Source organism: Humulus lupulus, chromosome 6 (genome assembly GCF_963169125.1).
Source record: "Humulus lupulus chromosome 6, drHumLupu1.1, whole genome shotgun sequence".
Classification (NCBI taxonomy): domain Eukaryota; kingdom Viridiplantae; phylum Streptophyta; class Magnoliopsida; order Rosales; family Cannabaceae; genus Humulus; species Humulus lupulus.
In genome coordinates, this window is record NC_084798.1 from 16619839 (window position 1) to 16691927 (window position 72089).

The 72089-nt window shown below is 36.8% G+C and overlaps 3 protein-coding genes and 1 long non-coding RNA gene across 4 annotated transcripts; 3 read left to right on the top strand and 1 right to left on the bottom strand.

Moving 5' to 3' along the window:
* The first annotated feature begins 10237 nt into the window (after window positions 1-10237).
* On the top strand, window positions 10238-11021 carry LOC133783848 (uncharacterized). The gene is made up of 2 exons (XR_009870982.1): window positions 10238-10660; window positions 10807-11021. It is a non-coding gene; the product is annotated as an uncharacterized LOC133783848 (long non-coding RNA).
* Window positions 11022-14814: 3793 nt separating this feature from the next.
* On the top strand, window positions 14815-16543 carry LOC133781744 (S-adenosyl-L-methionine:benzoic acid/salicylic acid carboxyl methyltransferase 3-like). Its single transcript, XM_062220809.1, has 4 exons — window positions 14815-14985; window positions 15099-15515; window positions 15607-15870; window positions 15992-16543. The coding sequence occupies exons 1-4, from the start codon at window positions 14911-14913 to the stop codon at window positions 16358-16360; spliced, it is 1125 nt and encodes a 374-aa protein (XP_062076793.1). The 5' UTR covers window positions 14815-14910; the 3' UTR covers window positions 16361-16543.
* Window positions 16544-27239: 10696 nt separating this feature from the next.
* LOC133784760 (protein TOPLESS-RELATED PROTEIN 2-like) lies at window positions 27240-29104 on the bottom strand (the record flags this gene model as incomplete). Its single annotated transcript, XM_062224036.1, has 6 exons — window positions 28984-29104; window positions 28518-28627; window positions 27931-28066; window positions 27748-27857; window positions 27459-27528; window positions 27240-27361 (listed from the first exon to the last, which is right to left on the bottom strand). Coding segments are annotated over exons 1-6 (627 nt in total), but the record flags the coding sequence as incomplete, so codon positions are not given.
* A 6062-nt stretch (window positions 29105-35166) lies between these two features.
* LOC133784761 (WAT1-related protein At5g64700-like) lies at window positions 35167-37697 on the top strand. The gene is made up of 9 exons (XM_062224037.1): window positions 35167-35339; window positions 35447-35509; window positions 35622-35738; window positions 36266-36384; window positions 36726-36859; window positions 37006-37059; window positions 37283-37374; window positions 37502-37520; window positions 37665-37697. Exons 1-9 carry the CDS (start codon window positions 35167-35169, stop codon window positions 37695-37697), a joined length of 804 nt encoding a protein of 267 aa, XP_062080021.1.
* The last annotated feature ends 34392 nt before the right edge of the window (window positions 37698-72089 follow it).

Sequence of the window (72089 nt, forward strand, 5' to 3'; positions counted from 1 at the left end):
CGAGTCGCAAGACTACGAGGGGGGGACAGAGTACGAAGTAGAAAATGAAGAAGATTACTACGAGGAAGAAAACGAGGGGGAGTATCACGATGAAGCCGCGGATCCCGAGATCCCCTGCGACAATCAGCAGGACTCGGAGGTGATTAGACTAAGGCAGCAAATCCTGGATCAGGAAGCCAGGATGGCTGAGCAGGCGGAGGCGCACCGCCGGGTGCAAGAGTCTCTACGAGCCCTACAGGCGCTAATGGCCGCGCAGGGGCCAGCAACCGACCCCACATCATGGCCCCCGTCGTAGCCCAGCAATCGCAGACGGGAGTAACTGAGGCAAGCGTGAATCCCTCCAGGGGAAGCGATCGGGCAAAGGCCAGAACCGGCCTGAGCTGGCCAAAAAGGGGAAGAGGGGCTACGAGCCCCAATATTCGGAATACACCAACTTGGTGGACACCCGGGAAAATATCTATCTGGCGACAGAGAGAGCAGTCCACTACCGGAAGCCTAGCCCCATGTTTAAGGGGGGAAGGAATCCGAGAGACACCAGCAAAAGGTGTGCTTATCACAAAGACGTGGGCCACACCACCGACGAGTGTCGGCAGCTCAAAGATGAGATTGAAAACCTCATCAAGCTGGGGTACCTCCACCAGTGGATAAGAATGCCCGTGGGTGTCCCAGGCATGTCAGCAAGCCCCGAGCAATCCACGGCGCCGGTGATGACTCGTGCATACCCACCCCAGGGAGGGTATGCATAGGGACCTCCAGCACAGGTCCCTCAGGGGACCATCGCAGCGCAGCCCCCCGGCCCCGGAATGCCTTATTCTTCTGGGGCAGCACCCCCTCGAGTGGACGGACATGTGGCGACCATCTCGGGAGGACCTCACCTAGGAGGACCTTCGAGGAATGACCAAAAGTGCTACCTGAGCGAGCTGGACCACGACTAGGAAGTTTGCGCCCTTGTCCAGGCCCTGGCACAGCGCCCTAAACTAATGAACCTCCCCATCACCTTCACGGAGGAAGATGCCCGCAACGTCCATTTTCCGCACCATGATCCGCTGGTCATAGATGCCCAAATCGCCAACAAATTGGTGTCCCGCGTGTTAGTGGATGACGGGAGCTTTGTCAACTTGTTGTTCAAACCCGCCTTCTCCGCCATTGGCCTGACGGAAGCAGATCTGACGTCTTGCCCGACCCAAATTTATGGCTTTAACGGAGATGTGCTTCTCCCCATGGGAAAGATCCAGCTGCCGGTGACGCTGGGGGGTGAATTGCAGCACTCCTTCAAGTTCTGCACCTTTGTTGTGGTGGATTGCCCCATCGCTTAAAACGTTATCTTTGGCCGGCCCGCACTGGTCGAATTCGGGGCCATCACCTCCATCCACCATCTTTGCATGAAGTTCCCATGCGACAGCGGAGGGGTAGGGACTGTCCGGGGAGACCAAAAGAGCGCCCGAAAGTGTTACCACGCCTCTGCCCGTCCCATATACATGGTCCGGGAGGAGCCCATCGAGCCGTCTCTCCTTCCTGCCGAGCAAGTAGTCCCGGAAGAGGATGATCTGGACCCGCGAATAGGAGATGATCACGTCCTGGAGCCAATGGACGAAATAGAAGAAGTGTGCATCAACGAAACTGACCCGACCAGGATCATCCAAGTAGGAAAGAGCCTGCCGGCAGACGTTCGGGCCGCCATTCTCGCTCAAGTACAGGAAAACCAGGACCTCCTGGCCTGGTCCCACTCCGACATGACCGGGATCGACCGCAATATCATCTGCCACGCCTTAAGTATCGACCCGAACGTGACTCCGGTCCGCCAGAAGCACAGGCCTTTGGGGACGGAGAGGGCCGAGGCCCTCAGGCTTGTAACGACCCACTTCTCTAGACTAATTGGACCATTAACGAAACTATACATAAAATCCTTAAAAGAGCTTACATTTGCGAAAATACCATAATTTTATTAAGTAACTTATAAAAATAAGAGTTACTTTACAAAGTAAATACCAAAACGGATATGGGATCCCATTGTCTTTAAAACAAAAACATAATTTCAAAATAATAAGACATTACATAATTAGTGCGGAAAATACATGTAAAAGGACATAAAACCGAAACTACATCCTCGAATCGAATAACGCTCGGCCCCTTGACTCCATTCACCATCGATACACATCCTCCAAGCGTCACGAATCTTACCGCCTCTAAAGCTTATTTTCCTGCACATAAACAGAAAGGAGTGAGCCTAATGCCCAGCAAGGAAAATCTAACACATAGTCATATACATAATTTCATAAGAAAACATAAAGACTTAACATAATACATATAACATACACTTATTATAATGACCATTATTCTTGGGGTCCCATAGACTAAACAAGCATATGCCCATGGAGTTAGTGGGGTCCTACTAGCTAAGTAGGTCATATGCCCATAACCCATTTGGGGTCTTGTTAGCCATATGGGTCATATGCCCAAGCCTACTAACATACATACATATCATAACACATTTAATAACATAAAACATATAGATAACATAAGCACATAACATATTGATTCTAGCCTATATTCCTTACCAAAGTTACCGGGATATAATGGACTGAGTTGGGACTTTTGGAAAACTCCTGAAAGAAGAAGAAGAAATGAAAAGGATGGAAAGACTAAACCATAAAAAAACATACTTACCGACTTATATGCTTAAGAACTTGGATTCCCTAACCAAAAAAAGAATGAGGTTAGGGGACTGAGTAGAAGGTTTTGAGAAAGGAAATAACATGAAATGAATGAAGTAGAGTTTCGGGTTTACCTCAAATATTTGCAAGATCAATCTAACCTCCACCGAAATACTATAGAACTCACTTCCCAAAGTGTTTGATAAGCTTATGATGTTTAAGCTTATAATTTTTCCCCAAACCAAGTGTTTACACTCTCACACTCACTTAACACTAGCAGCTTCTGAACTTAGAGCAAATGGTGAATAATGGTTGGGTACTAGGTCCTATTTATAGAGTTTGGAGATGAAAGGATCTTGATTTTACTTGAATAAAAATAATGGCTTTTTAGGTGAAAATCATTTGAATAATCGTTCAGCAGAGGCTGAAGACTCGTTCAAAAGATGCTGCATTGTTGAAGAAGTTTGAATGGCTGAGAGGAAATGAATTCAAAAACATTTGAAAACGTACTGGAGGAGGCGATATATCGCCCCCTGTAGGCGATATATCGCCTGGGCCAGTATGCCCGAGGCGACCGTGCATCGTCTCGTGTTTTCCGTATCTACGTGCTGCGATATATCGGCACACGCTGAATATTTAAACACGAAATTACACATTTTTAGCTAAGTTTGAATGAATTAAACAGCCTTGACTAAGCCTTTAACGTATTCAAAGCTGTTGACTGACCATATATCATTCAAACTTTACCCTTATTTAATTTAATCCTCCAAAATACTTAATCCTTAATTACCATTCATAACATGTGCTTAAAATCCTATTGGTTGATGTCTAAACCTTATAATATAATAAATATAATCCTTAATATCAGTTACATTAATCAAACCTTAGGTTATACTTAATATTCTTAAACTATAGGTTAAACTTAGAAAATCTGTAAGTACTACTATGAGTGTCCAAATAATTCCCGGTCTGAACCAAAAATCCATAGTAACAAAGATAACACTAATCATACTATAATACTACTAAACAATTAGCTAAGTAAAGTTCTTGGACTCTACAAGGCTGGAGGTGGAGAAGTTGTCTTCCGTCAACTTCATACGCGAAGCTGTATATCCCGTGTGGCTGGCCAATCTGGTCTTGGTGCCGAAACCTAACGGGACCTGGAGGACTTGCATTGACTTCACGGACCTCAATAAAGCGTGTCCGAAGGACTTGCATTGTATCTATACATGGCCGTTACCGAGAACGCGATTAGCGCCGCGCTGGTGCGAGAAGAAGAAAAGACGCAACTCCCGGTATACTATGTGAGCAAGCGGCTACTAGACGCTGAGTCTCGTTACCCATTGATCGAAAAGCTGACTTTCTGCCTGTTGATTGCGTCCCGGAAGCTTCGACCTTACTTCAAGGCTCACGCTATAAAGGTCTTCACCAACCATCCCCTGTGGCAGGTGTTGCAGAAACCCGAATCGTCGGGAAGACTCTTGAAGTGGGCAATGGAGCTGAGCCAGTTCGATATATCTTACGTGCCCCGAGTGTCCATCAAGGGACAGGCCCTGGCCAACTTCATCGTCGAATGTTCCGGGATTTCCCCGGAAGAACATGTCCCCGAGAATCCCGCGACGCCTGTATGGAAAGTCTTCGTGGACGGAGCCTCGAACAAGAATGAGGCTGGGGCCGGGATCATCCTGGTGTCACCACAGGGGCACCAGCTGCAAAATGCCCTCCGTTTCTGGTTCAAAGCGTCGAACAACGAGGCGGAGCACGAGGCTGTCCTCGCCGGGTTACGCCTGTGTAGAGTCCAAGAACTTTACTTAGCTAAATGTTTAGTAGTATTATAGTATGTTTAGTGTTATCTTTGTTACCATGGATTTTTGGTTCAGACCGGGAATTATTTGGACACTCGTAGTAGTACTTATAGATTTTCTAAGTTTAACCTATAGTTTAAGAATATTAAGTATAACCTAAGGTTTGATTAATGTGACTGATATTAAGGATTATATTTATTATATTATAAGGTTTAGACATCAACCAATAGGATTTTAAGCACATGTTATGAATGGTAATTAAGGATTAAGTATTTTGGAGGATTAAATTAAATAAGGGTAAAGTTTGAATGATATAGGGTCAGTCAGCAGCTTTGAATACGTTGAAGGCTTAGTCAAGGCTGTTTACTCCATTCAAACTTAGCTAAAAATGTGTAATTTCGTGTTTAAATATTCAGCGTGTGCCGATATATCGCAGCTATAGGGGGCGATATATCGCAGCACGTAGATACGGAAAACACGAGACGATGCACGGTCGCCTCGGGCATACTGGCCCAGGCGATATATCGCCTACAGGGGGCGATATATTGCCTCCTTCAGCATGAATTCAAACTCTTTTGAATTCATTTCCTTTAAGCCATTCAAACTCCTTCAACAGTCCAGCATCTTTTGAACGAGTCTTCAGCCTCTGCTGAACGATTATTCAAATGATTTTCACCTAAAAAGCCATTATTTTTATTCAAGTAAAATCAAGATATTTTCATTCCCAAACTCTATAAATAGGACCTAGTACCCAGCCATTATTCACCATTTGCTCTAAGTCTAGAAGCAGCTAGTGTTAAGTGAGTGTGAGAGTATAAACACCTGGTTTGGGAAAAACTATAAGCTTAAACATCATAAGCTTATCAAACACTTTGGGAAGTGAGATTCGTTAGTATTTCGGTTGTGGTTAGATTGGTCTTGCAAGTCTTTGAGGTAAACCCGAAACTCTAGTTCAGTTGATTTATGTTATGTTTCCTTTCTCTTAGTCTTCTACTCAATTTCCTAACCTCATTCTTATTTTGGTTAGGGAATCCAAGTTCTTAAGCACTTATGTTGTGGTAAGCATATTTTCTTTTAAATGGTTTAGTCTTCCTATTCATTTTCATTTCTTCTTCTTCTTAAGACTCACTCTTTCTCATATGGTTTTAGGAGTGTTCCAAAAGTCCTAACTCAGTCCATTATATCCCAGTAACTTTGGTAAGGAAAATAGGCTAGAATCAATATGTTATGTGCTTATGTTATCTATATGTTTTATGTTATTAAATGTGTTATGATATGTATGTATGTTTGTAGGCTTGGGCATATGACCCATATGGCTAACAAGACCCCAAATGGGTTATGGGCATATGACCTACTTAGCTAGTAGGACCCCACTAATTCCATGGGCATATGCTTGTTTAGTCTATGGGACCCCAAGTAATAATGGCCATTATAATAAGTGTATGTTATATGTATTATGTTAAGTCTTTATGTTTCTTATGAAATTATGTTTATGACTATGTGTTAGATTTTCCTTGCTGGGCATTAGGCTCATTCCTTTCTGTTTTATGTGCAGGAATATAAGCTTTAGAGGCGGTAAGATTCGTGACGCTTAGAGGATGTGTATCAATGGTGAATGGAGTCAAGGGGCCGAGCGTTATTCGATTCGAGGATGTAGTCTCATTTTATGTTTTTTATGATTTTATGTGTATTTTCCGCACCAATTATGTAATGTCTTTTATTTTAAATCATCTTTTGTTTTAAAAACAATGGGATCCCATAATCCTTCTTAGTATTCTGTTTATTTGTAAATAACTCTTATTTTGCAAGTTACTCAATAAATTATGGTATTTTCGTAAAAATGTAAGTTTTATGTATAGTTTCGTTAATGGTCCAAATAGTCTAGAGTAGCGGATTCCCCCTCCTCGAGAAGAGTTGGGCAGAGGGGAAGGACGGGCGGAGCAGGGATTTCCTTCGCGGTTAGCCGAATCTCCCCGTGCGACTCCTCAGTTGAGCCCACCCGCGTCGTCCGGGGCCTCTTCCGGAGGTTGCCTTCCCCGGCGTCGACTTCCGAGCCCCTCTTCCCTGAGCTCCGGCTGACGGCTTCGCCCGCCTCCAAATCAATCACGGGGGGCTGGTCGAAAGCGACGTCTGCAGCAGGCTCCACGGCCTGGAAGGTAACCACGGCCAGAGCTTCGCCTGGACAGGGCGCTATCCCGGGTGCTTCACTGGTGGGGAGGGACTTCGTGCCCGTTACATCATTTGCTCTTCTGGCCGCCTTCTTGGCTGCCCATTCCTTGATGAGTCTCCTCATCTCGCTGGCCGGGTTAGACATGTCGGAATCCTCTGCAAAAGTATAGAAAAAAGGAGTTAGGACGGTAAGCCAAACAGAGGGAAATACACAGCAGTAAAAAACGACCCGGGACGAACCCTCATCTAAGCCCCGGGTGAGACTCAATTCCCTCAAAGCAAATGAATGGATCCGATCTCCTACGTCGTCCGGGGTCAGAATCCCCCCGTACTGGAGGAACCCGGATAGGAACATTAGGACCTCTGATCCTACAGGGACGGGAGATGAAGGCCTCATCTCCCCATCTGCCCCAAACGCGGGGCCCGGCGGTTCTAGCCTATCCCTAGCTAAGTCCCGACCTGGGGAGCATAAGTTAAGATTAAAGGGGAGTTACCTCGCCCCGATACACTAGCCCCGGGAGTCCCAGCGTTTGGTAGGGCGTCTTCGAAAAGCTCCTCCAGCTCTTCCGAGGTGGCCGCTTCCGCCGTAAGCGGGTTCTTCTTACGCTGGGCTGCGTCGGCCCGCGCCGCTCTTACCACCTCGGCGATGTGGTCAAGGGCCAACTGTTCCCGGATGTCAGCGTCCTTCTCGCAAGGGATGCCCCGAAGGTTCGGGATAACAATGGTCTAGGTGGCCACGAGTAACCTAACTAGCCGGAGGTTGTCATCCCTGACGTAGCCCCCAATGTCCAGCTCCTCCGCGGTCAACTTAGCATAGAACCTCCTCCTTTCCAGGAGGAACTCGGTAAGGGGGGTTTGAAGGAAGGGCCCTGCGACCCGGAAGACACAATAAGAGACGAGAGAAAAAGATGAATAAAAGATAGGGGTCCGAAGGAATACTTACCCACTCCCTGGAAGTCCAGCAACAGTGTGGGGTTCTTGTTAATAAGGAACCCGGATGTCATGAACCAGTAATGCTTGACATCCGGGGGGTGCCTCCAGGTGCTGGTAGGAGCAGGATAGCCGCTCCGCGGCTGCAGCCTGTAAAAGCCGCCCAGGCTCTTGTTTTTCACGATGACCTGCGGCACCAACTTGTAGAAGTACAAGACTTCCACAGGGGTAGGCTCCGCGATCTCATTCGCAACATAGAGCACCTTCCACCGAGCGAGCAGGCGGTACGCTTGCGGCAACAGTTGGAACGGTGCGATCCCCACGTACGTCAGGAACCGCACGAAATAGTCATGAAGTGGGAGCGTAGATCCCGCGCTGATGCGACCGGTGCTCCAGGCTCCAAATCCGTCCACGGATGTACGCGCCCGTTCCTCGAGCCTGGCCAGGCGGTTATGAAAGAGGCCCGGAGTTGACTCGATGCCTAGTCGCTGCTCCAGGAGCAGCATCATCCGGTAGTTCCGGAACGAGTTGGTCGTTACGTCCATTTCCCACCTATTGTTCTTGGGCGTCTGGGATCCGGGAACGACGACAGGGGCCCTATTGACCTCTTCTTCGGAGTGGAGTGTAACGCCCGTTGCCATAACTAACGATCTGGGAACACAGAAAGAAAGACCAAGCAGTCAGTACCTAAACCAAAGAAAGTCGGTCAAGGTACGGGAAGTCTCCTAAGGACTGCTTGGAGTCCCGTCGGATCAGGTCCGGGACTCCGGGGAGTCCCGAGGCCCTGATTGGGAGAGGAGACTACTAAGGCCAGCCCCTCTTCTGGGAGGCATCTGGATACGAAGCAACCCGAACCAGGCAGCCTTCCTAACGATTTCTAAAGCATAGCCTAAACGCACGCATCAACAGAACACAAGTTCACAAAGGTGGCAAAAGAGTTAAAAAAGACTTACTGTATGGTGTCGACCGTTGAAGGTGATGGCTGTTCGACTGTAAGGATGGCAGAACCTCGTTCTTGAAGTGGCGCAGCCGGTGCAGTAGTTCGTCGACGGGATGAACCCGAGAAACGTCGTCAGGTAGAAGAACGGAAGCGGGGTTTCTGGGGAACAGGTGGCGGCGCAGAACTAGTAGGTGGTGGTATATGTCGTCGGCGATGTCGGACATATAAAACTCGAAGAGTGTTTGCGTTTTCTTGAGCTGGTTAGAGGAGGCAAAAGTGCCAAACGTGTTTTTCTTGGGGTATTTATACTGGCCCCCAAATTCTGGCCCCCGATCCAACGGACAGGTGTCTCTTCATCAAACGGTCAGAAGTCGTGCAGGGGCATTTGTGAGTCCTTTTAGATTGGATCCTCGCCATCTCGGATTCGACGGCCCAGGAGTGGCGGAGGCCAAAGGGCGCCCCATCCTACGGTCCACCTTGTTCCAGGGAATTTAATAATGGCCCCCCCGTGCGGATGGGACGCCTCGAGACATGCACTGACACCCTAGTCTAGACCTAGCGACCCTTGGGAGGTCTAGGCGACCCTTCAAGGCCCGTGCAACAATCACCTGGCGACACGTGTATCGTTTCCATGAAGCGGGCCGAAGGTAAACGGTTCAGGCTAAGCATCCAACCAATGCCACGGCCTTTTGACCCTACCCCCGAGCTCAAGCAAGCACTGGGGAGGCAACCTGGCGAGCGCCGCGGGGATGATGTAACCCTCCTCCCGGCGAGTCCGGGCGAAGGCTTGGGGGGTAAATGTTATCCCCATTTCCTGCATGGGCTCTGGGCCTTCGTTTTCGGCCCGCTGCCAGAGGGAAAGCTCGGCACGTGGGCCCGGCCCAAGGTCTCTTGGTATGGAGAGTGCCCAAGGGGACAGGTATGGACCGGGGACTCGGGACTCGGCCCATTGGAGGGTCCGGGATGCCCCTCCGGGTTCGTCCCCGACGAGGATGATCCGGGCGATGCCCAGAGCGCTCGAACCATCGCGGCCTATGCGTCCTGGTCCCGGACCCTGATATGGTCCAGGCTCATGGTAAATGGAGCGGGCCCACAGTAAACGGACCTGGATCACCTAATCCCCCGCTGAAGGGGCCAAGCGTCCAGGACCCTGAAGCAGCCTCATTTCGCGTGGGCATTGTCCCCACTTTTCGCCTGCAGAAAGGGTCACCTCGGGATTGCACACTGATGTGTCAGGACTGCGCAGCCAAGTACTCTGACTGGTCTTGTCTCCTGAATCAGCCTCGTGACTCAGAGTGGTCAGAGCCAAAGCGCCGTTTTTTCGGGCGAGGCATAGTTCTAAGATCAACCTATTGAGCCTTAGCTGGTCGGAATTTCGAATATTGTATATCTTTTTGTTTTGGGCCTCCATGACAGAGGTCGCTTGTATCCGTCTCCCCGATGGGTCTGGGTTTGGCCCGGCCCAGATCCGATGTTCCCACTGGCTTATAAATATAAGCTGCTGAGCACTGTAAAGGCTCTTGGAAGAAAAAAAGAAGGAAGACAGAAACTCTGTTCAGATATTGATAGAAAACTCCATTGTAAAAGCTTCTTCTAGCTCTAATATATTGACTCGTGGACTAAGGCTAGTTAATGTCCCAACCACGTAAAAACCCCGTGTCGATCTCCTACTTTCATTATTATTACCAGTAAATATTTTTAATTAATAGAGTTGCCGAAAATCTCGGTTAACAATGTTTATTCAGATTTAGAGTATATATGTGTACTATTGTAATTAAGTTCTTTTTTGTGATTCATTTTTTTACATTCATTGATTTTGGTATATATATAAATATATATATAAATATGTTTTTGTGTGAAATTTCTTTCAGGTATTATTATGGTAAATTATATTTATGGTATTCATTTTTTTTTGCCAATGATGTTAAAATAATGAGGATGCTTATTATGTTGGTGATTATAGGACTTATTGTGTTTTATATTTTTTAAAGGCATACAAAGTGTCATAAATGCCCATAATAAGTCATTCTTTTTTCTTTCTGAAATCCTTATGATGATTAAATTGGGGGTATTCTATTATTAAATTGGGAATTTTGTTATACTGTAATTCACAACATCATTAGTCTCCCAACCGTCTCAAATCTTGTCGGCATTCTTACAAGGTCAGTTTTTGTTTAATAATCTCTAAGAGAGATTAATAAACTAATTTTACATATTTATATTGTTGGTTCTCTCATTCATTCGTTAATATATTATAGTAAAATATACTATTTAATTATAATTTGAAGTCTTTAATTCATTGGTGCAGGGAATATCATAGGACTGACTTTTAAGGTGGATGCCTAGATTTATTAGGAAGAATATTGAGAAAATAAACATGATTGAGTGTGCAGTGATTTGGAGAAAGAATTATGTTGTCTTGTTGAGATTTATTGTATTATATATTTTTAAGTTTATGGATTTATAATATTATAATGAATTTTTATTGATAATTATTTAATCTCATGGGGATTTTATGTATTATTTACATTTCAATTGTATGAATAAATATTGTATGTATATGAATTTTTATTCTGATAAATATTTTTTTTTTACAAGTTATGTTAATAATTATTAATTATGTGAGTAATTTTTTTATTTAAATTTATATCAAACTTCAATTGTTAAAAATATAATTAAAAGTTTTAAAAAATATATATCAAAAAATTATTATTTATATATATAAATTTAATGTTACGGTGACACTTATTAACTGTCGGCGTTGCCAGCAACGTCGACACGTATTAATTGTCGGCGTAGCTACCCTACGACGACACTTATTAACTGTCGGCGTAGCTACCCTACGACGACACTTATTAACTGTCGGCGTAGCTACCCTACGCCGGTATAGGCAAATACGACAGTTAGTCGACTGTCGTCATTGCTCAATAGCGACAATTAAAAACTGTCGGGAAATCCCAATTTTGTAGTAGTGAGTGTTCAAGTAAAATTTGCGACAACTTATAAGTGTCACCATAAAGCGATAGAGACAGTTGCTAACTATTATCACAAACAGCGACAGTCAATGACTGACAGTTAAAAACTATCGTTGTTGTCATTTACGATGACAGTTAGTAACTGTCATTAAAAGAAAGAACAACAATTTTTAACTATTGCCGAAGAGGTAATCAACATCAATTTTTAACTGTCAATATTTTCTTTTGATGACAATTAATAACTATCGCTAAAACTCAAACTTGAGCCTACACCGCTTTTGGTGGCAATTTTGTAAATGTTGCTAAAAGTCAGCAAGAGAATTTAAAAACTATTGTGAAAATGGATTTTTGGCATAGTGGCAATAATGATGAGATTAGGTCTTCGACAAATCAGACCTTTATTTTACAAGTGTATATATGATGAGATTAGTTCTCTTAAGAGAGAATGATGGATGGAAAGGGGCGAACATCAAGATAAATATAGAATTACTTTTTTGGCAAGAAAGAAAAGGAAGGGAGATAAAAGATAGAGGTATAATTTCTCCCTCCAAACCTATAAAGACAACCTCTCAAATTTTAATAGGATGTGTAATAAAAAAGAAAAAAATATATATAAGTTAATAAAATGAGTAATATGATAGTTTTAGCAATTAATTATTTTCTCTTCATATATACTTTTAACTTCGCCTCTAAAATCAACATAGAAAAGAGTTAGGATCATCTCTATATCCTTATTCCTAGGCTCTTCATCACCCTAAACATATAGCTTATGCATTGGACATTAATTCATTCCATAGTTTTAACAATTTCTCTTCAATATATATACCCTAATCATATATATATAACCTACTAGATATAAACAACGTGCAATATCCATATTTGCTTAATTTTATTTATAGAATTAATAATTATTTTTATTAAATTTATATTAATGTCATATAAATTTTAAATAAATATCAAATTTTAATTAAATAATTTATTTATTTTTGTTTAAGTTTATATTTGTTAAAGTTTTTGAATTTAGAGTGACAACAAGAAATTATATATTATATGTTTAATGTAATATTAAATATTATACGTGAATTTTAAATTTAAGTTTCTTGCTAGTTTTTTTTTAAAAATGATTTGTTGCTAATTGATAGTAGATTATATTATTTGTTTAATATGAAATTATTTTAATAAGTGAGTTTAAGTTTAATTAAATTTTATTTAAGATAAAATATATAATTTTATTATTTTTAAATAATTATCATAGTAAAATATCTTATTTCCACAATTAATTTTCTCTTAAGTGAACATACCCTAAACATATAACATGTATATGCTTTATTGAATATTCATTTCCCACTAAATATTATTTTCATAAAAAACAATTATTAATCGATAGGATCATACTGTACATGGAAAAGACAATTGTCACTGTTTAGCAATAAAAAGAAAAAACATGCATGCATGCATATATATGTAGAAAAAAAAACATGCTGCTAAATAAAATTTGTCTGTATATAAAAAAAGATTTTGTGGTCTAAATTAAATTAAGTATGCCTTTCTATCTATCTATTAAATTAAGATTTTGTGGTCTAGATGGAGAACTTGCTCGGGCAACTTGATTTTTGTGAGATATTGACGTGAATCACGCGATCAATTTTGACTCAAAATAACTAAAATTTATAATAATATGTTAACAAGTTTTTTTCTTATGCTAATTATCAATTGGAGAAAGCACCCATTTAATAATATATTTATATGAGATATTTCCCAAACTCTATGGAAAATGCTATTTTATTTATTTATTATTATTATTAATTTTTTGTAGAAAGGTGAATGATATTATTTTGCAAGACTAACATATATACAAGGGAAATCCCAGTCGATTTTATTATTATTATTATTATTATTACTAAAAAATTGGTTGTTTTGTTTGTTAATATTGTTAATATATCTTTAAATAAAACTACACTACTTAGGGTCTAACCAAAAGGGAAATCCCTTTGTTGGATACACTAAACTTCAAAATATTTTCATTTTTAACTACAATTTTAAGAAGATATGGTTTGTGGTAAAATTGTCTAGAATATTTGCTTTTTGGTGGAACTAAATTGAGCTTAAGCAATTGGTATTCCAGTCCATTTTTTTTCTTTAATTCATAGTGGTTTAGTGACCTTTCAAGTAGACGTAAATACTATTATGGAATTTTATCAGTCTTTCAAGTTGAAGTTTTTTTGTTTTGATATTTAAGTTTTATTGTCTAATGTTCTGATTACATTTCTCTCTCTTGCTAGTTGCAATTTTATATTGTGGTCGAAAGACTATGGCATGCTCTTTGGTTAAACCATGAGCTTTGTTGGATAAAAAGATTCTCACCTCCAATATATATTTGTTTTTCATTAATAAGGTATATTCCCACAAAATAAATAATAATAATTCACACTCTTTATACTAAACTAGCCTCTTAATGCAAAACAATTAAAAATATTATTGGCCTCCCTCTCCCAACCTTCAAATTCACCATTATAAATCTTTAACTGACACCAAGTCTAAATTAATTAAAGGGTCAATACTATTTCACGTCCTTAAGTTTTTGCTTAATTCCCCAATGTCCCCTATTTAAAAAAAATACATTTTTAGGCTATGTATATGGTAATGGACCCTAGCTAAATGTGAATTCAATCAAAATATTTTTATCCTCAAACTTTATTTACGAGGCATCAACATGGAAAACGTGTGAATCTAGTAACAAAAGCATCAATCTTTATAAGGTTATATTTGAGAACATTTCAACTAATTTTGATTGAGATTATCATTTGTAAGTATTATACAAAACACAAGATCCAAATATATTTTAAAATAGATGATATACATCATGGAATTAACATAAACCACTTTAAAGTTTTCTTTAGTGTCTTTCTTCATTTTTTTTAATTTATTCATCCGTACAAAACTTATTTGGTGGAAAAATATTTTTCATACATAATTTCATACTACAAAAAATCTTAGTTTTAGTCACAATAAATTTTGTGACTACAAGTAAAAAATTTGTGACTAAAATCACACAAAATATATATCGTGACAAAAAAATTGTTACTAATGGCTACATTTATTTGTAATGATATATTATTATTATTATTATCATATGAATCACGTTAGAATCAAGAAGATTGTCCACATTCATGTATTTAAACAATGGAAGTAGGTACAAGTACATTACTATTGGCTCTTCAAACTTATCTGTACTAGTATACGTTTCCTAATATAGCTAGGTAGGGCCAATGCACCAACAGATCAAAACTACTATTTATATAAGCCACATTTACCAAGTGCACTAGTACTATAAATAGAAGCTCTCCAACACTGCTATCGGTATAATTATAAGCCAATTAAATTCATCAGTATTGATCTTCTCAGTTTCAGAAAAATACAGGCAAAACAAATATATAATGGAAGTAGAGCAAGTCCTCCACATGAATGGTGGTGTCGGCCAAACTAGCTATGCCAACAACTCCTCTCTTCAAGTATGTGCATTTTATTATGCATAATCTCTCTGTTCTCTCCCTGATGTTTATACATTTATGTGTTTAATGTTGTTGTGTAACAAAAAAACATTTGGTTTCATGTATGACAATAGAAAGTGGTGATATCAACTGCGAGACGAACACTGGAAGAGAGCATTACAGATCAAGTTTATTGTAATAAAGTAGTCTTCCCAGAGTGTCTCAAAATAGCAGACTTGGGCTGCTCTTCAGGCCCCAACACACTGACTGCGGTGTCTTATATTTTGGACATTATTGAAGCCACTTGCCAATCCTTGAACATGAACAAGTCACCAGCTTTTCAAGTTTTCCTCAACGATCTTCCTGGGAACGATTTCAACGCCATCTTCCGATCCTTTTCGAGCTTCTATGAGCGGCTTAAGAAAGAAAAGGGTGACAAGTTTGGACCCTGCTTCATCACAGCCATGCCAGGGAGTTTCTATGGGAGGCTTTTTCCTGACAATTCTATGCATATTGTTCACTCTTCTTACAGTTTGCATTGGTTGTCGCAGGTTAGTTTATTAAGATTGAAAAACTATATATTTTTTTCTATCTATATATATATAGTAATACTAATTATTAATTATATTTCAAATAATTAAGGTTCCAAAGGAGTTGGTGAATAACATAACCGGAGAAGCACATAACAAAGGAAATATATACATTTCGGAGACAAGCCCTCCTGTGGTGTTCAAAGCATATTTGAATCAATTTCAAAAGGATTTCATAAATTTCATAAGATATCGTTCAGAGGAAATAGTCCCTGGAGGTATCATCGTATTAACAATCATCGGCAGTACTAAGAGTGATTCTCCTAAGAGTATTTGGGAAATACTAGGAAGGACACTAAATGACATGGTCAAAGAGGTACATGTATATACATAGAATCATGTATTAATTAAAGACCAAGATTGATTTTTACATTTTACCATCATCCACTAACACATGTCTAACATTACATATTTATTGTATGAAATTTAATTTTCAGAATATAATTGAAGCCGAAAGTCTGGACAACTTCAACATGCCATTATATTTTCCAAATGCAGAAGAAGTGAAAAGAGTGGTTCAAGAAGAAGGATCTTTCTCCGTACAGAAGCTCAATGCTTTCGAAATGGCTTGGGATGCAGGTTTCCCTACTGCCCAAGAAGACGATAACACTAATAATGAAAAGCATAAGAGAGGGAAATATGTTTCTGATTACATGAGAGCAGTTGCAGAGCCTATTTTGGTGAAACAATTTGGAGAAACTATAATGGATGAATTATTTAGTAGGTTTGCAGAAAAGATCATTGAGTCCATGGCCCAAGAGAAATGGCAGTACGTGAACTTAGTTATTTCTTTGACGAAGAATTAGTCAACTACAAAATCTACAATTTGGAGAATTTGCTAGCTAGCTACTTAAGGATTTGGTATTGAATAATTTGTTGGGTGTACTTTTTCTAATATTTTAATTGCTTAGTGCTTGTGTGTGCGTATATATTATTTAATAATTGCTAAATCTATTATTTTAATATTAAAATGGTGCCCGTTATCCTTCTTTGTTAACTATATAACCTAAAATCACCCCAACCTAATCTTTGACCTTGATCATCCTATCTTAAATAACGAAATAAAAATCATATTTTTTGAAGGGGACAAAATCTATACCCCAAGTTAATTAATATATAAGTAGCTAGTGGGAAATGTAATAATTGTATATGTTGGTTGCCAAACGTCTCTCTCTCTCTCTCTCTCTCTCTCTCTCTCTCTCTCTCTCTCTCTCTCTCTCTCTCTCTCTCTCTCTCTCTCTCTCTCTCTCTCTCTGCATTGCAAGCCCCTCTGAAAATGCCAACAAATTTCGACATCGCCTTCAATCGCAAATATTGATTAAGGATTACTCACTACTACAAAAAAGTCATTTGTGTCAGTTTCTAAATATCACAATTGAGTTTTTGCGTCATTTGTATATGTGACACAGAATCCCATGATGCAAACGCATTAAAGGAGCATTGTCACAACTTGACATTTGTTACGTCAGTTGGGCACTGTCACAAATGTCACATTTGTGATAGTTGGGCACTAACGCAAATGTTGTATTAAAAAAAATAAAAAATAAACGCTATGAACCCCGACCAGTGTACCCATCCCTCAGCCATCCTAGGCCCCTTGTATCCAGTCCCCAACCAGCTACCTCTCAACCCCAGCAACCCTAGCCACCCCCACGACCCCAGCCACATACATAACCCCTGCGAACCCACTCAGAGAAAAAATCAAGAGGAGGGTTTTTGTATTTTGGTTTTTCAAACAATATAAACTTTAGAATCATAAATCTATAGAAATTTTTTTTTAAAAAAAACTATGTATAAGATTCATAAACATATTATATTCATCAATTTAACCTTAAAATAAAAAAAAAAAACTCACCATGGGTCTAGGATGTCAGAGGCGCCGCTAGTTCTTGGGAAAAAACCTAAGTTTTGAATTTGGGAGAATGAGGGGCTCAGATTCGATGGATGGGATTTAATACTGGGAGCACCTTTTGCGTTAGTGGACAACTGACACTAACGGCGTGTTTGCGTCAGTGGGGCATTGCCGCGAACGGTTAAGCAAAATGCGTGTTTTGCTTAACCGTTTGTGTTAGTGCCCCCACTGATGCAAACATGCCATCAGTGTCAGTTGCCCACTGACGTAAACTTCGCCAATCAACAGTGTCAATGTTATCACTAACGCAAATGCCCCTGCATTTGTGGGAGTGCTCAACTGCCCAAAATGTTGATTCTTGGTCAACGGCGTCAGTCAACTGCGTTGACTGACACAAAATGGGTATTTTGGTGTAATGACTATCATACCATTCACCACCATCACGAATACTTGTAGCTTTGGTTTAGTCTCAAGATTAACCATTGCACATACTTGGAACTTGGGTTAGGGCTTTGAAATTGAGATTGAGTTTGGGAACTATAACGTCTTGAAAGCTTTAATATTAAGTGCTTTGATTAGTGTGCTGGGAGGACCCATAAAATTTTGAACTCAATTTGGGGTTTCGAAGCACCGAGAATGACCACACTAGGGGTGTGCGCGACCATGCCAGTGCCCCAAAAACCCTAAACTTTCGGAGTAATGTGGGTTTTCTGATTTTTGGGAAATAAGCTCGAGGATTCTAGGATCTGATTTGGGGTCCCACTTTGGGGTACGGGGGACGATTCCATTAACCAATTGAATGAAATTGGAGGTTTCGAGAGTTAGGGTTTAGCTTTGGAGCTTGTCATTAGACTTAGTTCCTAATGAGCATATCATTCATGTTGTGACTAGGGTTTCCGAAGGCTCGGGAAAAGGATCGCACTTTAGGTCATTCCGTCTTCAGCCCGAGACTCGAGATAAGAAAACTGGCACATACACATAGAGCAGGACACCGACCCCAATGGTTGTATGCAACAATTATAAACGTTTTCTTGAATGTTAGTTAGGGTTATGTACCTTATCTTATCTCTATGTTGTTGCATCTGTTTGCATTATATATATTTTTGGTTGATTGACATTGGTTGTATTTGGCGATAAACATGAGGAATGTAGGCCAAGATGGCAGGGCCAGTATGGGGGTATTGTACACCCTCGCTCGACACAGACTGTAAATGTTGTGCTCTAGTGATGCACCTCGCTCGGCACAGGTTGTGTTACTTATTTGTATTTTGAAATAGATTGTTTATTATTGGTGAAGTATGTTGTTTGCTAGTTATGCTTTATTGAATATTTGTTATGCCATGTTGGTTTTCTTACTGGGTCTTCGTTCACGAGTGCTCTATGGTGCAAGTAAGGGCAAGGGAAATGTCGACTAGCCATGAGTTGGAGGACTTTGGAGCGGTGCATACACATTCAACCTGCTCGGCCGCTACAGTTGAGATACTTTTGAAAGACTTATGGTACAACTCTAGTTTTTCCACTTAGGCCGACTATTTTTGTAACATTTGTTGTAACTACATTTGGTTTGAAACTCTTGTTGGGATCCCCTGTAACATTTAAGGTTTTAATGGAATTGACCAAAAAATTTAATAACTAAACCTTTGTTTAAATTTTAATTACACTTTTGAGTCCAAATGACTTACAATTTTAAACACACGGTGCATGTAACAATCATGGATTAGTAGGGCATTACAGGAACATTCTCACACAAAATCGATAAGCGAACTCTGCTATATCCGTTTTCTAGGTTTTTTTTTTTTTACAATTGACCAAATGCTCACTGATGAAAATCATTGAGAACACAAGTCATAATACAAGATGGAATTTCGTCCAACCAAGTACCATTGCTTTCTATCTAAAGTGCATATCTAGATAAACCATGAACAGCGGTATTATCATTTCGCTACACATGAGCCAAACATACATTTGGAAAGACAGATAACAAGGATCTAATGTTCCTAAGTGATACAATCCCATTGAGAAAAAAAAATCTCTAGCCGAGACAATAGAATGAACAACAACCTCTAAGTTTCTCTCAATAAAAGAAACCAAGAAACCAAGCTTTAAGCACCAAGTAAAAGAAAAATATATTGCCAAAGCGTCCGCATCTTCTAGTTATTTTAGGTTTAAGCATAGGCATAGAAATTTTTTTTGTCGCTAATTTAATTGAGAGAATCACGCCAATCGCAGAATCTCACTTGCTATACGATTCATTTTAATTAAGAATGGAATTTGTGAAATTCGAATATAAGGGTGTATTTGGAAAGCCACCATGTAATTGGATTTGGATGTAATTCAGAGTAATTAATCAATTAGTCGTGTTTGTCTGAGCATGTAATTACACAGTAACTTCGTAGTTGGAAGTAATTGAGGGGTCCCAATTACACTCTCCAATTCTCATTGCCCCCCATGCGAAATGGGTGTAATTACACTGTGTAATTACTAATTACTATTGATTTTAAATAGTTCTTATTACATAATGTTATTTTTCAGTGTAACTACTAACTGCTTTTCTAAACATGACAATATCAATACAACAAAAATTACTTTTAGGATCGCGGATGTCGCCGTTAATAACTCCCAAAGTCGCCCCTAATGAGTCGATGCTAATATTCATTATTATCAGTGGCAAATTAAGTCGCCCCTAATAATCAAACATTAGGGGGGACATTTTCTCCCCTGATACTTTGAGAGTCGCATTAGAAAAAGGTGCTCCCAGAATCAAATTTCGCCCATAATATTGTCTTATTAGGGGCGACTTGTCGCCCCTAATATATTTTTATAAATAAAAATAATAAAAAATAAATTTTTAAAAGAAAATATAAAAAAAATTAAAATAATGTTTTTTCAATTCATTAAAACAATAATATCCAATTTAAATATGCATAAAAATAATAATTCGTTCAGATAACAAAACTAATATCCATGCATACAAAAATATATTAATTAAAATTAATTGTTTAATACAAAATCTAATCTCTCAAATCCACATCGTCGTTTGTATCGTCAACTTCCGGTGCCTGCCAAGTCTGCGGTAGTTGTGGTATCTACGGAGGCATCATCCATGGATAATGTGGGAGTAACGATGATCCTCCCGCTCCATACATGTATGGATAGAGATAGAGCAGTGGTTGAGATGACAGTCCACTAATATGAGAAGGTGGAAGTTGCAACGACGATCCACTCGTATAAGGAGGATAAGCCTGAGGGTACGAAAGCATTAACCATTGATACATATGTATGGGTGGGCCAGAGGATGAGACGACCACGATGGTGCAGGCATGTCCGGATGGCCTGGTGAAGGCTAGGAAGCGGAACCTGGAGACATGTGAGGTGTCTGGGGTTCAGAAGATGAATCTACATACTTCTGGTAAAACTGTTGACATGTATTATGGATCTCCACTTGTTGTCGGACGTTTTTTTAGGTGGAAGATGCTTATTCATGTAATGAAGCTGCTCATTCATGGTCTTCACCATATCAACCAATTCACATATATCATCAGTCGATTGTTGAGGTAGCGCCTGAGACTGAGTGTATTGGGAGGGATGCGTTGATGCTTTACCCTTTAATTTGCGGCAAACTCCTCGGTCATGACCCTGTCTTTCACCAAGAACTTGATGTAGTATCTTCATTTGATTGACCGAGGAAGAATCAATGGTATCAGATTCAACTGTCTGATAAGTCTCAGTTTCAAGAGTTGACTTCAACTATTCCTAATTTAAAAAAATATTAGAAACAAAACAAAAACATAATTATTTGAATTGACATATAATAAAGTTAAACTTACATAATCTTTTTTAGCATATCCTCGTTGGTAAACTTCTTATTCTTTTTCGTCCAATGATATTCATTCCATTCCCCAATGAGGTTCGCATTCAACTAATAAAGAAAATGAGCATGTTAGAGAACTTATAATTTAATACAGTTTAATTAAGTTGATATTTTCACTTACTTTTTCGTGACGAGTTGCAACTAATGATTTCGTGCCTTGCATTGTAGAGTACTTCATTGGGTCTCGGTTTATTTTTTTCTTCTTTGAGCATGCAATAAACTCTGGAGTTATGAAAAACTCATGAATTTGTTTCCACTCATCGTTGTTGACATCTTTCAGTGGATTCTCTAGGACCCGATCCTAATCATCTGGTCATTTGTAGAACTTTTTTAAGTGAGTGTGTCGCTTAGTTTTCCTATCTCGGTATCTCTCAGCCATCTCAGCATGGTTACTGTCTATGAGGGTATCATAATCATCTCACCCATCAATTTGATAGTAGTACTACAATCTAAAGAAAACATGCTAATAATATTGGAATTATAATACAATTATTATTATTAAAGTAGATTCTATAATTTTTACCGTCACATTACTACAAATATTGACTCTCTGCTCTTTTTTTTCAACGTCAAATAAAAAGCACAGAAAAAATGTTTGAATGACCCTCAAATATCACGTTTAATACTCGCCTTAAACAAATACTACGTTATTTCGGTTTTAAAAAAATCCCCACTAACCTCCCACCTGACCCTTCACTCTCCTCGTTTCCAACATTTTTTCTGCAAGGCGCGAGAACGAAAAAGCTTCATACCCAGTCACGGTAATCACCATTTTCACTTTTTGTGTGTGTGTGTGTGTGTGTATTTTTTAAAATTTTATTCCACTATTTATGCTTTAAATCATGTATATATTCGTAAAATTTATTTATTTTGAAGTTTTAGGGAAAAAATGAATAAATTTCTAGTAGGTTTAATGGGGTTTGTAATATATGTTTTGTAGGTGTTTTTTGTCTTGTTTTGTTTTTCGTTTTTTTTTTTTTTTTTTTTTTGCATTTTTGACGTTTTTAATGCTTTTAGGATTAGAAGACATTTTTAAGTTTCAAAAAAGGTATCACTACAAGAGAAAAATGCTTTTAATAACATCGAACATGTGTTATCAAAACATACGATAACACTTTCTGATGTGTTAAGACCGACTATGTTATCGTAGGTCAGGGTACTTTACATAACACTTTATTAGTGTTATACAGATGTGTTATTGTACTGTTAACGATAACACAATTTATGTGTTATTTTAATATATAGATAAGTGTTTAATTATGTTATTTATAGTCGATTATATAACACTTTTTTTGTGTTATACTACACTTTAGTATAACACATTTTTTGTGTTATGCTATACTTTAGATAACACTTTTTTTTGTGTTATACTACACTTTAGTATAACACATTTTTTGTGTTATACTACACTTTAGTATAACACATGTGTTATATTAGCTTAGAGAAACATAATCTTTTTTTACTTACACAAAACTAGGAAAACAAATATGAAAGTTGAAGCCAAATAAGGTAACATAAATAGATTTTTATTAATTACTCAAATGTAATTACAATACTTAGTCTACTATTCTCGGCTTAAGAAATCATATTACAACATAATTTATGTCCAATTCAGATTCCTTCATCATTAAATACTAAACAAGAAATGTATAAAAAAATTAGTGAAATACATTCTTCCATTCTAAAGGCCTCAACTACAAATGTTGTCAAGAATTGCTCCAAAGAAATCATCTCAATATACCTGCACATTGTAAAAAAAAAGTCCTTTTATTATTAAGAATATAAGACTTAAGCTAGTTTCCACCTGTAAGCATATAAAGTTTAAATAAGCAACTCAACTCAAGCAAACATCTCTTTTATCATACATAGAATAAGCATAACAGATCAGTGGAAATAAAAGTTTATATATACCCGAGGAAGAAAAGCTTTTCTAATGCCAAAATTTGTATCAACATTCAGACGACCTCCAATACCTACTGGGATAGCTTGTCTATATCTACATCCCCCAGTGGTTGTAACACCCTGACATACATAAACTAAACACAAATTAGAGTGGCTTTTAACTGAGAATGTATGATATACATGTTATGGCAATGTACTAAGTTTTTTTATGAGGTAAAACAAAAATCAAACATGTAGAAGGCAATCAATGAGCTCATGCATGTTCTATTATGGGAAGATATCCACCAACATTAGGAAGAATGGTACTATCTTTTAGTATTCCACCTTCGCCGCCAACTCTAACAGCGATATCATCGCGCCCCATCATGTAAAGGATGTCATAGATTTGATTCACATAATGTCTAGCATCAGTCCAGGCATTTGTGTTGATAGTCACACCCTAATAAAAAAGAAAAAGAAAATTCTTATGTGTCACTATGTTGTAAGTTGGTTATGTACTATATATGGTTAGAAAATAAATTAGCTTTTGAGGAGAGATATTTTTTAATGAGAATTAAGAGAGCTCAAAAAATTGGAGACTTTGGGAGCTAAAGTCAGAAAAAGCAAAGCAAGAAGCTTTTAAAAGTAAAAGATGTTATTATAGTAATTGGTAAAACACTAGGACCAAGTTAACTGCCAGCATTGAATTATTTGATCCGACATTATGGTCCTAAGGCCAAGAGTTCTTTTATCATTTTGACCATATATACATAAATATTAGTAGGACCAAATATTTGAGAGATTAAGGTCCAGAAAAAAGCAGGGTTTTTTATTTTACTACTTATCATCATCAATACCAGAAGAAAAGAAAAAGAAAAAGAAAAAAAAAAGAAAAGAAAGAAAACTCAATGACTTGTTATCAAGGATTAAAATACGCAACTGTCAATATGAAATAATCTACTCGTAATTTACTCATTGAATCAATATAGAAAGGGAAAAAAGATGTACTTTTTCATATTTGTGCTGCTGTCCAACCTTTAAGTGGCTAAAATTGAGTTGGATATACTATATTCAACTTTGTAATAGACAAATTGTGAAGACTGAAAAGATTATTGTTACCAAAAGAAGACTTAAATTACCTCTAACTCAAACTCTGATCTGTTAAGCTTTAAGAGGTAGAGCAGAGCAAAGAAATCATCCGTATCAACATCTGTATCCAAGAGTATCCGGCGAGGCCTAGGCCGAGGAGCGCATTTTGCAGTGTGCAAATTAGCTGCAAATCCTAAAAGGAGTAGCGCAAAAATAACCCATAATTTTTTTTTCAACACCATTTTCACTGTGATCATTTACACCCCAGAAAAGTATGCAGTCGTCACCAAACTTGATGAAAGCTATCAAATTCTGCTTGAGAAAAGGTTTGTGTTTAAGCCATGGAACAAATAAACAAAGTTTCAAACCAATAAACATTACAATACAATACTTTGAATCAGATTCAATACATATAGGAAATTCTAGAATGTGCTCATAGAATCAAGCATACAAAACAAAGAACTTGTGCTAGTAACAGGAAAATAAAACTCAGCCAATTTATACAGAAAGAAAGCACTTTAAAAAAAAAATCGACATGTCCTCCATAAGAAATCAAAAAACATTTTACAAGTCCTCTAAAGCAAACCACAGAGACATACCTATATAAGTATGAATTCAGTAGCTTATAACAGATAGAAAATCTACAATTATATCCAAATATATATGTATGAATGCAGTAGCTTAAAACATAAGGTCTAAAATTATGTATATATATATCTATGTATGGATACGACTAAACAATAATCTGGCAGCCATGGAACGCTGAAAATGGAGACAGCTAACCTCATTTTGGCATGTTGAAGTTAATATGTTAGATACTGATACAAGGCAGCACTTATAAACTGGAGCAACTGGATCCAAGGCTTTTTTACTTGCCTGAGAAACAAAAACAGGGCAGTACTCATATATTTCAGCTGAGGAAACAAAACTAAGTAGACTAGTAAAAACAGAGGACAAATATCATCATCAGGCCAAAAACAAAAGTTCATAATCTAAGAAGCAAAGATGGGCCAAAATAGATATCGACAAAATCAAATCTAATGTAAACAAGAATGCACTGCAAACAGGTTCAAGTTACTTGATACAAAAGCATCAAAGATATTGTCAAGTAGTGCTCAAAAACATGCTTTATAAAACATATTAATAATAAAGGTAATCTTTAAATAATTCTTCCTCTAATCTATTAACAGGTGATAAAGCAAATAAAGCATTATAAAACAGAGAATAACAAACTTAGATATTCAAAAGCCCTCAGATCTCATAAGCTAATATGGTCATTAACAATGTACATGAGAATTTTCATTATAAGCCTTAAGAGCACTCACAATAGATTCTGTAAAATAGATTTTTTCTGGTGAAAAAGTAGAGAGAGAGAGAGCAATATATATGTATGTATGTATGTATGTATAGAGAGAGAGAGAGAGAGAGAGAGAGAGAGAGAGAGAGAGAGAGAGAGAGAGAGAGAGAGAGAGAGAGAGAGAGAGAGAGAGAGAGAAGGCTTATAATGCAAAACCATGAAACTGCTTCTGAAAATTAGATTTTCCATCACAGGGCAAATAAGCATGCAGAGAAAGTGAATACTAACAAAAAAAATGACAATATCTTCATATTATTACATAAGGGAATAAAATATATATTTTGTAGCTGTAAAAAGAGACCATTTTAATATATAAATGCCTCAGAGATTAATTCTAGAAATTTCATGAACATTGAAAATTCATTAAGAACCAATCACATCTTCAAGGTTTAAACACCACCACTTCAACCATCACCTTTGGCATTCACCACCATCAACAACAAACACAGATCATCATCACCACAGCCAACATGAGAAAATAGTAATAAATAAATAAATAAAATAAAATAATGGATCATGGTGAGTACCAAAGATGGTGAGAGCAGAAAAGATGGAGGCTCAAAATGAAATCAATGCACATATCAATACAAAAATAAAAGTTTTCATCATCAGGCACAAAGTAATCTAGAAACAAACTAAAGAACCGTGGAAAAAAAAAGGAAAGTAATCATCAGGCCAAGACATTGTTTCCAACATTGAGTTTTTCCATCACAGGGCAAAGGATACTACCATTTGTAAAACCCACTAACATTAAAAAGGAAAATACAGTAAAATCAACTTTACAGCTTACAAATAAAAAATCAAAGAGGAATTATCACCTTTTCTAATGCTATTCTTCTTACTATGCTTTATGTCTTCCCTTTCTTTTATTATGCAAAAAACACAGACCAGCTGAAAAAAACAATTTGAAAACAATACTTTTGTGTAAAGCATAACGACTTTGAAATCAATAGTTGAACAGTTATATGAAAACCCCACAAATAGAAAAATTGGATAAAGCAAATTACAATGCTCTTTCCAACAAAGCATATGTGCTCATCTATTGACTCTCGTAAGCTTTACCTAGTTCCATCTGCACTATATGCAATCATAGTGCACCATAGTCCAGGAGCATCATAATCCACTCTTGATCCCAAGCAATCATAAAGCCAAGCTTTTGTAGCAGTTGATCCCAAGCAATAGCAGTTGAAAATATGAACTGCACAAGTAGTGTGTTAATTTTTACAGGAAGAATTTAGCTTTTATAGTAAAATGAAAAATTGGATGCACTACTATGAAAAGCTACGTATTAAAAGTAATAAATAGCTCCTAATTTGTTTGATAAGCTAAATAGCTCATAATGAGGATTTACAGGAGATATACCTGAATATTTTCTTTGTAATGAGGACAAACAGAATATACTGGAGCTTATCAGATACAGCATCCCATACCTGTACAACAACATATACAAGTTATACTAAGATGCCTAAAGATTCTCTAAATATAAGACTAGTCAAGCGTGTGACAACCAATACCTTGATCATCTTATCATCTCCACACGTAACAATGCAATGTTGCTTGTTGGGATGGGCAAAGGAAATGTCATTAACTCCACACACATAAGCATCAATCTGAAAATGAGACAATCAATATCCTACCATTGCCAATGAAGAAAGAGATAACAGGGAAAGGAATAAGATTTACCTCCAAATGTTGACGGAGTTCCCCAGTTGGATTGTAAGTATATATCTGGACAATGTGCTTTGAAAATGCAACACCTATATAATGTTAAACACAGCAAGGACCTATCAGTATTCTTCAACAAGAATACAAACAAAATAACATGCTGGCACTGAATAGAAAGGTTACACATACCAAGCATGAGCCCATCTGACCCCCAAACACAACGATTCACTGATATTCCAGCATCACTTAACAAAGCTGACTGAGGCAGAGAAAGAAAGTTGAAAGGAAAATCAGTTTAAAGAATCACCAGCTAATTCTTTTTCCTTCGGAAAAGTTACCACAATCGAATCCATAGCTATTAGGATGTGCTAATAGAAAAGTGCAAGGCGCAAGCAAATAAAATAGCTATTTGACTGCATAAAAAGAAATATATATTTATTTTAATCAGAAATTCTAAAATAATGAGCAAAAAAGGTACCTGCAATGGCATCGAAGCAGATTGTATATCCCAAACCTTGAAGGGTTTATGTACCATCCTCTCCCGCGACCCAACTTCCCAAAGGCTAATGTCACCAACATTTGTCTCAACTACAATGTAATGAAAAGTACAATAAAAAATTTTGCAAAATTGTTTTCTTCAGCAAGACATTTAGTCACAAACCTAGCAGTATGGTTTGTTGTTGAGGATGAAAATCCATGCTCATAACATTAGATCCTTGACTAAGGGTCCGGACAAGATTTTTGGGAATGTCATCTTGTGAATAGGCCCCAGAATGCATTACACCAGAGAATGATACCTGTAAAGAGCAGGTATGAGAATACTATGAGATTTTTTTTTCTCACTCTCTCCCTCTCTTTCGATGGCTGTGAATAAGGGCGAAGACAAGATAACACATACAGCAACATAACGAAGATTTCTACACATATATACTAGATGCAAGCAACATGCAATGTAAGTTTGTTGAGTTTTATTTAAAAAAATTATTAATTATTTTTATTAAGTTTTCATGATTGTCATATAAATTTTGAATAAATAAACAATATAAAAGAATGGCGTAAACATATTAAAAGAAGAGTTAAACCAAAACATTGCTTATGTTTTTTTTATAAATAATGTGGCAGTGTGAGAAGAAAAGAAAGAATACGCTACAATTACAATGAAAGTTGTTGATAAGATATAGATATATATATAGTAGATTTGATAATTGAACCTTGAACATAGAAATTACATAATATCCTCTTCCTAACCTCATCAGACTGTCCAGTATGAATGCGCTTAATCAAGTGCTCAGAGTCAGCTGATTGATAATCCATCCCCGTAACACCTGTAGGAGTCCTTGGGTGTTTCAAAAATACAGCTACATGCAAAAAAAATGATGAAAGTTATATCAGATCTCAAAGTAAGTCAGCAATCCAGAAATCAAGTTAGATAATACATAACTATGGGAATGAAGTAACGATTCTCATTCATATGATAAAATTAGGTGGCATCATAACATACACACAGCCATTTGGCACAAAAAAGAATCTATACAAAGAAATTGTCTGACAGAATCAAACAATAAACAAAAAAGTGAACAATCAAGAATTGAGAACTAGCAAAATTACTCTCTCTAGAATAGGGTGGACGAACATTGAAACAAATTGTCGGAGAAAAAAATTCAATTGTTCTCCATTTGGTGATTCTTTCAGTAGATACCGTTGACATTCTTACCTGCACTAGATTGCTTGACTAAACCAGGAGGTGGTGCTTCCATAGCAGGATGAGACAAAGATGAATTAGAATTTGGCATCCAACCAACAATAGTACTAGGAGATGGGGACACAACCGGCTGAAATGGCTGCACAGAATAAAAAGAAACTTGAAGTGTTAGGAAATCGTTGCAAATTACTCCGGCAAAAAAAAAACATTGAGGGAATACACTTACACCATGGGCACTAATAGGAGGAAATGCACCAGCCTTGGGAATCGGCCCCACAAGGTTGTTTGTTGGAGGAGGACGAGATCCATTAGTAGTTGGATTGCAAGAATGATATGTAAAAAGTGTTTTTATATTAGGGTTTGGACGAGGATTCTTGCAAAGTTGATGCTGCCAGTTTAGACTGAAAAATTCTCACTAAATGAGATTCAAGTAAACAAAGCTTATGCAGAATATAACATTAGACAAAAGGAACAGTAATTTCATTGACTTGGACAATAATACAGAGCAATTTAATCATTTAAACCTGTGTTATAAGAGTAGATAGTTACACACAAATTAAATATATCATTATATGCAAGAATCACCTCTGATTTATTAAAGTCCTTAGACGCGAACTTTTGAAGGCTGGGAATGTAAGTTTATCACGAAACAAAGGGTTCGCTTCAATTAACTTTTTAAGTTCTATAAGCATGATGTTTCGAGCTGATTTTGTGTCCCCATACTTGGAAAGCTGCTCATTCTGCCTGTTTATATGATACAAACAGCAAAAATAAATAAAAACCAAACAAATACAAATAGCAAAAATAAATCAAAACCAAACAATCAATCATCGCAATTTTTTCAAATTTTTTCAAGTTCTCAGCTTCACGTCGTGTCCTGTCCATGACATTCTCCATTTCCGCATAGCTTCTGAGGACTTTATCTTGCATTTTCTCAATCTCTTTATGCTTCTGCTTCAAAAGCTCTTCCTTCTCAGCCACAAGTTTCACCAGATCATCTACACTCAAATCCTCGTCGGAATCTAAATCAGAAAATGATGTTCGTTTAGTTCTTCTCCTTGTTTTCACATTATTAGACATAGTAGACTTAGAATCTGATATAGAACCTGATTCTTTTGTCTGATCAGCAACATCACTCTGCTCAGAGGCGGCTTGACTGGAGACTTTAGCATCTCCATTATTCTCTGAATTACTCCCATGTTCTTTTTCAGAAGTCTCGGGGGACGCAAAAGAAGCAAAACCAAATCTTTGAAAGGGAGAAGAACTCAGATGGAATAGAGACACCTGGCCAGGAGCCAACTAAAGAAGAAGAAAAAACCCAAATATAATAAATTAGATAGCTTTAAAAATTTCAGAACACAACTTAAATTTTGAAAGCACAACCCTTTAAACTTCAGCAAACACAATGGTTAGATACATAAGCTAATACAACGGTTAGATACATAAGTAAGATGAAAGTTAATAAGAACCTCAGCTATATAAGATAAAGTTGTAAATATAACCATAAAACTATATTTAATTAAGCGAACACATTAAAACAAAAAATTAGAAACTAAAAATTTGTACTTCAGACATTACAGTAATCATGAAGCCTGCACATATACATATAATGTAACAATCTGAAAGAAGCCCAGAAAGCCAATCAAGTATTCCCCTCAAAAATTTTTATTGACATTAATCAAATAAAGGAACTAAATGAAGAAATTGTATGAAATTACTTTTGTCCTTATAGTAAGTGAAAGTTTCATAGCGTTAATGTCCAAGGAATAACGGAGAATAGTTTCAAAAGCTTACCATATAATATGTGCAATCTTATGCGTGGGGACCAAAACAAAACCATCTCGGTTATAATTCCAATTGTTATAATTCTTATATCACTATTATAAGCTGTATTCACGTGTTATAATTCCACTTGGTCACCCCCCAAAATCCCAAATACAGAAATTCAATAAAACAAGGACAGCAAAAGACACCGCCACACCACCAAAAAAACAAAAAGGAGGGGGGGCGAAAGAAGTAGACAACTTTAAGAACATCCAGCAGCGACCATTTTTTTCTAAGGTTTGCATAAACCAGGGTTTATGTAGAATATTATAATTTACATGAAACTAAATATAGATATACAATTGTTATACATAAGCATTCATATTGCATAGTTTCGAAAAACATAGGGAAAGAAAAAGTTAGACTGGATGTATTCCCTTACTTTTCACACAACATAGATAAATTGATACTTCCGAATATGATATTTCAACGAAATATTAAATCCAAAACTATAATATAGGGTCTAGTTTTTCATAAAACGCAATAGTTATCTGAGTAATAGCATTTTAAAGGAAAAACTATTATATCATAACATATATGTTTACTCTAATAAAAATAACTTTTCATATAAATAAATATAGTAATAAACAGTCACCTCTTTCCAATTTGGGATTCCACCTTCAGGAACCCAAATAGCATGGTCAAATTTGCAGCTATCTCCAAATTTACAGGTTCTTGTTTGCATATAGTGGACACAATCCTTCTCTCCTGTCCTTTGTGGATATATAGGAAAATTGCTTGCACTCTCGTATCTAAAGCGCTTGGCCAAAGCATTTGCAGAATACCAAGCTTCTTGCCCCATTGTATTATGGGCACCCAAAACAGTTGGATGATACAGCGCTATAGTACATAGTAGACAAGTATACACAAAAAAAACCAAGGAAATATAATAGTTACTATATAGCTATAGTTAAAAAGTACTTAATAGAGAAGAACATACTTGGTTATACATACATAAACTCAAACTTTCTACAGAACTGTATGCAGAAAACATATAGTTGATAACTAGGTTTTAAATTTAGGAATTAAATAGCAAACAAAATAGAGAATCCACCCCCTTTTTACCTTTTTAATAAAAATGTCTAGTTCTTTTCATATTAGTAAACATATATTGGCAATATATACTTGTTACTTTCCAGATTTCCCACATCCAGCACCCAAAATTTGAAAGCTGGCCACTCAAAATTTCTACACTTGCATTACCATCTCCAATAAGAGATATAAGAACGACCCTAAAGTGCTTAAAATCCTCTTTCATTCAATTTATAATTACCAGTTCAGTACGTAAAAATCTTCCCATGATAAATATGAATTGACATCAATACCACACACATAAAAACAAGCTTTAAAATAAAATCATAACAGAAAATATTAAGGGTCCAAGCTGTCTATCATGGATAATGATATAAAGCTTATACTTGAATTTTCTCCATAAAATAACTAGATATGGCTCGCTGAAATTAAGAAAAATAACGGCCACAAGACATTCTTGTGGAATCATAATGCCATCACAAAGATCTAGTTGGCATGGCCGAATACATTATTACATAGCCTTTTGTGGTTTTCTACATAGTATAGGAACAACAATATATCATAAAAGGGAAACGATCATAAAAATTTTCCTCAACTTCAATTTTCAACCGAATTTAAAAGATACTTTACTTTGCTCCTCCAGGATCGGCAATATAAGAAAAAAGTACATTTTAGTATAATAAAATTAATTCAATGAATGAGAAATAAATGTTACGAAATTCTACAGAAAATCCTAGAGCCATCTTAAAAACAACGATAACAAAACACAAGAGCTCTCAATGTGGTGCTTAAGAGCACCAATAGACAATTCTTGACAATCTAAACCCCCCTTCGAATGTGGTCCAAAGCAAAGAGTAATCGTCACTTAAATAGTCAAAACTAGCGAACACTGCAAACGAAGTCTGCTCTCAAATCAAAACTAAAGGCAAACAATCTCTTCATGAGTGAAGAGCGATAAAGACAGCAGATATTACGAAGCTACCAAAAATCAAACGATTCATTTCCAAACGAGACAATGTACAAGAAATCCAAAACCGTCTGTTCTAATTCAAACAAAAAATGCTAAATATGCCATATTCAATCAAATCTTTAGTATTTAAACCAAAAAACTCAGTCCAGAGAGAGAAAGAAAAAAATAAAATACCCAAAGTCTTGTGGCTATCACTATGACGCACTACAACAATTTTGCTCAAATATTACATTAAAATATAACATAATTTTAGAAGTGCTATTAATATGGAGACACACGGAGAAAAAAAAAAACGGTAAAAAAAAATTAGGCGGCAACTGAAACTCTTTTTGCCGCCTGAAATGGACAAAAAGAACAGCAAATGAAAAAAAAAACTTATCCCTAATCTGAAATCCCTACGCATGCCTCTCTCTCTCTCTCAAATCCCTAATCTCTACCAGCGCCTGAACCACACCACAACGGCGGCAAAAACTTATCCCTAATCTCTCATTCGCTTTCCCTTGCTCTTTCTCTCATTCGCTCTCTCACATTCTCTCGGCTTTCTAACCCTCGCGCCATTGAACCACACCACAACCACACACCTGAAGCCTCCCTCACGCCGGTACTCACGCAACTGAAGCACACCACGACCACGCCCGTGCTGTAGTCGTTGAGTCTCTCATCCCCCCCTCTCTGTTTATCTCTCCCGCTGCTGTCTCTCCTGCTGGAGCAAGAACCCAGGCATCTCCCTCACGAGTCGCGTGCTTGCTGTCTCTCCTGCTGGAAGCAAGAACCCAGCCATCTCCCTCACGAGTCGCGCGCTTGCTAACTCTCCTACTGGAAGCACGAAACCAGGCCAGAGTATTCGAAACTGTGAGGTAATTTTTAATTTAGATTTCTATTTCATATCAGATCATCAATGTATATGTATATATATATGTGTGTATTTGTGTTGTTTGGCCTTGTTATTCTATTTTACTGTTTCTTAACAGTTTCGTTAGCTCTGTTAGTTTCTAACTTATCCTCTGTATAAAAGGAGCTAATTCCTCTTAATCGGTAAGATCAGTAAATTACCCAAATAAGATGGATTTCGGAAAAAAAAGGGGCTTGATTTCTTGGACTTGAGTGAGAACCAGCTTGAAGGTGAGTTTCTAGAAATCCCAAAATCCATCACATTACATTTCTAGCTGTTTCTTTTCTTTTCTTTTTCAGTGTCATTACATTGTTGTTTTGAAAGTTGATTATTTTAGCACTCTGATAGAGGATGTGTTCAATTTGAAGCAAATGAGGTTGATTGCAATGGATATGAGATGATATAAATTACTGGGACTTTGTTCAAGTAGTTGAACTTTGAGGAATAATGAATATAATTGTCTTTGATTGAGTGTTTTTATTTACCCACACACCACACACATATATTATATATATTTAACAATAGCACTTTTTGTATAATTGACTGACTTGCCATGCACGAACATCCTGATTTTTCTCATAACTTTTTACAAAATATGCATGGCAGATGAACTGCTGAATTAAGATTATTTCTTTTGATTTTTGTAAAATGAAGAATGAGAATGAACTACTGGTGACATACACAAGAAAAACTTTTTGGCAAACAACTTTTAATTTTTCTTTTCCATATTATGCAGACCAGGACGGTTGGAGGTTCAAGTTGAGATAAGCCTGCCTGATGAGAATGGTCGTCTAAAAATTCTTCAAATTCATACAAATAAAATGAAGGAAAATTCCTTTCTTGCTCCTGATGTGAACCTTGCAGAACTTGGTACGTGCATTGGTGATGTATACTAATGAGACCTATCATATTTATTTTTTAGATTGCGACATTTAAATGATGAGTATTTCCTTCTATTATGGTGTATTCAGTATTAATGTGTCTGTTCCATCCTCTAGTTGTCTGAGAAATGATCAGGGCACTGAACTGAACTAGATGCCATTTTCAATGTGTCACCAGCTTCTCTTTTTTTGCTTCTCTTTCTTGCTTCTCTTTGCTTCTCAGCTTCTCTTTCTTTCTCTTTTTTTTTTCGTCTACACAACTATGTTATTCTCCTCCACTCACTCTCGTCTACACAACCACTCACTCACTAATTTCTGGTTTCGTCTCGTCATTTGTAACTAAACAGTATAACAATTCAAGTCACTAAACCGTATTTTCATGATTATGAATAAGCCTTCTTTTGGCATAGTGCTTAGAGAATCAATACACAATTTTTTGTAGCTACTTCTTTCTTCTGAAATTGCTTTTTCATTTGTGAGAGGGTTATTGATTATTTATATGAACCCTTTCATTATATTTTCAGTCTCCATTCTCCAATCTGATTTTGAAGTCAAGGTTAAAAAAAACAGCTTATGCTACATCACTATCACTAAATATGGGGGAAGAGAAGTACTATTTAGCTGTGATACTAGCACAAGCAATATATGCTGGCATGGTTTTGCTTACCAAAGCCACCTTTAATGGTGGTATGAACTGTTACATCTTCACTTTCTATCATCAACTAGTTGGAACTGTTGTCTTAGTCCCTCTTGCTATGGTTTTCGAAAGGTGGTCCCTTTCTTTCTTTCATTATGTTATTTTAATTAAGTACTCTTTTACGATGAGTTAAGTAATTTATATATATATATATATAACATGTTGTGACAGTCTTTTAGAAGAAATGGAACACCACTTTCTGTAGTTACCTTCGGCAAGATTTTCATGCTTGCCTTCTTGGGGTATGTATGTATTATGTATATATTAATATGTTAAAATGTTCCATGGAAGTTATAAGCTTTCCTCATAAGTTTATTGATATTGCCAAGATGTTTTGTAACTGTTTCATCGCAGGGTGACTCTTCCCCTTAATGCTTCTAATGTTGCACTTGCCTACACATTAGCAACATTTGGTGCTGCTATATTGAACTGCCTCCCTGTTGCAACTTTTTTCTTGGCTCTTCTCCTGCGGTGCTTTTATCAATTTAATCATGTGCATTTGTTTAATTTTTTTATTTGTTCTAGATCTTCACATCAAGGTAATAGATTTTTGTAAAAAGAAACATTTAATCCTCAGAATTGGTCTCTGAACAAAGATACAAAAGTTTGTTTTTTAGTCTTGAAACTTAAAAAATTGAAACAGGTCGAAATTTCCTACATTGTTCTTTTAACACTTTACTTTTCAAGTGGAGGACAAATAGTAGCATTTTTTGTTTTTGTTTTCTATCGGCCATTCTTTTATAGCTTTACACAGATGTTGAAAAGGACTATCCATAAATCTTGATTGGTGAACTTAAGAATAAAACATGAGATTACTTTAGGAAAATACCATAGAATGTATTCTGTTTATTAGAAGAAAGGATTAAAAACATACTGAGCTCAAATAGGAAATACAGATAATTTCACCGATATTGGAAACTTGGAATGTTTTAAGTTTTACCCTTTTGTGCCTAAATATGTATGAAATCAAATCAATCACATTGCATGTTCACAAACAGGATGGAGAAATTAAACATAAGGACAACAGCAGGGATAGTGAAGGTTGCAGGACTAGGGGCGTGCATGGCTGGTATTGTGGTTCTTACCTTCTGCTTGGTCTTTGTCCCTTGTTCTTCCGGTAATAAGAGTTCATGTCAGAAATTACATTGTTTCATTTTGTTGATATATATTAACTTGGACTCTCTAAAGTTGATCTTGTCCCTAAACATAGTTTAACTAACACTTCAAATCTTGGCAAGAATATTTCACTATTAATTTTGATTGAAACCAACAAGTAATCATGACATTAATAAAAATATGATATAGATGAAATTTTGAGGACCAAGTACTAAGTTTGAGACCACATATAGAAACTTTATTAAAGAGATTGTGTTTTAATTACAAATTCATCATTGTAACCTTTTATATGATTTGTTGGCTTTTATTAATATTAGGCTCGAATCTTGAAAATTTATCCAGAAAGGCTAAGGTTCACAACCCTACTATGCCTTTCAAGTACTGGTCAGTGTTTTGTATTTGCTATTGCTTTGGAGAGAGATCCTAGTGAATGGAAGCTTAGTTGGAACATTAAATTACTCACAATAGTTTACACAGTAAGCAAACAAGAGACCCTTCATTACTTCTTTCATTCATATAATTTCAGAAAACAAGTTAGAGTGTATTCATTGAATCTGGCATTTGTTTTTAAAATGTGAGGTGATTCTGAGCTTTGAAGCTAATTGGATTCCAACTATTTCAGCAGATAGATTTAGTGACTGAGGTTGAGCTAGAGATATTGACCAAGATAATTAAGGTGTTCTTTCTGAGATATTAATAATTGTATACAGTTTTAACGAATAGCATATAAGAAGTTATTGCTCCTATATGTGTCTTCCTCTGCTTATACTTCCAAAATGGAATATTCTCCGCTAACAGAATCCAAAGAATCAACTTTTGTATCCTATTCAGCTTTTGTGTTTCACTCTCATAATAAATAATTTTTTAAAAACTTATACTCTTATGTGCACTGGTGCCAGCATATTAATGGGATGGCACAAATGAAGCAAGCTAAGTTTGGATTCGTTGACATGGACTTTGTTCTTGGAGTGGGAGGTTATGATCTTGATAGGTTGTTAGCTTGTCTCTATGTTTCTGTGCCATTCCATTTCAATCTTTCTTTCCACTTCATTCCAATCTTCTTTTTATTACTTGTCTTCATGGATATAATGCAAACGTGTTAATGTGTTAATTTGCAGGATTGATTCTGAAGTTCAGGTAGATAATTCCTGTTATACAACTCATCAACATGAAACTGGAAAAAGTATTATTTTCTTTCTCTGATTTTTCCTTTCCAATCTTTTTTCTCTGTTTTTTTTCCTTTACTGGTTTTCACAATTTTTGTTTACATGCTGTTTTTAGCTGATTTTCAAAGATTCAGTCACTCGACCTTAGAACTATATTTTTATAAAAGAATAAAATATAGAAAGTTTTGTTGTTGTTGTAGTGATAGATTGTGTTAAAAGAAGGATATTTTAGATGTGATATCAGTCCTAGGCTCCTAGCCTATCATCTTAGGAACACTATCCCAATTAGTTGCTGGCTTGTCAATAGTTCTGTCACCTTTTTACACAAAGTTTCACTGAGGATAGTTTGTACATTTTATTTTTATTTTCGCATACAGTGCTCTGGCATAGTAGAATGTGAATGTTTAGAAGATGTTTGTATACTAGATGCATTTTAAATTTGACTTATCAAAGGAACTAACATCGGGCAACATACTTTGTACTCTGCTCTTTAACTTGTTCAATTCTGCTTATTGTTAGGTGAAAAGTCTTCTTACTGTACGACCTGAAACAGAGACTCCAGTCAGTGCCGTTTCCATCCGGAGAATACCACGGTTTGCTTAACTCTTCAATTACTAATTTTTTATTTTTCAGAAAATACATTCAGTCAGAGTATCCAGTGCTGATTTGTATGTTGTATACTCAGAGTTCCTGCCGATATGCCACTGTACGATATATTAAACGAGTTTCAGAAGGGCAGCAGTCATATGGCAGCTGTGGTGAAGACTAAAGGGAAAAACAAGCTTCCTACAATTGATGGGGAGAAGAATTTTCTGTGGCTGCCTAGTACTAATTTTACAGAACATGTCTATTTCTATATGCATCAATGGATTCTGACCAGTTAAGCTCTGGAATTTCTGATTTTGATACTCACTTTCAAGGCCTCATAGTTCAGAAAAGGTCTCTTTCTCTCTCTCTCTCTCTCTATATATATATATATTTATATAACTACAGTTGTCTCAACTTATTTCTATATTCTATTCCATATTTGTCATTTGTGAAATGTTCTGTTTTAACTAGTGTGAAGTATATGGTTGTTAGGTATGCATTTAACTGGCCTTGATTGTTTTCCTTTACTTATATTCCATTTATCAATTCAAGTTTTTCATCCCTATTCTGTCATCAAAAGCTTTATTCAGCTGTTGTGTATTCATGACAGGCTTCTATGATATTTCTATGGTATGTGATATTGCATTGATTGTTAGAGATCTCGCTAGTTTCTATTAATACTTTGTATTTTCTTGATTTATCTCTTAGTGATGATGACGACTCTGAGAATGAGTTGGCACTTGAAATTCAGCCATACTTGATGGAAGAAAAATGTAAGACTACAATTCCTTGTTAATAATGTTGTATTGTTTTTTTTGCCTCCCTTCATTGAAGTGCTCATGCTTTTGATATTTTTTTTCCCTGGAATTTTAATGATTTCTCATCTCCTTCTTCTTTTTTATTGTTTAAGTCAGATTTGGACTTTCTGTTTTCTAATTTTTGGGTCATCATCTGTAGTGTCGAAGCACTTGATAATCACTTGACTGCTATCCAAAGGGACCATGAACTCAGGTCCCAAATAGAAGAAAGGAAAATAAGAAGTGATGCGGCTTATGAAGGGGCCAAAAGAAAAGAGAAAGCTTTCCTGGAAGAAAATGTATCTTGTAATTTTTTGTTTTTCATTTTTGAAGTAAAAAATGTTCAAGATTATAATACTTTATTATGTTATGTTTTCAAACTTAAGTTAGAACTAACATCTCATGAAATAGACACATTCAGAGTTTGAATTAGTTATTGTTTAATGTAATACTTATGGTTTATCAATCTATTGATAATTATATTTTATGATTAATTTTGATTTTTTTTTATCAAAATGCAATAATGAAAATCTTTTAATTAAAAAAAAACTTATAAGTACTATTATCACAATAAAAAACCTTAATATGTTATGATTTAGAAACATATTATAAGCGTAAAAAATCGTTATGGTTTATATAATATAACAAACTAAAAATGTTATCAAAATAATCAAATGTAACAGTTGAAAAGTGTTATGAAAAAAGTACAAGATTAAATTTCAAATTTATAACCAAAAACTCTATCTAAATGTTATTATTTCAATATTATAGCATCTAAAAATGTGTTATTGAATAGTTTAAGATAACACCGAATATAACATTAAAAAACTGTTATAGAAAAGACTGGACTTTTAATAACAGGGGCTATGTTAGCATTTTCAGAAGTGCTATCAATAGTCCCAGATAGCAGTTTTTAAGTGTTATGAATTCTGTTTTTTCTTGTAGTGACGAAGATAGAGAAGCAAGTACAGGGCAGCGAGAAGAGCTTTATGCCGGAGATGGGTGGAGGGCGGCGATCGAACGTTCGGATTGAGAATTAGGTGCGAAGACGCCGGAGCTTTAGGCCGGAGATGGGTTGGACCACAAGCAGATTAGGGTTTGCCCGTACGCAGGGAAGGATCCGTCGCCGCCGCCGTCACCTGGGCTGTCGCCGTTCTCCCTAGTTGTCGTCGATTGTTGGATTGTTGCTGGTCGCTGTTATGGCAAAGGGTTGTGCTATTGTCTTGTGCACAAGAGAAGGTTTCTTTCACAGTTAGTATTTTTATTCAATTTCTTTTTATATATTATATTTTATTAGTTTAAAAACATTATGGTTATAATTTAAAAGTACTGTTAATGGAAGTATATATAACTAATAGAAGTATGACTTTTTTTTTAATTAATTTTTATCTTTTAGTATTATTAATATAATATTATTAAATAAGTTAACAATTAATATTAAATAACTCTTTTAAATTTAAATTTGAATTATTAATTATTATTTATTTTTTATAAATATATTTGCATAATAGATTAAGTATATTTATTAATTCATATTAAAATATACAAATTTAATTAATGCCAAAAAAATTGGGTTGCATTGAGACAACGTTTCTATTAGAACCATCTTCTCGTGTTAAAGGTAGATACGTGACAACAGTCTCTATAGAACAGTCATCTCATGTAATCTTTGGTTTGAATGGCACGACAGTTTTAGATAATCTGTCGTCTCATCTGTACTTTTAACATGAGACGACTATTCTACTAAAAATGTCGTCTCATGTGCGTCATCTAAGTACAATTTTCTAGTAGTGAGCCCGGGTGTTTCTTCGGGGCTTGAGAGAGCAGGTTGCTCTACCAGTGGCAGAGGTTGCTCCGCTCTTCTTGTGGCAGCGTTTTTGCGAGGTCGCCCATGAGGCCTGCGAGGAGGAACATGAACGTTCTGCGGAGGTGGGGCTTGGTTCTAAGGCGTAGGTTGAGGCTGAGCAGCTTGCGCCTCCACAGCTAACCTGGCCAGCTCCTCGTTCCGCTTTTTGGCCTCAGCCAACTGTTTTCTTAACTGTCAATTTTCAAGTTCAACAATGGGGATATACCGCTTGGGATTGTAATACATGTCCTCATCGTCCCTGGGAGCTGGAGGTGCCAGCGGTCCTCGAGAATCAGAGGACTCACTTCTTTCTTCTGGTTTTGGATTCATCATTGGCTGCTTCCGAGGGCGTCGTGGATAGTTTTCTTCAGGAACATTCTGATCATTTGCGGCCATAGATAATTAGGGATTGTATTGCTTAAGGCTCTCAATGAAAGCACCAAACTGTTGACGCCGTTTTTTGTCAACTTAAAATGTAGAGCACTTAAACAATAGGAACTATGGCACAGATACGTGGTTCAGCAGTTAACTCTGCCTAGTCCACGAGTCTATTTTATTAAGACTTAGAGTTTTCTGGAAATCCTTCAAGGATGAATTCTTCAAAATTTCTCTCAATATATCAAAAGATCCCCCCCCCCCCCCCCCCTTTACAAATGTTTATGAGCTCTTTATTTATAGAGAGCTTTCAAAGTTCATTCCCACATCTTTCAGGATGATATTTCTGCTTATTAATTAAAGTAATGATATTAAATACTGTAACTCCTATATACAAGGAAACATCCCCTGAAGACCAGGGGGTGTATAACAGACTTGTTAATATTCCTTTAATGTTCTGATGTTACAACAATAAATATCTTTCAATGCATGGAATGCGTCTCATCAGATGACCCATTAAATCTTTCAAGGTCGGCAATCAGCATCATGTCGGTCCAGGTCTAAAGATAAGTTATGAGCTAGCCGCCTTACCCCAAGACCAGCTCGGAACAGGTAAATACAATCGAGGTTGTTACACTCTGAGCTTGTACTCCTGTTAAGCTCGGGCTACTTGATCTGAAGACACCCAACAACGAATATACCCCGATGCTAAGTTCTTTCGAGCTTAGAAAGGACTTTGAGGTTAAAATGCCTTCGAGGTTGCCATCTTGATTCGAGGGTTCAACATCTGGGCCACGCACATGCGTTTTAGATATCTCGAGCTCACTCTTGACGAGTCCAGCTTTCGAGATCACAATCTCGGGTCTCGAAATCTGGGTGTAACAGTAATAATAAAATTTAACAAAAAGTAAAACTTTTAAAATTCAATCTATTATCCATTTCTAAATTTTAATGTCACTTATTAATTATTCCAAGAAATAATACCTAATTTGGGACATAAATCAATCTATTATCCCATTATATAATTAAATTTAAATTTTAATATAAAAATTATTATAAATATAAAAGTTAATTATATGAAAATTTAGAAAAAAAATTAGTTTATTTTTTAAATTAAATTATTTATTAATTATATTTTTAGATTTTTTTATTTGGATTTCACGACATTTTATAACTGTTGGTATTGGGTTTTTATTAACTGTCGGCGTTGAGGTCAATAACGACAATTTTTAACTGTCGACATTGGTCTTGAATTAACTGTTGGCGTTGGGGTCAATAGAGACACATTTTAACTGTCAGCATTGGTCTCGAATCAACTGTCGGCATTGGGGTCAATAGCGACATATTTTAACTATCAGCATTGGTCTCGAATTAACTGTCGACATTGGGTCAATAGCGACACATTTTAACTGTCGGCATTGGTCTCGAATTAACTATCGGCATTGGGGTCAATAGCGATAGTTAAAAGCAACGGTGACAATTATTAGTTATCGGCGTTGGTCTCTATGCCTCCAATTTTTAATTGCCGGCGTAGAGTCCCACTAAGTAATTACGGTAGTCAACATAGTTGACTGTCGTGGTTGGGTGTCGGGAAAGCCCAATTTTGTAGTAGTGTTGATAAGTAATCAAAAAGTAAGGGAAAATATAAGTTTTTAACTATTTTTTAAATTTTAAATTATTTTCTCTTTCTTATTATTCCTCAAAGTAACTATTTTAAATTAAAAATTAATAAAAAATTGATTCAAAAATTATTTTCCATCAATTTAAAATTTACGCTTTTCTTTAAAAAAAAAAAGTGACGGAAAAATATAAGTTTAAATTATTTTGATTAACTTTAAAATCTTAAATGATTTTTTTTATTATTTTGAGAAAGAATAAAGAAGTGAAAATAGTTTAATGTTTAAAATATAATTAAAATCTTATATTTTTCTTTCACTTTTTTATTATTTTTCAAAATAAAATAAATTAAAAGTGCAACATTTTAAAAACATTAAATATATTTACTGTAAAAAAAAAATTGGGTATAAAAACGTAATATTTTGAAAATATTAAGTATATTTACCGCCGGAAAAAAATATTGAGTATAAAAGTGCAACATTTTAAAAACATAAATATTTTAGCCACAATATATATTATGTAACCAACAAAAAGTGTGTAAAAGCTGGTGGAGTTTTTTTGTTCGTATAAAAAATAATTATTAGTATGTGGTATTTTCAGGCTAGCTTACAACATATATAAACAAGATTAATGCAAAACAATTAGTAAAAATATTATTTCTCTTGCTCTTTCAGCCTTCAGATTCATCATTATATCTTTTATAACCACACATCTAAATAAATTAAAACCAGTTTCATGTATTTTCCTTTATTTATTTTCGTGCATAAAAAACTTATTGTGTGGAAACATATTTTCGTACTTAAATCAATACATTATTTTAATAAAGTTTCATATGAATCACGTTAGAATTATAAAAAGATTGTCCACATTCATGGAATTAAATCATATATATACTACTAATGGCTCCGCACGTAGGACCATCATGTTCCTAAACATGCATGATTATTCTTGATGCATGTTGGATGTTTAAATGTAAACATTGATAGCATATTGAATGCTTAGCAATCTTGCTCATTTGCATATGGTTATTATTGAGGCATGCTGGATGATTAAGTGTGATGCATGTGATGCACGATAAACATGTAATTAGGGCATGCCATGAATATTGACTATGAGATTGATCAGAGCTTGAGTCTCTGTGTTTGTGCATGATCATAGTTGTGCTAGCAACTGTCAAGTAAGCATGCTGAATACCATACGTTTGAATATTTGACATATGGTATTTGCTTGGTAGCATTGCTTACTTGTGCATGGTATTGACTAAATAGTCAGATTTGGCAAAGGTGCCAGTATCAACTGTGAAGCTGGGACTTATTAGTCAAGTTCGGCAATGGTACTGGTCACTAGTCACACAGTGCTGACTTATAAATCAGGACGGTCTTAGCGTGTTCAACGCAAGCCAATAAAGATTAGATCTAATCGACATCTGCATTAAATGACTCAGAAGAGCTTTAATGCCGGATCGACCTCAAGTTCGATGAAAACTAAAAGCGCTTGTGTGACTTACCCAGCAATCACTCATTTGTTTAAGCTAGTGACTTACCCAGCAGTAACTCATCTGTTTAAGCTAGTGACTACCCATCAGTCACTCATCTGATTAGAGCCATTGCAGGAAAGCCCAGGTAACGGTTTCGTTACATGGCTATGGGCACCGAGCCCGTAGTGACTTGCTTGTCAGTCACTCAGTATGGTTAACAGAACCTCAAAGTGATATTCACTCATCTGTTCAGGGCTATGAGCTGTGTATGATCATTCTAATCATCATTTGCATGGCTTTGGGTACTGAGCCCCGTAGTGACTTGCTTATTGGTCACTCAGTATGGTTTACCAGAACCTCAAGTGTTGAAACACTCATCTAATTAGGATTGACTTGATAGTCATCTAATAAGGAGGGCATGATTTCTTATCCTCGATTCCCCAGCATTGTTTGAATTTATTTGCATGCTTGAATAAAGCTATGTTTGCTAGACATACCAGATATGATTTGATATCATGATATGATTGTTCATGAGCATATTGAGTTTTCTTGCTGGGCTTCGGCTCACAGGTGCTATGTGGTGCAGGTAAGGGCAAAAGAAAGCTAGACCATCCCTGAGTTGGAGCTTAGGTGACAATGTGTACATATGTAGCTACTCGACCGCCACGGCCTAGGTTTGAAGGAGAGGACCTAGGGTTAAACCATGTTTTGCCGCTTAAATCAGCTGGTTGTAAATATTTTGTTGTAATAAACCTTTAAATTATATTTTTGGGATCCTAATGTATACAGTAAACATTTTAGTGAAACGTTGTATATTAACTGAAATTTTTAATCCGTAAACTGCTAATCATACTTAGTTACACGTTTATGGCCAAATGACTCGATTAGCGAGTTTAGCACTATTTGCAATGTGCACTGTAACGGCCCCTAGAGTTTAGGGCGCTACATTATCTTTCTTATTATTCCTCAAAGTAACTATTTTAAATTAAAAATTAATAAAAAATTGATTCAAAAAAAAATTTCCATCAATTTAAAATTTACGTTTTTCCTTAAAAAAAAGTGACGGAAAAATATAAGTTTAAATTATTTTGATTAACTTTAAAATCTTAAATGAATTTTTTTATTATTTTGAGAAAGAATAAAGAAGTGAAAATAGTTTAAAGTTTAAAATATAATTAAAATCTTATATTTTTCTTTCACTTTTTTATTATTTCCTAAAATAAAATAAATTAAAAGTACAACATTTTAAAAATATTAAGTAAAATCGTAATATTTTGAAGACATTAAGTATATTTACTGCCGGAAAAAAATATTGAATATAAAAGTGCAACATTTTAAAAACATAAATATTTTAGCCGCAATATATATTATGTAACCAACAAAAAGTGTGTAAAAGCTGGTGGAGTTTTTTGTTCGAATAAAAAATAATTATTAGTATGTGGTATTTTCATGCTAGCTTACAACATATATAAACAAGATTAATGCAAAACAATTAACAAAAATTTTATTTCTCTCGCTCTTTCAGCCTTCAGATTCATCATTATATATCTTTAATAACCACACATCTAAATAAATTAAAACCAGTTTCATGTATTTTCCTTTATTCATTTTCATGCATAAAAAACTTATTGTGTGGAAACATATTTTCGTACTTAAATCAATACATTATTTTAATAAGTTTCGTATGAATCGCGTTAGAATTATAAAAAGATTGTCCACATTCATGGAATTAAATCATATATATACTACTAATGGCTCCGCACGTAGGACCATCATGTTCCTAAAGATCCAAAAATAAAATATATCATCATAAGCCAATTGAACTTGAACATTGCTGTCAGTATCATCATAAGTCCATTGAGTTCATCAATTGAAGAAAAATGCAGCAAAAGCAATAATAATGGAAGTAAAGCATTTTATTTATATATTTTTGTGTACATATAAAATTTATATATCATTTCACTATATATTTGCTTACTTGTTTGAGGGCCCCATGTCATTGCCAATACATGAAATACTTATTCAATTATTTAAGAATAATTCCAACTTAGATTTTGTGAGAGCAAGCTAATACATTGCCAGTTTTTAATTTATATATACAAAAATAGAAATACTAATATATATGTATACTATATTAATATATATAAATTTAAAAAAAATAAATTAGAAGAAACCAATATAAATTTATACATATGTATATTTATTTTAAAAAATACATTTTATTTATAATGTATAAGAAAAAAAAATTAAGGGGGACCATGGCCTCCTATAGTCCCATTAGCTCCACCATCGATTAATATCAATTTGTCTTACGGTGTAACAAAAATATTTGATTACATATGATAATAGAGTATTGTTATTTAGCAATTTAAGGTGTCTAACACCATACAAGGTGGCGTTTCATAATTGAATTGCATCAATAGCAATATATTAGGCACCACTTATACTTCTTAGCAATTCTCATGGCAATATCAACTGCGAGACAAACACTGAAAGAAAGTATTAAAGAGAGTGGTAATAAACTGATCTTCCCGAAGGGTGTTTGAGAATAGCATACTTGAGATGCTCCACAGGCACCAACATACAGATTGTGGTCCCATATTTTTGACGTCATTGAAGCCATTTCTTGCCAATCCTTGAACAAGATTAATTCACCAACTTTTCAAGTTTTCCTCAACGATCTTCTTGGGAATAATTTCAATGCCTTCTTACGATCCATTCCAAGCTTCTATGAGAGGCTTATTAGGAAAGAAAAAGGTGGCAAGTTGGGACCCTATTATATTATTTCATATAATATAATGTTATATTAAATAATATAACAAAATGTGATTTGTTACACCTTGTAACATATTATTGATAGTTACAAAATTGGACACATGTGTGTGCTCAAATGTAACATAATTTGGAGATACAAAATCAGTTACAAACTTGTAACTCTCAAATATTACCTAATAATGTGTAGTATGAGAGTTACACATTTGTGTTTGAATTTCATAGAACCATTATGTAATATGGCTGTTGAAGACATGCTTTTAACTCTCATGAGGTATATGGAGATTACAAAATCATGTGGGAAGAGATTATGACGTTTTCTAGAAAATTGAAAAATTGGAAGTTGAAGTTGCACTGTGGCCGCAGCCACTGATTATCCCTAGTTGCGACCACTGATACTTTTGGCCAAGGCCTGGGGCGCTGATAGTCTATTCCAATTTAACTTTTTCTGCAATTTAAATGGTTTTTCCATCCCAAGTAACTCTCGAATCTTCATTTTAATTCAATAAACATCCAATTAAACATTAGTAACAGCCATGGGGGTTGGTGGAATTTGAAATTCAAAGGGTATCTCAATCTCTATAAATATGAGTTTAATGTTCACTTGTAAGACACACAATTTTCTATCCACAAAGCACTTGGCTAGAAAATACGTGGAGGCTTGATAATTCCAAAGAGTTTTTTCCTTGAGAGATCCCTTAGTGCTTAGAGAATAGGGGGAAATAAGCTTTTGGACAAAGGTCATGAACCTTGTTCAAGTTGGCAATCTCCACTACTTTACACTTTGGTTGTGTGAGAGTTCTTGTTCTCTATTTCTCTATTTCTACTCTTCATCTTTATTTGTATTATTTATGATTTGAGTTGTATTCTTCTTCTACATCTTCTTTCATCTATTTACTTGTATTTTTTGAAATTGAGTTGTAACATTACTTTTATCAAACACTTTGTCTATTGTATTTTTGCATAGAGTTGTTGTAACAACCCAAAATCACTAATAAAGCTTAAAGGCCTTGATTAGCATGTCGGGAAGGCATAATTGGTTTATGTGTGATTTAAATGATTAAATGCATGACTATGTGATATGTTTCATTATATGATTATATGGATATGTGAAATGCATGTTTACAAATATTAATATGCATGTGGGCCCTGTTTAGATTATTAGGGCATATTTGTAATTTTGGCCCGTTGGGGGCACAAATGTGATTATTTGTGGTAAACTTTTGATACCACATTATTATGTGGATATATTTGCAGCATATGGCTCGAGACGATCCTAGTGAGCGGTTTGGCAAAATAGTCACGGAGGTGATTTATACTTGGCTCGGGGGGAGCCTGGGGTATTTTTGGGAATTTAGGAAATATATTGGAGACTATTAGACAATGGGTAAATAATTGGTGATTAATTGGAAGAAGGGATTTAAGTGGTAAATATTAGGAACACTTGAGGAATTAGTGGGAACTGGGAGAAAATGACTAATATACCCCTAGATTAAGTTAAAGGCTAGTTTTATTTTGGGAGGGCAAAATGGTCATTTCCTAAGACTAAGGATATACTCAGCCTTTTTGTTAGAACAAAGGAGAAGAATTCAAAATGATCTTACGAAAGAAAGAAGGAAAAAGGTCTCAACTCACTTTCCCCCTCTCCCTCTCACGATTGTTCCCTTTCTCACCCTCCCTTGTGGATTTTGAAACTGAGAATTCAAGAGGAGTCTAGGCTAGGCTTTGGGGCTTTGATCCTTGGAGTAATTGAAGGAGTTCAGCTGGAATTTAGCTCCCAAGTTAAGGTAAGGTTTAAGGTTTTTTTTTTTTTTTTTTGAGTTTGTTGAGTTTAGTTGCGGATAATTTTTGAGTTTGGATTTCGGATGGAAGTTTAAGGACATAAGCTTGGGAATTGGAGGAATTAAAGCTTGGAAGGGCACTGAGGGAAACCTAGGGTCGGATTCATCCATCTGAGGTAACAATTTCTGGCCTTGACTGTCTGAGCTTCAAAGCCCAAGTTTGGTTTCTGTGTTTGATGAAGTTTTGGTGTTAGTTGGGTGTTTTGGGTGTGCAATAGTGAGTTATGGGTTCAATTTTGAGTTTGGGTGATGATTGGAATGGATTTTTGGAGCTTTGGCTCGGGAAAGTTAGATGAGAAAAACCCAGGATTTTACATGTCTGGTGCTAGAGCTGTAGCGCTAGGTTGGGAGCGCTACAGCGCTAGGCTGTGTTTTTGGGGGCCTTGGGTTTCTGACTATAGCGTTGTAGCGCCCCTTTGGTAGCGTTGTAGTGCTACCCTGCCTCCAAAACCTGATTTTGGGTACTTTGTTGAGTTGTTGTCCAGGGGCTCAGGGGTCGATTCCACCACCTCATTTGGTGGAATTGGACTCCCCAAAAGCTTGGGATTGGCCCCAATGTTGGTTTACGGAATTGAATTATAATGAGGGTTCTATTTACGATTTGTGACTAGGTTTACGCAAGGGCTCGGAACGGGATCGTGCTCGCGGGTTGTTCGTAGTAACTAAGCACTTGGAATTAAAGTTAAGAAAATTGCACCTGTTTATGTGGCTATGTTGGGACTAAAAGTTCCCTATACTTGTATACAATGATGTATGATTGTGTTATGCCATGTGAGCATGAAATAAACGGCCTAAGAATGCCGAAATTGTTATTTGTGCATAGGACGCGGCTCGATCATTGGTAGTTGAGATTAACTATATAATCACTGAGCTTGGCCTACGTGAGCCAGAGTCAGTGGGATAAATAGAGGGTGCGGCCTAAGGGCGCCGACCCTGGGTATTGTATGAAGTGTTTACTGTTGTTAATCTGATGATTATGGAATGTTGATTACCTTGATGATAGATCATTGATTTTTTATTGATATCGTTGATTATGTGAACGCTATGGTCTACTGAATAATTGGTTAATGTTTTGTGAATTATTTGAGTATTGTTATTGGTTATGCTTTGTTTTATGGTTTTCTTGCTGGGCCTTGGCTCACGGGTGCTACGTGGTGTAGGTATAGGCAAGGGTAAGCTGGATCAACCCTGAATTAGAGAGCTCTGGGGGTGAAATGTACATAGTCGGCTGTTCGGCCGCCACGGTCGAGGGATGATACAGGGACAGGAGAACCTAAAATGTCTATATTGCCATTATAGTGGCTTGTGGTTGAACATAACCTTTGAAATTTTGTAAACTGTTCTTTAACCTTGTGTTTGGGATCTTGTGTATCAAACGTTTAATTAAATGAAATTTATCTTTTATGACCAAAACCTTTTAACCCTAGTTCAATTATGGTTCAATGTCACATTTTTAAATTAAATGACTTAATTAGCAAGTCTTGCACCTTTATAAACACACAGTGTAACAGTCTTGGTTATCCAGGGCGTTACAATTGTATTTGGTTTTTTTTTTCCATATTTCCATTGAATATAATATATTCTCTAACAGTCAAAAGCTTATCCTTCCCTTTTCAATGGAAGGAGAAACCATCGAGATATATCTTGTGAGGATCGATCCTTACAAGATATGTCTTAGAAACCATAGAGATATCCAACATTAAAAGTGGTAAGATAAGGTAATGTTCTTCTTTAGTTTTTCTTAGAAGATCTAATATGGCTTTCATATAGTGATAGAAATGAGAAGAATAATTATTTTACAAATGAGGTTCATTATTTTCTAATCTCCTTTTCTATTGCAAATATAGTGGTTAGATTAGAAGATAATTCAACACCTTGAGTTTTTGCTATATGTGATTAATTAACATATTGTGCAAATAATCTGTAGTCGATTATTGGGTTATGTGCTAACATGTTATATAATTGTCTTATTTTGTGATAATGGGAAAATATTAGAATGACAATTTTATGAGCTTTATATAACATGTATAAATATATTGATTTTGTGAATCAATAGAAATGTGAAATCATATGTGTATGATATTTGTGATTTATGTCTACCATGTTAGTATGATATAATTGATATATGTTGACAATTATGTTAAATTATATTTAAATATAATCATGCCAATATTTGTTAGATGTTAATAGGTTTTATCCTATACTATTGTTGGTATGTGATTTGTAAATAAAAATAATTATTTGAGAATTTAAATATTTCTCATTTACAAGATGAGCATCTCATTTTATGAGATAAGAAAACATGAACTTAAGGGAGTTACATCTTTTAAAGGTTGTGTCTTGCTATTGCAAGAGAAAAATGGATCAAGGTGAATCCAAAATTTGACATAGCATATTGTCCAATAGACTTGGAGTCTAAAGTGTGGTCAAATAAAAAAAGTTTGAGAATTATTTAATGACAATAATTCTTAAATATTCAATGTCTCAATGAGGAGAAATTACAAAATTGGAGAAGCTTTAAACCAAAAATAGTGAATGAATTGATGAGAATTTTGTTCATTTTTGTTAAAGACAATAAAATGGTGATATGATTAATTTAATCTCAACGATAGGACATTTTAATTGTAAATTTTTTTTTAAAGTATAAGAAATCAAAGTATTTAAATAAATCAATGAGGGTTTATTTTCTTTGATATAAGTTTTTTACATCTTCGAATTGATCTTAGAGAAAAAAAATCAATGGATGTCAAAGTGGTGATTTCAAAAGAATCTCAAAGAGACTCTAAGAAAATGCACAAAGTTCTTTCAGTGATTTTGAGATTATTTATAAAAGTGAAAAATTAGTGATTATTTGCTTGAGAAATTTTCTAAGGTATTTGTCTTCACATATTTCTTTTTGTGACATATAAAACAAAGAAAACCAAGTGAAGGTTACTTTCAAAGAAGTGTATCTTGCTTTGTAAATAAATCAAATAAACTAACATTGAGGTTTGTTTAATTTGATATATTGAGAGTTTATCATGTGGATTAAAGGTTTCATGATGAACTTTGGGGATTATAAGTCAAGATTTATCTTGGAGGATAAAGGACTTAATAGAAATAAAGAGATTTCTATTTAAATGTAGAGTCCAAGAATTTTACTTAGCTAGTTAGATAGTAGTAGTAATAGTAATAGCTAGTAGTAGTTATAGTATGTTTATTACTGTGGATTTTGGTTCAAGCCGGGACTTAGTTGGACACTCGTAGCAACACTTGTAGATTTTATAAGTTTAACCTATAGTTTAAGAATATTAATTATAACCTAAGGCTTGATTAATATGATTGATTATGAAGATGATATTTATTATACTATAAGGTTTAGATAGACCCAATAAGATAATGACAGTTTTCATGCGCATGTTTAATGAGAAATTAAGTATTTTGGAGGAATAGTTTATTGAGAATAATATTTGAAAATCCTCGAGTCTGCCAGCAGCTTTGAAATCATTATTAGACTCAGTCAAAGTTGTTTACTCAAGTCAAATTAGGCTGAAAAAGTGTAATTACGTGTATAATATTTCAGTGTATGCCGATATATCGCAGCTCTAGGGGGAGATAAATCGCCACAAGGGGATATGAAAAACACGTAACTTTACACTACAACTTCAACAAGCCTCGGGAATATCAGTCCAGGCGATATATCGGCTGCAGTGCATGATTTTTAAATAATTTTGAAACCGACCTCATTTTAATCCTTAACCTCTTGATAAGTCCAGAATCTTTTTGACCGAGTCTTCAGCCTCTGCTGAACGATTATTCAAATGTTTTTCAATTAAAAAACCATTATTTTATTCAAGCTAAATGAAGATCTTTTCATTCTTGAACTCTATAAATAGGACCTAGTACCCAGCCATTTCTTCATTCATCAAGCTGAGTTCAGAGCCTTCAAGCTGCTAGGTTTACTTTAGAGAGTTAAACACTTGGGTTGGGGTTATAAGCTTTATCATTCTAAGCTTATTAAACACTTGGAAAGTAAGGAAAATAGTGTGCATTCCGATATCGAGGTGTAGTTCGGTTATAGTGCATTCAAGGCATCTAAGTTCTTGAACTTGAGGTTTCTTGTCGGTAAGTACCTTCTCGGTGGTTTAGTTCATTCCTTTTCATCTCTTTCTTTTAGAATACTCACCTTTCTCATTAATGGTTTTTAGGAGTGTTCCAAAATCCCGCTCTTGTTCTCACATCCCAGTATGTGGTAAGGAAAATAGGATAGTATTATATGCTTATATGATTATGCTATAGTATATTTTTATATGTTATGATTATGCTATAGTATGTTTTTATATGTTATATGTTTTGGGGCTTATAGTTGCTTAAATAGCAAACACCAACTTTTTTATGTTTTTGGGGCTTATAGTTGCTTAACTAGCAAACCTCATTGTAGTTTAAGGCTTAAAGTTGCTTAGTTAGCAAACCCCACATGGGTTAGAATTATGATATATATGTTATAGTATATGATATATGTTCATAGTTTATGTGTATGATTATGTTTCATGCTTGTAGTAGATTTTCCTTGCTGGGCATTAGGCTCATTCCTTTGTTTTATATGTGCAAGAAAATAGTATGGTGGCGGGAAGATTTATGGCAGTTTGGGATTGTGTATTGAGGGAGAATGGATTCAGTGGACTGCATGAATGATTCGAGGATGAAGTTGCTTAAGTCTTTGAAATTTTGATTTCTATGTATTTCCGCACTTGATTTTGTAACCAATTTATTTAAGATTTAAGTTATGTTTTGTTTAATTTTCAAAACAATGGGACCCCATATCCTACTCTAAATTTTATGTATTTTAACCTTTGTTTTACAGTTTTAATAAAGTTATGACTATTTCATATGTATGTTTTCTTAAGATTAGTATTTATGTAACGCCCAAATTCGCTAATAAGGCTTAAGTGCCTTAATTAGTGCGCATACAGGGCATAATGGGAATTATGTGTGACTTTAATGAGTAAAATGCATGATTATGATTTAAAGCATGTTATATGATTATTTGAATATTTGAGATGCATGACTATGTGTATTAGTATGCATGTAGGCCCTGATTAGGTTAGAAGGGCATAATTGTAATTTTGGCCATTATGGGCATAACTATATTGATATATGTGATAATTGTCGAGACCACATTATTATGTGGATATATCTGTGATCTATGACTCGAGACGATCCTAGTTAGCAAAGTAGCGAAAAAGTCATGGCGGGGATTTATACCCGGCTCGGGGTGAGCCTGGAGGCATAAATGAGAATTTAGTGAGTATATTGGAGTCCATTTTGACATCGAGGAATATTATTGGTGATTAATTAGGTATTGGGAAGCAAACGGGGAAATATTAGAGACACTCGAGGAATTAGCGAGAATTGGGTAAAATGACTAGAATGCCCTTAAGTGGATTAAAGGGTTAGAAATAAAAGGGAGGGCATTAAGGTCATTTGGCATTTTAAAGATGGGAATTACTGAGGCTTTATGTTAGTGGAAGTTGTAGAAAAATATAGAAGTCTAAGGAAAGAAAGAAAAGAAGGAAAAGGAAGAAAAATGAAAGGGAGAAAACAGAGAGTTTCCTAAGGTCGGTTTATGCTTTCTTCATCAGTTTCTTGAGTATTTTTGGAGCAAAGATCAGGGAGGAGCTAAGTTAAGCTGAGCATCAAGAATCCTCAGCTAGGCTTGGAGAATTGGCAGAGGTTTAGCAAGAACACCCTAACACTTGAGGTAAGGCTCTGTAGTTTCTTCAGTTTCTGGTTTTAGTTTTTAACCTATAGTGCATAAGCTGGACTTGATGGGAAATTTAGGGAATTCAGGCCAAAGTTTGAGGAAGAGCAAGCTAAGGAGGTGTAGAGGTTGTCTTGAAATCGAATTTCCATTAAAGGTATGAATTCTAAGCTTTTAACTCTGATGTTTTGGCTGGTTTATGCTGAGTTTTCTATGTCTATAAGTGGCTATGGTGGATTTTGAGATTAGGGATGCATGTGCTTGGGTATTTGGGGTGCTTGGGATGATTGGAATGTGTTAATAAGGTTTTTTTTTAGTTTGATGAATATTTGGAGAAGTTTTGGTTGAGTTTGGTTCGAGGAAATCGCAGGAGGGAAAATTAGGAGGTTGCCTGTCTGTGACTAGCGCTACAGCGCTAGCCTTTGGGTGCTGTAGCGCTAGGCCAAGCTTTCTGGGGGAATTTGGTTCTGCTTGTAGCGCTGCCCTATTTCCATAAAAGGGGTTTTGGGGTTATTTGCAAGGGTTTTTGACCAAGGGTTCGGGGTTCGATTCCACCACCTTGTTTGGTGGAACTAGGACTTACCGGGGCCTCGGGATTGGTCCCGAGGCTAGGTTTTGAACTTGAGGTTTGGTGATGACTTTGATCTATGGTTGTGTTTAGGTGAGCGCTAGGGCTCGAGAGGGATCGTGCTCAAGGAGTCAAGTGATCAAAGCTAGCAAATTGAAAGGTAAGAAAACTGCACCTGGTTATATGTTTGTGATGGGACTAAGTGCTCCCGATATTTGTATTGTGTCAATGATGGTATCATGCCATGGGACATGTGATAGCGGCCTAAGAGTGCCGTACACAATATTTGCGCACAGGGCGCGGCTTGGCCACTGGTAGCCAAGGACAGCTTAATATTCACTGAGCTAGGTTTAAGCGGGCCGGAGTCAGTGGGATAACGGAGGGAGCGGCCTGAGGGCGCTAGCCCTAGTTATCATTTGTGAACTGATATATGATATGAGTTCATATGTTTAGTATGGTGAATACTTGATTATACTGAATGATTATATGGTTGAGAACATGTGATGCAATATGGGATATTGATTTGTCTGTTGATTGCTTATGCTCTGTTGTTGTGTTTTTTTGTTGGGCCTTGGCTCACGGGTACTATGTGGTGCAGGTAAAGGAAAAGGCAAGCTGGACCAATCCTGAGATGGAGAGCTGCGGGGTTGAATGTACATAGCCAGCTGTTCGATCGCCATGGTCGAGAAGTGGATCAGGACAGGGATTGCCTAACTGTTTGTTTTGCCTTAATATGGCTTGATATTGTACTTAAACCTTATGACTTTTTTAAACGGTCTTTAAACTTATTATTTTTATGGGATCTCGTGTAAACAGATAACGTCTCTTTATGAAAAATGTGACTTTTGAGACCAAAACATTTTAACCCTAGTTCCTATATAGTTTCAATAGCACATTTTTAATTAAACGACTTGATTAGTAAGTCTATCACTTTATAAACACACAGTGTAACAGTCTTGGCTATCCAGGGCGTTACAATTTATGTGTAGTAGTTATTAATGGTCCAAATCTAGAATAAGTTGGGTCATTATAGTCAGTATCAGAGTAACGGTCCATTCACATGAAGTTCTCCTCGATACACACACTCAAAGCTCCGAATCTGACCGCCAAGTAAGTGTTTAAGTTATAGTTATTATGTTTATATGTATAGCTAACGATTTTAGTCTTTATGTTTTCAGTTAAGAATGAACGGAGCATTAACTTATGAGGATATCTGAGCCATTAAGGCTTTAAAAATAATTAGAGAACCACGAAACAGCGTAAGAGTGCTAGAAAGAATCACTCAGAGGCTACTTTTGTTCCACATGGAGATAGGTCACCTCCAAGAATCTAAGCAGATCATGATGAGATCAACAAAGCAATACGTTTTAGTAATTAGACTCTTTAGAGATTATCCTACCATAATTGCAACCTTATAGGAAATGTGGGAGACCATAGATGATGAAGATGAATTGCCGGTAGCTATGACATATTACTTTCTCATACCTAGGTTCACTTCAAAAATGGAATTTCAATTTACAAATGAACAAAAACTTAGAATTTTTACAAATCTTCCTTGAGCGCATTTTGAGGCACAAGACAATGATGACTATGAAGAGATAGATGACGATATGCTAGATGAAGGATCGGATGTAGAAGATCCCAATTTTTAGAATAGACTAGTTTCATTGTTTATTTTAATTTATTATTTATTTTCTTTCATGATTGTAAATAGTGAAAAAAAATCCAAATTAATATCAATGTTATTTTTGTTAACATGTATGAGTTTGATTTTCTTTTGCAATCATAATAAATAATAAATTTAATAAATAATGACTAAGTTCAGTGAGGGTGGATACAAATCAATGAACCGAGTTTCTATATTGAGAGTTAGGGGGCCATAGTAGTGGGAACGATTTTACTGATCCCAGCCATCCCTCAATATAGTTAACTTTGGAACAAAGATGAGTTTCAAGCTTGAGAATTAAGTCATATAGGATGATTATAAACAGACTTAGAAAATAATAAAGATGGCTTATTTTTCTAAGTATAGAAACCAATTCTAATAATAAAGATGACTTATATAATTTTCATAAGAAGTCATAATTAATAGGTCCGAGTTATGTTCATTTAGACTAAGGTTTTGCCTTAGAGCCTATTAGGGTAAAGTTTTGACATGTTTCTTTCAATTGTTAGAACTCTGCTGCGATGTCGCTCCAAAGATCTGCTCGCACCAACGGAAGTGCCTCCAACGTTGCTCCGGTGAACAATGAAGCCCCTCCGGTTCGCAGAAGGGGAGTGCAAACTGCTGCTAGTCGCAATTCACCACCGACACCACCAGTTGACAACACTGTGGAGATTGCTAGACTGCGACAACAAGTCGAGGAACTATTGCAGCAACAACGACAACAGGCTCAGCCTCAGACTCAGCCTCCACCTCTGCCGCAACCACAACCCCAGCAAATGGCCTCAGCACCCCAACAAGTTGGTCCATATGGAGGATGGTCAGTGGCGAACTATGCGCCATATCCAGTTCAGCACATCGAGCCAGTTTATGAGCAGTTTCGTAAGCAACACGCTCCAAACTTTGAAGGGACTACAGACCCCTTCGAGGCAGAAGAGTGGCTTCGAAATGTGGAGTCAATCCTGACGCACATAAATCTAGGCAAGGCGGACTAAAAAAAGATGCGAGAATATAGTGGGACTTAGTCCAGCAATCGCATGATGTTGCCACTATGAATTTGACTCGATTTGTGGAGCTGTTCCACAAGAAGTACTATAATTCGACTGTCATCACCTCAAAAGTCGAGGAGTTCACCGGCCTGAAGCAAAGGAATTTATCAGTGGCAGAGTATGCTTAGCAGTTTGACTGATTAGCTAAATTCGCACCGGAAATAGTTCCAACTGACTGTCTAAGGGTGTCTAAGCTCGTTAGAGGACTTCGACCAAAGATTGAGCTGGGGGTTAAGCTAGCAAACCCAGGAAACACTATCTATGCCAATATTCTAGAAACGGCAATAAAAATAGAAAGGCTGCAGGCTAACGTTAGAAAAGAAGAAGTCAGTAAGCCTGAGCCTAGACAACAGAATCAACCTCAAACTAGTCAGAACAACAACCTCCACAACAACAACAATCAGTCCAGCAACAACAATAATGGTCAGAAAAGAAGGCATCCTAACAATAAGCAATCCGACAGCGATAAAAGGGCAAGGACAAACAATGGTAGCAGTAGGTCGGGTTATGTAAAGTACCCATAGTGTACTAAGTGCCAGAAGAAACATCCTGGTGAATGTCGGGCAAACACCAAGGGATGTTACAATTGTGGTCAAGAAGGACACCAGAAGAAAGAATGTCCGAAGCTCAAGTTAGAAGGGAAAAAGGAAGATAAGATGGTTCCCTCCAGGGTTTTTGCCTTAACCCAAGGAGAGGCTGATGCTAGCAATAAGGTGGTCACAGGTTAGGTTTCTATCCTCAATAATATATGTTCTATATTATTTGATTCGGGAGTCACTCATTCGTATATCTTGTTAGGATTGGTAGAAAAACTAGACAAACCTTGTGAAAGATTTAGAACTAGGTTTGTAATCGAGTTGCCTTCGGGCAAAGTAGTTCTATCATCACAGACTGTACAAGGCGTACCGATCAAGATTGAGGATGTAGAATTAGAAGGAGACCTGGTAGAACTGGAGATCAAGGACTTCGATGTGATACTAGGCATGGATTGGCTAGCACGGTATGGCGCAACCATTGACTGCAAACGCAAGAAAGTGACGTTCGAGACTCCTGACAGCCAGAGACTATGCTTCATGGGACAAGCTTCAGGACTACGCACCCCGCTAGAATCATCTCTCAAAGCTCAAAGGATGTCAAGCATTATTAGCCAACATCACAAACGTAGTAAAGGAAACACCGCTTAACGTTGGAGACGTCCGCATTGTACGAGAATTCCTAGAAGTATTTCCTGATGATTTACTAGGGTTGCCGCTGACTCGGGAAATTGACTTCATGATAGAATTAGTACTGAGCACTGAGCCTATCTCCAAGGCACCATACCGAATGGCACCTATAGAACTCAAGGAGTTAAAGATGCAGCTACAAGAACTTCTAGACTTGGGTGACTATTGGGGTTTTCTAAATAAGCAACCATAAGCCTTAGACGACAATGAGGTTTGCTAGCTAAGCAACTATAAGCCCCAAAAACATAAAAGTGTTGGGTTTTGCTATATAGCAACTATAAGCCCCAAAACATAAAAGTGATAGGGTTTCCTATATAACAACTATAAGCCCCACACATACATATATCATAACACATAAAGTCATACTATAGCATAATCATAACATAGAACATATCACATAAGAACTATCCTATTTTCCTTACCAAAATACCGGAATGAAGAGAACAAGGTCGAGATTTTGGAACACTCCTAAAAACCATTAATAGAAAAGTGAGTATTCTAAAAGAAAAGAGATGAAAAGAATGAACTAAACCATCGAGAAGATGCTTACCAATGAGAACCTCAAGTTCAAAGAACTTAGATGCCTAATCAAGAATAAAGAATACTGAGTTAGGATTTTGAGTAGAGAAAAACTATAAAAACTAATGAAGCAATACTGAAAGGAACTAAGAATAGGAATACCTTTGAATACTTCTATGACCGAACTACACCTCGAAACCAAAATATACTATAAACCTTACTTCCCAAGTGTGTAGTAAGCTTCTAATGATAAATCTTATAACCCCAACCCAAGTGTTTAACACTCTAAAGTAAACCTAGCAGCTTGTAGACTCTGAACTCAGCTTGATGAATGAAGAAGTGGTTGGGTACTAGGTCTTATTTATAGAGTTCAAGAATGAAAAGATCTTCATTTAGCTTGAATGAAATAATGGCTTTTTAATTGAAAAACATTTGAATAATTGTTCAGCAGAGGCTGAAGACTCGGTCAAAAAGATTCTGGACTTATCAAGAGGTTAAGGATTAATATGAGCTTAGTTTCAAAATTATTCAAAAATCATGCATTGCAGCAGATATATCGCCCATGGTAGGTGATATATCACCTGGACTGATATTCCCGAGGCTCGTCAAAGTTGTCGTGCAAAGTTACGTGTTTTTCGTATCCCAGTGTGGCGATATATCGGCATACGCTAAAATATTATACACGTAATTACACTTTTTCAGCCTAATTTGAATTGAGTAAATAGCTTTGACTGAGTCTAATTCAAAGCTACTAGCAGACTCGGGGATTTTCAAATATTACTCTTAATAAACTATTCTTCAAAAATACTTAATTATTCATTAAACATACACATGACAAGTGTCATTACCTTATTGGGTCTATCTAAACCTTATAGTATAATAATTATCATCTTCATAATCAGTCATATTAATCAAAGCTTAGGTTATAATTAATATTCTTAAACTATAGGTTAAACTTATAAAATCTACAAGTGTTGCTACGAGTGTCCAACTAAGTCCCGGCTTGAACCAAAATCCACAGTAATAAACATACTACAACTACTACTAGCTATTACTATTTCTACTATCTAACTAGCTAAGTAAAGTTCTTGGACTCTACAATTCTCCCCTACTAAAAAGAATTTCGTCCTCGAAAATTTACTTACCAAATAATTCCAGATACCGGCCTTGCATGTCCTCCTCCAACTCCCACGTTGCCTCATGTTCAGAACTATTACTCCATAGGACTTTGACTATTGGAATACTCTTGGACCGTAACAGCTTCATCCCTCTGTCTAGGATGCTAACCGGTCGTTCCTCGTAATTCAAGTCTTTCTGGAGTGCTATCGTATCGTACTTGAGGACATGAGATGGGCCTGACACATACTTACGTAGCATTGAGATGTGGAACACGTTGTGGCTATCTGCTAGGGCTGGCGGTAGGGCTAGTCTATACGCAACTGCTCCCACTTTGTCCAATATCTCAAAAGGACCTATAAATTGGGGAATAAACTTGCCTTTCTTCCGAAACTGCTTCACACCTTTCATAGGAGATATCTTCAGGAAGACTTGATATCCGACCTTGAATTCCACATCGCGTCGCTTGGCATCCGCATAGTTTTTCTGTCGGCTTTGAGCAGTAAGCATACACTGTCTAATTAGCGCTACTGCTTCTTGAGCTTTTCTAACAGCTTCGGGACTAAGAAACTGCCTTTCTCCTACTTCGTCCCAATGCAACGGCGATCTGCACCTTCTTCCATAAAGTAACTCATAAGGTGCCATCCTGATCGTTGACTAGTAGCTATTATTGTAGGAGAACTCTATCAGTGGTAAGTACTTATTCCACGATCCTCCGAAATCAAGTACACAAGCGCGTAGCATATCCTCTAAAATTTGAATCATACCCTCGGACTGACCGTCTGTCTGAGGATGAAAAGTTATACAAAGAATTAACTTAGTACCCATGGCTTGCTGTAAACTGCCCCAAAATCTCGATGTAAACACCGATCCTCTATCCGACACTATTGTCTTGGGGATTCCATGCAACCATACTATCTCTTGGACATAGATGTCTGCATATTGTTCTGCCGTGTATGAAGTCTTAACAGGTAGGAAATGAGCTGAATTGGTTAGTCTATCTATTACTACCCAAGTGGAATCATGCTCCTTGTTCATTCGTGGTAACCCTGTCATGAAATCCATGGCTATATCGTCCCACTTCCATTCTGGTACGCTAAGCGGTTGCAATAAGCTTGTGGGCCGCTGATGTTCTATTTTCACTTGCTGGCATACTAGACACTTAGACACAAATTCTGCTATGTCCTTCTTCATCCCTGGCCACCAATATATTGCCTTGATGTCATGCGTCATCCTTATTGATCCTGGGTGAACTAAGTACGGGGTACTGTACGCTTCTTCTAGAATCGCCATCTTATTCCCTTGATTATCTGGCATGCATACTCGATCCTTATATTTCAATAATCCTTGACCTGATATTGAGAAATATGTGGCCTTGTATTCTCGGACTGCATCCATATGTGTCGCTAGTGTGTCGTCATGCCCTTGCCCAACCCGTATATCTTCTAGTAGATTTGACTGGATAGACAAATTAGCCAGCTTACCGACAAGTATTTATATTCTGACACTGATCAGCTCCTACTGTAGAGGCTTTTCTATTCTTGCTAGTGCAGCTAAACTTCCATAACTCTTCCTACTTAGCGCATCGGCAACTACGTTTTCCTTTCCCGGGTGGTATAGGATTTCACAGTCGTAATCCTTTACTAACTCTAACCACCTGCACTGCCTGATATTGAGCTCCTTCTGAGTGAAGAAGTACTTTAAACTTTTGTGGTCCGTATAAATCTCGCACCATTCTCCGTAAAGATAATGGCGCCAGATTTTCAACGCAAGGACCACCGCTGCCAACTCCATATCGTGCGTTGGATAGAGTTGCTCGTACTCCTTTAGCTGCCTTGAGGCATAGGCTATCACCTTGTCATTCTGCATCAGCACGCAACCCAACCCTCGCTTCGACGCATCACAGTAGACTACAAACTTATCGTTGGGTGTCGGTACACAGAGTACTGGTGCTGAGCACAACTTGTCCTTAAGCAACTGGAAGCTTTCTTCACATCTATCATTCCAGTTGAATCTTTGTTATTTCCGGGTCAGGTTGGTGAGTGGAGTGCCTATCTTAGAAAATCCCTCTACGAACCTCCTATAATAACTTGCTAAACCCAGAAAGCTCCTTACTTCGGATGCGTTCTTTGGTCTTGGCCAATCCTTCATGGCCTATACCTTCGATGGGTCTACTGTAACTCCATCCTTGGATATAATGTGCCCGAGGAACGCCACTTACGAAAGATAAAACTCGCATTTCTTGAACTTGGTGTAGAGTTGATGCTCCTTTAGTCGTGACAAAATCAAACTCAAATGTTCCTCGTGCTCGACTTCGTCCTTGGAGTATACTAAGATGTCGTCGATGAACACTACGATGAATCTATCCAAGCAGTCCTTGAAGACCCTATTCATCAAGTCCATAAACATGGCTGGTGCGTTGGTAAGCCAAAAGACATAACTAAGAACTCGTAATGCCCATAACGAGTTCTAAAAGCTGTCTTAGGAATATGCTCTCCCCGCACCTTGAGCTGATGGTACCCAGACTGTAAATCAATCTGTTAAAATACGGTCGCACCTCGGAGTTGATCAAACAAGTCCTCAATCCGGGGAAGCGGGTACTTATTCTTAATCATTACTTTATTTATCTTGTGGTAGTCTATGCACATCTGCATGCTTTTGTCCTTCTTCTTCACAAATAGAACCGGTGCTCCCCATGGTGAATGGCTTGGCCTAATAAAACCCAAGTCTAGGAGTTCTTACAGCTGCGTCTTTAACTGCTTGAGTTCCATAGGTGCCATTTGGTATGGTGCCTTGGAGATAGGCTCGGTGCCCGGTACTAATTCTATTGTGAAGTCAATTTCTTGAGTCGGCGGCAATCCTGGTAAATCATCGGGAAATAATTTTGGGAATTCTCTTACAATTCGGACGTCTCCAACCTTCAGTGGTGTTTCCTTTACCACATCTGTGATGCTGGCTAAGAATGCTTGACATCCTTTTTCCATCATCGTTTGAGCTTTTAGAGATGATACTAGTGGGGTGCATAGTCTCTGGTCATTAGGAGTATCGAACATCACCTTCTTACATTTGCAGCTGATGGTAGCGCCATTCCGTGCTAGCCAGTCCATGCCTAGTATCACGTCGAAGTCCTTGATCTCCAGTTCTATCAGGTCTCCTTCTAGTTCTACGTCCTCAATCTTGATCGGTACACCTCGTACTATTCGTGATGATAAAACTACTTTTCCCGAAGGTAACTCGGTTACAAACCTAGTTCTAAATCTTTCACAAGGTTTGTCTAGTTTTTCTATCATTCCTAACAAGATATACAAATGACTGGCTCCCGAATCAAATAATACAGAACATATATTATTGAGGATAGAAACCTGACCTGTGACCACCTTATTGCTAGCATCAGCCTCTCCTTGGGTTAAGGCAAAAACCCTGGCAGGAACCATCTTATCTTCCTTTTTCCCCTCTGACTTGAGCTGAGGACATTCTTTCTTTCGGTGTCCCTCTTGACCACAGTTTTAACATCCTTTGGTGTTTGCCCGGCATTCCCCAGGATGTTTCCTTTGGCACTTAGCACATGGCGGGTACTCTACATAACCCGACCTACTTCCTCCATTATTTGTCTTTGCCCTTTTATCATTGTCGGACTGTTTGTTGTCAAGATGCCTTCTTTTCTGACCGTTGTTGTTTTTGTTGATGGACTGATTGTGGTTGTTGTGGCTGGACTGATTGTTGTTGTTGTGGTTGTTGTTCCGACTTGTCTGAAATTGACCGTGTTGTCTAGACTTAGGCTTATTGGCTTCTTCTTTACTAACATTAGCCGGCAGCCTTTCTACTTCCATTGCCGTCTCTAGAACGTCGGCATAAGTAGTGTTTCCTGGGTTTGCTAGCTTCACCCCTAGCTCGATCTTCGGTCGAAGTCCTCTGACGAACTTAGACACCCTTAGATAGTCAATGGGAACCATTTCCGGTGTGAACTTAACCAAACGGTCGAACTGTCGAGCATACTCTGCCACTGATAAACTTCCTTACTTCAGGCCAGCAAACTCCCCAACTCTTGAAGCAAGTACAGTCGAATTATAATACTTTTTGTGGAACAGCTCCATAAATTGAGTCCAAGTCATGGTGGCAACATCATGCGTTTGCTGGCCCAGGTCCCACCATATTCTGGCTTTCTTGAGCAAAGATGAAGCGCAGGATATGCGGTCCACATTGCTTAGGTTCATGTGCGTCAGGATTGGCTCCATGTTTCTTAGCCACTCTTCTACCTCGCATAGGTCTGTAGTCCCTTCAATGTTCAGAGCGTGTTGTTTATGGAACCTCTCATAAACTGGCTCCATGTGTTGTACTGGATACGGTGCATAATTTTCCACTGGCCATCCCCCACATGGACCAACTTGTTGGGGTGCTGAGGCCATTTGTTGTGGCTACGGCTGCGACGGAGGCTGAGCCTGTTGTCGTTGTTGCTGCAATAGTTCCTTGACTTGTTGTCGCAGTCTAGCCATCTCCGCAGTGTTGTCAGCTAGCAGTGGCGGCGCGTTGCGGCTGGCAGTAGCACGCACTCCCCTTCTGCGAACTGGAAGGGCTTCATTGTTCACCGGAGTAGCGTTGGAGGCGTTTCCGTTGGTGCGAGCAGATCTTCGGAGCGACATCGCAGTAGAGTTATAACAGTTGAGATAAACATGTCAGAACTTTACCCTAATAGGCTCTAAGGCAAAAACTTATTCTAAACAAACATAACTCGGTCCTATTAATTATATAAGTCTTCTTTATTATTAGAGTGGGTTTCTATACTTAGAAAAATAAGACATCTTTATTATTTTCTAAGTCTGTTTCTAATCATCCTATATGACTAAATTCTCAGGCTCGAAACTCATCTTTGTTCCAAAGTTAACCATATTGAAGGACGGCTGGGATCAGTAAAATCATTCCCACTACTATGGTCCCCTAACTCTCCATATAGAAACTGGTTCATTGATTTGTATCCACCCTCACCGAACTTAGTCGTTATTTATTTTATTTATTATTTATTATGATTGCAAAAGAAAATCAAACTCATACATGATAACAAATTAACCATGATATTAATTTGGAAAAATAAAGTTTTCACTATTTACAACCGTAAAAGAAAACAAATAATAAATTAAAATAAACAATGAAACTAATTATTCTAAAAATCAGGATCTTCTATATCCAATCCTTCATCTAGCATATCATCATTTAACTCTTCATAGTCCTCATTATCATGTGCCTCAAAATGCCCTCGAGGAAGGTTCGTAAAAATTCTATGCTATTGCTCATTTGTAAACTGAAATTCCATTTTTGAAGTAAACCTAATTGAGAGAAAATAATATCTCATTGCTACCGGCAATTTATCTTCATTATCCATTGTTTCCCATATCTCCTCTAAGGTTGCAATTACAGTATGATAATCTCTAAATAGTCTAATTACTAAAACGTATTGCTCCGTTGCTCTCATCATGATCTGCTTAGAGTCTTGGAGGTGACCTATTTCTCTGTGGAACAAAACCAGCCTCCGAGTGATTCTTTCTAGCACTCCTAAGATGTTTCTCAGTTCTCTAATTCTTTTTAAAGCCTTAATGGCTCGGATATCCTCATAATTTAATGCTCCGTTCATTCTTAACAGAAAACATAAAGACTAAAATTGTTAGCTATACATATAAACATAATAACTATAACTTAAACACTTACTTGGCGGTCAGATCCGGAGCTTTGAGTATGTGTATCGAAGAGAACTTCATGCGAATGAACCGTTGCTCTGATACCAACTGTAACGACCCAACTAATCTAGACTTTATACAATTAATAGCTACTACTCATAGATACTAATCTTAAGAAAAAGTTACATACAAAATATTCGTAACTTTATTAAAAAATTGTAAAACCAAAGTTAAAATACATAAAATTCAGTTAAGATATAGGATCCCATTATTTTGAAAATAAAGCATAACATAACTTAAATCTTAACACTCGTTACAACTCAGATGCGGAAAAATACATAGAAAATATGATTGAAAGACTTAAACAACTTCATTCTCGAATCATTCGCGCAGTCCACCGATTCCATTCTTCCTCAATACACATTCCCAAGATGCCAAGAACCTTCCCGCCGCCATAACTATTTTCCTAAACATATAAAACATTAAGGAATGAGCCTAATGCCCAGCAAGGAAAATCTACTGTAAGCATGAAACATAATCATACACATAAACTATGAACATATATCATATACTATAACACACATAATTCTAACCCATGTACATGGTGACTATTGGGGTTTGCTAACTAAGCAACTATAAGCCTCAGACTACAATGAGGTTTGCTAGTTAAGCAACTATAAGCCTGAAAAACATAAAAGTGTTGGGGTTTGCTATATAGCAACTATAAGCCCCAAAACATAAAAGTGATAGCGTTTTCTATATAAAAACTATAAGCCCCACACATACATATATCATAACACATAAAGTCATACTATAGCATAATCATAACATATCACATATCACATAAGAACTATCCTATTTTCCTTACCAAAATACCGGGATGAAGAGAACAAGGTCGGAATTTTGGAACACTCCTAAAACCATTAATAGAGAGGTGTAGAGTCCAAGAACTTTACTTAGCTAGTTAGATAATAGTAATAATAGTAGTATTTTTATGACTGTGGATTTTGGTTCAGACCAGGATTTAATTGGACACTCGTAGTAACACTTGTAGATTTTCTAAGTTTAACCTATAGTTTAAGAATATTAATTTTAACCTAAGGTTTGATTAATATGACTGATATTGATGGTAATATTTATTATATTATAAGGTTTAGATAGACCCAATAAGATAGTAGAACTTGTCATGTGTATGTTTAATGATAATTAATTATTTTTGAGGAATAAGTTTATTAAGATAAATATTTGAATATCCTAGGGTCTGTCAGCTTTGAAAACGTTAGAGGACTTAGTCAAGGCTGTTTACTTCATTCAAATTAGGCTGAAAATGTGCAATCTCTTGTTTAAATATTCAACGTATGTCGATATATCACAGCTATAGGGGCGATGTATCGCAGTACAGGGATACAAAAAACACGAAACTTCGCACGATCACCTCGGGCATGCTGTCCCAGGAAATATATCGCCTACAAGGAGCGATATATCGGCTCCCTTAGTATATTTTTGAAAGTTTTTGAAAATGTTCTCATTTTTAATCTTTATCCTCTTTATAAGTCCAGCATCTTTCTGACCGAGTCTTCAGCCTCTGCTGAACAAAAATTCAAGTATTTTTCACTTAAAAAGCCATTATTTTATTCAAGTTAAATGAAGATCTTTTCATTCTTGAACTCTATAAATAGGACCTAGTACCCAGCCATATATTCATTCATCAACCTAAGTTCAGAGGCTGCAAGCTGCTAGGTTATTTTTTTGAGAATGTAAACACTTGGGTTGGGAATTATAATCTTACCAAACACTTGGAAAGTAAGGTTTATAGCACATTTCGGTTCAAGGTTTAGATCGGTCATAGAAGCATTCAAGGTATTCCAAAACTCTAGTCCATTTCTGTATTGTTTCCTTAAGTTCTTATAGTTTTCTACTCAGCACCCTAACTTTATTATTTATTTTTGGATAGGAACTAAGATCTTGAACATAAGGTTTTTGGTAAGTATATTTTTTATGGTATAGTTCGTCCATTCTTTTCATTCCTTTTTCTTCAGTATACTCACTCTATCGTTGATGGTGTTTAGGAGTGTCCCAAACCTGTTCTCATATCCCGGTATATTTCGTAAGGAAAATAGGATAGGATTTTATATGTTATGTTATATGATTTATATGTTATGATAAATGTTATCTTATGATTATGTTATGTTATATGCTATAATATGTATGATTGTAGACTTGGGCATATGACCTATACAACTAACAAGCCCCAATAAATTTATGGGCATATGACTTGCTTAGCTAGCAAGCCACAAAATCTAATGGGCATATGACTTGTTTGGTTTATGGGACCCCAAGTAATAATGGCCATTATAGTATGTGTGACATACGTTTATGATATGTTTTATGTTGTATTATGAATTTTATGTATATGGTTTACGTGTTAGGTTTTCCTTGCTGGGCATTAGGCTCACTCCTTTTTGTTTATATGTGTAGGAAAATAGCTTTGGTGGCAGGAAAGGTTCTTGGAAGCTTGGGGATGTGTATTGAGGCGGGATGGAGTCAATGGACCGAGAGTTCAATTCGAGGATGAAGTCTCTTTAAATTTTATATGTATTTTTCTGCACTTTATTATGTAATCCATGTTATTTAAAATTATGTTATGTTTTTCTTTTAAAAAAAACAATGGTATCCCATATCCTACTTTAAATTTTATGTAGTTTAACATTTGTTTTACAAGTTTTAATGAAGTAATGATTATTTCACTTGTAAGTTTTATTAAAAAATTAGTGTCCATGTATAGTTGTCGTTAATGGTCCAAAGTCTAGAGTAGTTGGGTCATTACAGTTGGTATCAGAGAAACGGTTCATTCGCATGAAGTTCTCGTCGATACACACACTCAAAGCTCCAAATCTGACCGCCAAGTAAGTATTTAAGTTATAGTTATTATGCGTATATGTATAGCTAATGATTTTAGCATTTATGTTATCAGTTAAGTATGAACGGAGAATTAACCTATGAGGATATCCGAGCCATTAAGGCTTTAAAGAGAATAAGAGAACCAAGAAACACCATAGGAACACTAGAGAGAATCACTCGGAGACTGCTTTTGTTCCACAGAGAAATAGGTCACCTTCAAGAATCTAAGCAAATCATGATGAGAGCAACAGAGCAGTATGTTTTAGTAATTAGACTATTTAGAGATTTTCATCCCATAATTGAAGCCTTAGAGGAAATATGGGAAACCATGGATGATGAGGATGAACTGCCAGCAGCAATGTGATATTACTTTCTCTTAATTAGGTTCACTTCAAAATCAGAATTTCAGTTTACAAATGAGCAAAAACATAGGATTTTTACGAACCTTCCTCGAGGACATTTTGAGGCACATGATAATGAAGATTATGAAGAACTAGATGATGATATGCTAGATAAAGGATCGGATGTAGAAGATCCTGATTTTTAGAATAGTTATTTTCATTGTTTATTTTATTTATTGTTTGTTTTATGGTTGTAATAAGTGAAATCTCTTTTCCAAATTAATATCATGTTATTTTGTTATCATGTATGAGTTTGATTTTCTTTTTTTTTTTGCAATAATAATAGATAATAAATAAAAGAAATAATGACTAAGTTCGGTGAGGGTGGATACAAATCAATGGACCAAGTTTCTATATTGAGAGTTAGGGGTCCATAGTAGTGGGAACGATTTTACTGATCCCTGCCCTCCCTCATTATGGTTAACTTTGGAACAAATATGAGTTTCGAGCCTGAGAATTAAGTCATATAGGATGATTAGAAACAGACTTAGAAAATAAAGATGGCTTGTTTTTCTAAGTATAGAAACCCACTATAATAATAAAGAATACTTATATAATTTGTCATAAGAAGTCACAATCAATAAGTCTGAGATATGTTTGGTTTATAATAAGTTTTGCCTTAGAGCCTATTAGGTAAAGTTTTAACATGTTTCTTTCAACTGTTAGAATTCTGCTACGATGTCGCTCCGAAGATCTGCACGCACCAACAGAAACGCCTCCAACGCTGTTCCAGTGAACAATGAAGCCCCTCCAATTCACAAAAGGGGAATGCGTGCTACTGCCAGCTGCAACGCGCCAGCACTGCCAGCTGACAACACTGCGAAGATCGCCAGACTGCAACAACAAGTCGAGGAACTTTTGCAACAACAACGACAACAGGCTCAGCCCTAGACTCAGCCTCTGCCTCAACCGCAGCCACAGCGAATGGCCTCAGCACCCCAACAAGTTGGTCCATATGGGGATGGCCAGTGGCGAACTACACGTCACATCCAATACAGCACATGGAGCCAGTTTATGAGAGGTTCTGCAAGCAGCAGGCTCCAAAATTCGAAGGGACTACAGACCCCTTTGAGGCAGAAGAGTGGCTAAGGAATGTGGAGCCAATTCTGACGCACATGAATCTCAGTAATGCGGACCGTATATCATGCGTCTCATCATTGCTCTAGAAGGATGCCAGAATATGGTGGGACTTGGTCCAGCAATCGCATGACGTTGCCACCATGACATGGACTCGATTTGTGGAGCTGTTCGACAAGAAGTATTACAATTCGGCTGTACTCGCTACGAGAGTTGAGGATTTCACCAACTTGAATCAAGGTAGATTATTAGTGGCAAAGTATGCTCGTCAGTTCGACCGCCTAGCTAAGTTCGCATCTGAGATGGTTCCAACTGATTTTCTGAGGGTGAACAAGTTCGTTAGGGGACTTCGACCGAAGATCGAGATGGGGGTTAAGCTAGCAAACTCGGGGAATACTATGTATGCCGACGTTCTAGAGACGGCAATATAAGTAGAGAGGTTACAGGCTAATGTAAGTAAAGAGGAAGCCAGTGAGCCTGAGCCTAGACAGTAGGGTCAACCTCAGACCAGTCGGAACAACAACCATAATGGCAACAATCAGTCCGGCAACAACAATAACGGTCAGAAAAGACGGCATCCGGATAACAAGCAATATGATAGTGATAAGAGGGCACGGACAAATAATGGGGGAAATAGGCCGGGTTAAGTGGAATACTCGTCATGTGCTAAGTGTCAAAAGAAACATCCTGGAGAATGTTGCGCAAACACCAAGGAATGTTTTAACTGTGGTCAGGAAGGACACCGGAAAAGAGATTTTCCTCAGCGCAAGCCAGAAGGGAAGAAAGACGACAAGATGGTTCCTGCTAGGGTTTTTACCATAACCCAAGTAGAGGAAGATGCTAGCAATAAGGTGGTCACAAGTTAGGTTTTTATCCTCAATAACATATGCTCTGTATTATTTGATTCGGGAGCCACTCATTTTTATATCTCGTTAGGAATGATAGAAAAACTAGACAAACCTTGTGAAATATTTAGAACTAGGTTTGTAACCGAGTTTCCTTCGGGCAAAGTAGTTTTATCATCACGGATAGTACGAGGCATACCGATCAAGATTGAGGATGTAAAACTAGAAGGAGACCTGATAGAACTGGTGATCAAGGACTTCGACGTGAAACTAGGCATGGACTAGCTAGCACGGCATGGCACAACCATCAACTGCAAACGCAAGAAGGTGATGTTCGAGACTCCTCACGGCCAGAAACTATGCTTCATGGGACAAGCTTCGGGATTACGGACACCGCTAGTATCATCTCTCAATGCTCAAAGAATGATGGTAAAAGGATGTGAAGCGTTCTTAGCC

Coding starts and splice junctions, on each gene's coding strand:
- LOC133781744 (XM_062220809.1), top strand. CDS start 14,911: ATGGAAGTAGAGCAAGTCCTCCACATGAATGGTGGTGTCGGCCAAACT. Junction 14,986..15,098: donor CCAACAACTCCTCTCTTCAA/GTATGTGCATTT, acceptor GTATGACAATAG/AAAGTGGTGATATCAACTGC. Junction 15,516..15,606: donor GTTTGCATTGGTTGTCGCAG/GTTAGTTTATTA, acceptor CAAATAATTAAG/GTTCCAAAGGAGTTGGTGAA.
- LOC133784761 (XM_062224037.1), top strand. CDS start 35,167: ATGGGGGAAGAGAAGTACTATTTAGCTGTGATACTAGCACAAGCAATA. Junction 36,860..37,005: donor TACTCACAATAGTTTACACA/GTAAGCAAACAA, acceptor CAACTATTTCAG/CAGATAGATTTAGTGACTGA. Junction 37,060..37,282: donor TATTGACCAAGATAATTAAG/GTGTTCTTTCTG, acceptor CACTGGTGCCAG/CATATTAATGGGATGGCACA.